At 51.3% G+C, this 64,781-nt stretch overlaps 3 protein-coding genes across 3 annotated transcripts; 1 reads left to right on the top strand and 2 right to left on the bottom strand.

The window, feature by feature from the left end:
- Positions 1-33,699: 33,699 nt before the first annotated feature.
- On the bottom strand, positions 33,700-40,564 carry CRYGS (crystallin gamma S). Its single transcript, XM_032120277.1, has 3 exons — positions 40,318-40,564; positions 35,872-36,114; positions 33,700-34,028 (listed from the first exon to the last, which is right to left on the bottom strand). Exons 1-3 carry the CDS (start codon positions 40,336-40,338, stop codon positions 33,756-33,758), a joined length of 537 nt encoding a protein of 178 aa, XP_031976168.1. The 5' UTR covers positions 40,339-40,564; the 3' UTR covers positions 33,700-33,755.
- A 1,544-nt stretch (positions 40,565-42,108) lies between these two features.
- On the bottom strand, positions 42,109-51,946 carry TBCCD1 (TBCC domain containing 1). The gene is made up of 7 exons (XM_032119621.1): positions 51,582-51,946; positions 51,331-51,480; positions 49,696-50,062; positions 48,064-48,250; positions 46,921-47,418; positions 43,142-43,317; positions 42,109-42,596 (listed from the first exon to the last, which is right to left on the bottom strand). The coding sequence occupies exons 1-6, from the start codon at positions 51,927-51,929 to the stop codon at positions 43,188-43,190; spliced, it is 1,680 nt and encodes a 559-aa protein (XP_031975512.1). The 5' UTR covers positions 51,930-51,946; the 3' UTR covers positions 42,109-42,596; positions 43,142-43,187.
- A 314-nt stretch (positions 51,947-52,260) lies between these two features.
- Positions 52,261-64,373, top strand: DNAJB11 (DnaJ heat shock protein family (Hsp40) member B11). Its single transcript, XM_032119622.1, has 10 exons — positions 52,261-52,393; positions 52,666-52,822; positions 55,606-55,703; positions 56,602-56,734; positions 57,662-57,804; positions 58,401-58,483; positions 59,002-59,059; positions 59,555-59,666; positions 60,209-60,368; positions 63,522-64,373. The coding sequence occupies exons 1-10, from the start codon at positions 52,326-52,328 to the stop codon at positions 63,584-63,586; spliced, it is 1,077 nt and encodes a 358-aa protein (XP_031975513.1). The 5' UTR covers positions 52,261-52,325; the 3' UTR covers positions 63,587-64,373.
- The last annotated feature ends 408 nt before the right edge of the window (positions 64,374-64,781 follow it).

Here is a 64,781-nt window from a genome sequence, read left to right as displayed (position 1 = left end):
ACAGCCAAAACAGCTCAGCAAATTTGGCATGACTTGATGGGCTTTGGGATAGAAAAGATTCAGAGGGAAAGTCTCCCCAGCCTTGGAGATAGGGTAAAAATGATGCCTTGTAATGATGGTTCCCAAAAGTTCCCACTCTCAAGGCTCTCACCTCAACCCACCTCTGATCCCAGGGGAGGAGATGTGGGCACAAAGGGCTATGGACTGGTCCTGCAAGCAGTTGGGATGAGCAGAGTAGAAGCTGTAAGACCTTCCAAGGAGTTACACACCTCATATACAGACAGTCTCTCTTTCCCCATTCGTCTCCTTGGATGATCCATTCTGTACTCCCCTCCCACCTCTGCTCAGAAATCCTTTATCCCACACAATCAGTGTGTTTGCCTCCCTGTCATGTGAGAAATGCTTCAGGTGTAGGAAATCCACGCTGCATTCTCATTATTCCAGGGCTAATCCACGCACCAGGCTGCCAACCTGCCCTGGGAAGGAGGAATCCTCCTTCCTTCCTGGAGCCATGGGCTGCACGGGCTCCAAACTTCAGGGCAAGCCTTCTCTTCTCAGCACATCTGCAGAAGCATCTCGCTTGGCCAAAACCAGGGAGTTTCAAGGAGTTCAAAGTCCCAGATCAGTCCCAAAGCCAAATTTCAAATCCCTGCGAAAATAAAAATAAAGCATGAAAGCACCAGAATTTCCCAACAATGTGGGTGTTGGATTTTTTTCCCCTTAAATAACTATAAAACAATGCCTTTTCCCCATATCACACTCTTGGATGTGGTTAAACTCTATTTCCCTCCTGCTTCCTCACACACACACACACACATTCACGTACACAAAGCCCAGCCCGAGCCAACGGCCTGCAACTGAAAATTTCAGCCTGAACTGTTCCATGTTGGCAAGGATTTAGCATTGGAAAAGAGAATCTTTTAATGGGAAATGTTTGGCAACCTGAATTGTAGGCACCACTGCCAGCTCCACCAATAATTATAGCTTCGTTTAGGGATCATCTGTGTGCTGAAGAATACATTTAATGACAAAAGCATTTGCCAGTGATATTCAACTTCCAACTGACTAGGAGACAGCATGGGATGCAGGAATGACCTTGCACTGCCTGTTTGTCTCCAGACCTTCAGCCTGAGCCACAGGGAGCTGCTCCATTGGGTATTTTAGACAAGCCTCAAGGAAGCTTTGCTTCCCTTCCATCTCTAACCTGCCCCAGGCCACAGGGAGAACTTCATCTTATCTTTATATATAAGGTGATGTCTTAGTCCCCATGGACAACCAGCAGGAAAGTCTCTTGAATCTTTATGGGACCTGCAATGGATTCAGAGAAGATAAACAACACAGTCTCTCTCTGCTCCACAGCTTTCCAGTGGAGCCAGCCAGCTTCAGACACAAAAAATTTTCTGTGCATACACAAATTCCAACAGCTCCATCCAAACTTTGCTGCTTTCTGCACATGACAGCCATCCCCCCACTGGAAGGCTCTGGCTGAGAGCTGAACCTGTCCCTGTCTGGCTCTTCACTGCTTTTCCAGCTGCCAGATGTCTCCTGATTCATGGAGCACCAGACCCTGGTCCTGGTCCAGCTGGGTCTCCACCAGCCGCCTCAGCAACCTCACCCTGAAGACCTCAGTGCACAGAGCCACACGAGGCACTGAAGGCAGGTTGGAGCTCTCACCATCTGGAGGAACCTGAATGAGTTGCAGATTAGATACTGGGGAGAAATTGTTCTCTGTGAGGGTGGTGAGGCCCTGGCACAGGGTGCCCAGAGCAGCTGTGGCTGTCCCTGGATCCCTTGCAGTGTCCAAGGCCAGGCTGGACAGGGCTTGGAGCAGCCTGGGCTAGTGGAAGGTGTCCCTCCCCTGGAAGAGGGTGGAAATGGGATGATTCTTAAGGTCCCTTCCAACCCGAACCATTCCGGGATTCTATCAGCCTCAAAGAGGAAACTGCCAAATGGTGAATATCTCCAAAGAATGAAATCCTCCCAGCCCTCTGTCCCTGTCCCAGCACCTTCCATTTGTCCTGGGCTCCAACCCCACAACCATTTTATTGGTTTCCATTGGTCTTGCTCCAGTTTGGCAGCATCTTTTGTATTGTGGTCCCCAAACTGCCCACAGTATTCCAGATGTGGAATACTCACACTGTTGAAGAAATATCCCTTCTCTTGACCTGCTGGCCATGGCAACATCCTGGGACCAACAACTTTCATGCCTTACAAACAAAATTATGGCCAAGGGCCAGATTGGCCTCCAGACAAGGCTAGAATACGACTCTATCCTGCTCAGGTTCCTAATTTTACCATTACTTCAGTGTTAAAAAACAAAACAAAACAAAAACAAAACAAAACAAAAACAAAAACAAAACAAAACAAAAAACCCACAAAGAGAAAGAAAGTCTTTGATAACTGTAAAAACATTCATAACTAACCCACATTCAGAACACAGTGAGAAGGAAAGACTATGCTTTGAAAATCTACTTTTTGAGATTACAGAATAGCTCCTCTATGCCTTCCCTGGTTAGAAACCAGCCAGGCAATAACAAAGTTTTTCCATGGTTAACAGTTCCCTGTTCAAAACAGAGCTTTTCCTTTCAAAAGTATCCTATTCTCACTTGAATTCGGCTTTTCCCTTGAGGCACGAGGATTCATATTCTTTCCAAAGGGTATTTATGCTGGGATTTAATCCTGTCCCTTGCCATTTGAGTGGCTCTTATAATTTAGACTAACACACAGCACCCTGCCCTCCCAGCTCTGGGATGGCCCTGGCACAAGGGAACGTGTTATGAGATGTCTGAAATCAAGTTATTATCTCTTCCATGAATTGAAACCTTCTCAGAGACAATGTTTTACAGATAAACCTTATTTCCAGGTTTCAGCTAATATCCTAATACTATTTTAAACCCAAACATTCTTAATTCTCCCTTTTCTTGTAGATATTAGCAACTCCTTTGTCCTTAATGCCACTTTAATAACACCCTTGTTTTAGAATTTCCATGGGGTTTAAATATTGTCTTTAGCATTTTAAGCCAGTCTCCCAACACTTGCCAGTGTTTCACAGCTCCTGGCAAACCTCCTGGGAATCTTGTAGAGTCAGAAAGGAGGGTGTGATTCTCACTCCCTCACCCTCCCCATCCATCCCTACTGGACACAGGTGTCCCATTGCTCAGTCCAGGCAAGTTTGTGGCACCAGTTACAGAGGTTTTTTTGGCCAAGGCAGGAACCGGTATGATTTGGGCACAAATTGGCCAAGCCAACCTGCAACCGCCTGTCCTGCTCATTTGGACCTGGATGCCCCCAGAACTGCCCACCTCAGGAGTTGGCAAAGGCAGCTCAGCAGGGAGGTACAAGCAGAGCTTCTCTGCCCATAGGCAGGTGCAGGGGACTGAGGGGTGGTGTCCTTTTTGGGAGACTGGACCAGGATGTGGGAGGGCAAAGGAGGTGTCCAAAGGATAGAATCCTTTAGGTTGGAAAAGACTTCCAGGATCAGAGTCCAACCATTCCCCCAGCACTGCCAAGGCCCCACTGACCCATGTCCCCAAGTGCCACATCCACACGGCTTTTCAATCCCTCCAGGGATGGGGACTCCACCATGGCCTTGGACAATGTTCCCAGGGGAGGTGTCATGGGATGCCCAGGAGAGCTCAGCACATGGACACAGCGTGTTTTTTCTTCTTCCTGGGAAGGGTGTGAGCAGTTCTCCCCGCCCATGAACCGGCAGGAGACCCAGAGGTGCCCTTTGATGCTCAGGTGAAGCCACTGTCACTGCAACTCAATTTCTTCATCTCTAATTAAGAGCCTAGAAGCTTCCAACCCCCCTCCCACCATCCTGGTGCCTGGCGATGTATCAGAGGTGTCAGAGCAGGACAAAGCTCTCTGGAGCCTCCTGAGCCTGCAATGCAGGCTCCTTGTCAGCCTGGTCCCATTTTGCATGATGCTGTGATATGTAAATCAAACAAAAGCAGCCCTGGTTTGCAGGCGCACTTTAAATTTAGTATCTCAAGAGCATTGCATTTAGGCTTAATAAAAGTTATGATACGTTGATTAAATACCAGCTGAGGGCTGAAAGAGCACTTCCTGAGCTTTAGAGGGCTGCAGGCAATAAATTGAGTTGCCACCTAATTATTCTGGCTGACTGGGATCTCCACAATGGATCACAAGGCATATTTGTCACAATGCTGGGGAAGGAGGGCGCCGGCCCTTTTAAACTTTAAATTTTTGGGGCCTGGGCTCAATCCTACTTCTGCCCAGGCCATAAAGCACAGAGACCTGCCTGCTCTGCCAGGTTCCCAGCATATGCACTGCAGAGCCACCACATCTTGCATGAGTTCCCTGGGAGATTTATGCAGCCCATGAATTTCCCACCCCGAGCCAAAACCAGGACAATTTTGTCCGTAACAGGACAAATTTGAGCCCTGTGTGTGACAGAGACCAGCAAGATGTGTGTATCATCCACCAGCTTCCTGAGAGGAGACAATAAACCTTCTCCACTGCAGAGAAGGGGTGGAGCAAACCTCTCCCAAAGCCCTAACTCAGGGGTGGGCAAGGATGAGCATCCCCACACACTGACATCACACCCTTAACACAACCAGGAGCTCTCTTGGCAACAGGGAAGTTCTGCAGAAGGAAAAGCCTATAATCCATCTGGCTTATCCAAACAGCTTTCTGTGATCACTCACAATCCAAATCCATCTGCCTCAGACTCCGAGGAGAACATTTCTTTGTGGGATGGACCATGTTCAGCAGGGATAGGAAAGCATCTTGGAATAAAAGTTTAAGACATTGGAAACAGATTCCAGGCACAACTCAGACTCACTCTTGCCCTTGGGAAGTCATTTATTCTTCTGAGTCCAAACTTTCCCCAATAAACCTGGTTTTATTCCTTAACATATTCACGGGATAGAATTCCTTAATATATTCAATGTCAGAGTTGGAGTTTTTCCGCATGTGCAGCCCCTGGGACAACAGGGACCCAACCTGTTATCCTTGTCATCGGGGAAACAATTTATCCTGGGCATGCAAGACGATAGAAAGAGTTCTTTAAACAGGGGTACAAAGGGTTGATTCATCCTGAATGAACCAATCCTTTCTTTATTTGGATACAGCTGTGAGCCACTCGTTCCATGTAAGAAACCTGCAGCACACAGGTGAGTGCCAGCATCAGCTCTCAAAGTACTCGACACTTTTAGACTCTCCATGGGGAATGTGCCTCCAGATACATGGATCCAGCCTCTTTTCCACACAGAGCAACCCATTAATGCCCAGCAAGAGACGACTCAGCATCCTGCTTGGGAAGCTTTTGGGATTAGCCCATGACCAATGAGCCAACAGTTACGATGGATCTTCTTCCCTTCTCATTTATTCAGGGCTGGGAGCAGCCAGAGGGAAGAAGGGAATTGGTTTGGGTTTTTAACACCCTGCAATAACTTCCACATTCCATGTGTCATTTCCAGGTTCAGGTAAGCGGGAGTCTTTTTCCATCGACTGGCAAATCATTCAATCCCTGAAATGCTGAATTAAAACAATGCCGCAAAATACCATGCTGGAATCACACATAACATTATCCTGGATTTTCAAGTGCACTCTAGCAAGGGTGAAAAGTGTAAGGTGATCCAGAGCTGGGTGTCAAGCTCTGCCACAATAGAATTCAAAATAATTGTGCTGTTGTTTGACAGGCAGTAAAATTCATGGTGGTCTATTAAATCAATGGCAATGTAATGTGGAACACTGCAGATTAAAAAGAAAAAAAAGGCAGAATTCACAAAGGGAGGCCATTGGAAAGAATCCCTTTGGAGCTTCTAATAGGGTTGATTTGTAGCAGGAAAGGCTGATACATGCAAGACAGAATAGAGAGAAGGGAAAACAAGACTGGGAGAGAGAAGCAGGAAGAGAAAAAGCAAAATAAATGTAAAAGAGGAGACGAGAGAGGGCGAAATGGGAATGAAATAATTGTAAAGAAAGTACTAACAAGTAGTTATCGTATATAGACACCTCATTCTTAGCACCTTTCACACCTTGTGCCTGTTTTGTTCTGCCAGCTCCTGGATACAGCCTGCTCCAGCTGCCAGGAAGAGACCGATGGATTAAGGTCAGAAAGTGGAATCTGCTTTTATTATCTTCAGCAGAATTCATCCCAAAGGCAGGAAACCCCTCCAATTTTAGAAAAGGAACTTAAAACACTTGTCTCAAAGCCAGGCTGAGGCACAGTGAGTGTAGAAGTGGTGTTGGAAGAGTATGACTTCCCATGGCTGGATGTATCTTCTCCTGGCTGGAGATAAGTTTCCAATCCTGATAAGAAACCCAGAGTGTTCACACTCCCAGGGCCAGTCAGGCATTACAGCCCACTTGTGCCATAACCTATTCTAAAATGCAACAGGGGCATCTTGCACCCAGGAATTCTGGTGGCTCTAGGACCTGGGAAATCCCTTTGCATTAAACCACAGTGGCATCATGAGGTTTTCCTTCCTGGTTCCAGGGAAGCAGCTGTGCCAAAGGCGTTTGTGAAGAGGAGTGTGGGTTTGTGCCTGGATGCATTCATTACCTGGAGTGAGTGGGAGCCAAGCCTGGAGAAGGCTGTGCTGGCCATGAGGAGTTCCAACTCCCAAGTGTAGCAGTAGAAGGATTTCCTTCAGACACTTGGAGCCTGTTCCACAGCAGTGGCTGAACGGGAGGGAAGCTTTCAGAGAGCCCTTTCGTTGTGAATTAAGAGGCAAACAGTCCTGAGGGATTCAGGAGAGGCCGCTCCAGCAGTTAATTGCTCTCACTGTCAGCATCTTATTTTCCTTGGGAATTTATCACACTTTAGCCCGATCAAGAGCTCCCGTTAGGAGCTCTCAGTTCTAAGAGTTCAGTGGGAAGTGCTGGGTCTATTAGAGCAAAGATCCCTCTAGTACCTGGTGCAGGTGCTTAGAACATCCCACCCCATCATTCCTGCTCAGAACATCCCACCCCATCATTCCCAGTTAGAACATCCCACCCCATCATTCCTGCTCAGAACATCCCACCCCATCATTCCCAGTTAGAACATCCCACCCCATCATTCCTGCTTAGAACATCCCACCCTATCATTCCTGCTCAGAACATCCCACCCCATCATTCCCAGTTAGAACATCCCACCCCATCATTCCTGCTCAGAACATCCCACTCTATCATTCCTGCTTAGAACATCCCACTCCATCATTCCCAGTTAGAACATCCCACCCCATCACTCCTGCTCAGAACATCTCACCCCATCATTCCCAGTTAGAACATCCCACCCCATCATTCCCAGTTAGAACATCCCACCCCATCATTCCTGCTCAGAACATCCCACCCCATCATTCCCAGTTAGAACATCCCACCCCATCATTCCTGCTCAGAACATCCCACCCCATCATTCCCAGTTAGAACATCCCACCCCATCATTCCTGCTCAGAACATCCCACCCCATCATTCCCAGTTAGAACATCCCACCCCATCATTCCTGCTCAGAACATCCCACCCCATCATTCCCAGTTAGAACATCCCACCCCATCATTCCTGCTCAGAACATCCCACCCCATCATTCCCAGTTAGAACATCCCACCCCATCATTCCTGCTCAGAACATCCCACCCCATCATTCCCAGTTAGAACATCCCACCCCATCATTCCTGCTCAGAACATCCCACTCTATCATTCCTGCTTAGAACATCCCACTCCATCGTTCCTGCTCAGAACATCCCACCCCATCATTCCCACTTATCCAAGACTCTTCATCTCAAGGGTGTTTTAGTCTCCGAGTTCATCCACTTGACACAAACTGTGCCAGCTCTCACGTTTCCCTTGGTCAGAGAGAATCCTGAACATGACGACATAAAAGAGCCACTTTCCCAAAGGAATAAGCCTCACCATGGGGTAATTACAGCATCATTTAGGAATTAGTGAATTCCACCATGGTTCCTGATGGGACACAGCACCATTGCTGGGAGCACTGGGAGACACGAGGGAGAAGAGATGGAGAGAAACATCCCACTCCTGACACAGCAGAGCGAAGACCAACCAAGACTTTGGGTCATGTCCCCAGTGTGAAAACTGAGCAATAATTATAAATCCCACTCAGTTTTAATAATCCCAGCAAAATGCAAGTCCTTCCTTTCTCACCACAGGATCACTGAGGTTGGAAAAGACCTCCAAGATCATCGAGTCCAACCTGTGTCCAATCCCCACCTTGCCACCAGCCCAGAGCACTGAGTGCCACGTGCAGGCATTCCTTGGACACTTCCAGGATTGGGGACTCCCTGAACAGCCTCTTCCAATGCCTGATAAGTTTTTCCACACAGAAACTCCTTCTGAAGTGGGGGCCTAACCCAGAAGACTGGGACAACCAGGGTTTGTCCCCTTTTCTGGGACAAACAGTCAAGGCAACAAAGATGAGGAGATTTCTACAGCCTCTCTCAAAGTCTTAAAACCCTGAGCTGAAAGAGAAAGGCACCAGCTGGAGCTGCACAATGGTATGAGCAAACCCTTCTTTGAACAGACCCCACTGCGCTCTCATCTCCAGTCATGAAATAAAACCAGGTGAAAGGCTGGGAGAGCTGGGATTGTTCCGCCTGGAGAAGAGAAGCTTCAGGATGACCGAATTGTGGCCTTCCAGTGCCTGAAGGAGCTGACAAGAAGTAAGGAGAGAGATTATTTCCAAGGGGCTGGAGTGGTAGGACAAGGGGGAATGGCTTCCCACTGCCAGAGGGCAGGGTTAGATGGGATATTGGGAAGGAATCCTTCCCTGTGAGGGTGGGGAGGCCCTGGCACAGGGTGCCCAGAGCAGCTGTGGCTGCTCCTGGATCCCTGGCAGTGTCCAAGGCCAGGCTGGATGGGGCTTGGAGCAACCTGGGACAGTGGGAGGTGTCCCTGCCCATGGCAGGGGGCGGAATGGGATGGGCTTAAGAGCCCTTCCAACCCAAACCCATAATTTTATGACTCATTAGACTTTCAGCACAGGACCTCCAAAGAAACAGTTTGCTTTTGATTGTTACATCCCATGATTTCTGAGAAAATTTGGTTTGCAAGACTTTCTTTTAGACTTCCGTTTAGACCTCTGCTTAAAACAACCACCATGCTTCAAATCTGTATGGCCCTTTTACTGAATTCCCTGCAGATGAACCTTAAATCCTCCCAAAACTATCATTAACTTACCTGTGGGGACACATCCAAAGAGGTCTCAACACAGAAGATGCTTTGTCCTTCCGCAAACCTCCAACTCATAGGTTCCAAAAAATCAGGATTCCTATCAAATCCACACTCTGCTTCTGCCTAAGGCTCTCAGGATCTGATGGTTCATTCAACTACGAATTCACTTCTTCACCTCTTATTTCTTCTCACTCTAAAGGACAAAGCTCAAAGCTGTTCAGGCGAGTTTTCTCGTTTTTACAGATGTGTTACATAAAAATTTATGTAAGACTCAACATTATTCCCAAATAGACATATTTGGAATAAATACACTTGAAATACATTATCTGACTGCTGCTATTTCCTTTGACCACCAATGAAAATGGAAATCTGGAGCTTCCAACTTGTCCAAAAAAAAAAAAATTTAGGAGCAGTTCAAGGAAGGATTTTTTTCTTCTGCAATTGTTCAATTAGGACATCATGGACAAGGAAATACAGCTGGGTAGAAAAAAAAAAAAACGTCAAACACTTTTAGGATTAATAAATAGGTGTAGAATGAGGATTTGCCTATTTTGTAGACTTGAAAATCAGTGGAATAACCCACCTGGCAAAGCTTACAGGATATGTATGGATCAAGGTATTAAAGATAACCAGATAGGAGCCAAACAGCTCTGGTAACTGTGTGAGTCACTGTGTGAAGAGTCACTTGGGATTATGTATTAGGACTGTGCTGTGTCACCCCCGACTAAAGCAGCAGTGTAACTATCCAAGGAATGTTGAAGAGACTTAACACTGTGGATTATAAAGTACTCCTACTTTTGTCTCTCTGGGTTTTTTTTAAATGCATCTTCAGGCGTGCTTAATTATATCATGTTTAAAAGTCAGCCAAGTCTTGAAGTTACATTCCACAACAAAAAAAAATTAGGAGTTTAGCAAATGAATGTGCTGTCCTTTGGATCCCACTGTAAAGAATTCCTTCGGTTTGAACAGTGCTGTTGTCAGCTGAGAATCTGTCACTCGCTGGCGGTGTGCTTTCACCACCTATAAAACACAATTCATACAATAAACCCAGGTATTGCAGTGGTAATTAAAATCCAAAAGCAATTAGCCTTTTGTTTATTTCACTTGGGAATCTGACTAAAACCTAAATGAGAAAACCAAAATAAAAAAATCTCCAGCTTAGGCATAGTCCCAGATGCCTGAGTGATGTCCTAATTAAGCTGTATTACAGCATCACAACATAAGCCTGCCCACGTATGAATGTATAGATGTACGTGTGTGCACTTCATTATGTGCTGCGCAGCCCTGACAGCCTCAACAACTCACTCTCACCATCCCAGCAAGTGGCAATTGAGGATTGAAGCACCAGAGGGGAAAAAAAACCAACCAAGTAACCTGCCTAAGGCTTTCCTAGAAGGACTTGGGAATGTGCACGTTCGTCTGTGAGGATGCAAAGGCTCTGGAAGCTCCTCTTGAGGGAGATTCCTGTAGGATTGCAGGTGTTGAGGTTAGAGGCACCCAGGTTGTGCAGAATGAGGGGATGATGTGTCTGAGCTTGAGCAGGGAATTGCCCACACAACCTTCATCGATTCAGAAGGGTCTCTCGTGGCCTGAGATTTGCCCCTCCTGACCCACAAAGGGAGGTGGAAAATCCTTTCTTCAGACCCTCAGAGGTGACCCCTTCAAAGAAATTTCCGTCCTAGAATGGTTTGGGTTGGAAGGGACCTTAAAGCTCATCTCACGCCACCCCCTGCCATGGGCAGGGACACCTTCCACTAGCCCAGGTTGCTCCAAGCCCTGTCCAGCCCAACCTTGGACACTTCCAGGGATGGGGCAACACCAGCTTCTGTGGGCACCCCGTGCCAGGGCCTCCCCACCTTCTCAGGGAAGTGGGTTCAAAAGTCCTTGGACATCATCATATGAATGAACTCCAGTATTGTGGAGTCAACTCCCACAGATTGCTGGTTTCACCCTTCCAGAACCTTTTAAAGTTGGAGCAGACCAGGCTCTCGGCAGGAGTTGGAGACATCCAGGATGAGGTTCTGGCCACGGGTGCAACGCCTAAATGGAATCAAGATAGGAGAAGGGCTGTTTTCCAACTGCAGCTGTGCAGAAGTACAGGCCTGGGAGCAGAAAAAAGGGAAATTAATTATTTCTGAAGGACACCAGGCCCAAAAACCCCTCTGGAAATGCTGTACCCAGCCTCAGACTAAATAATACATCGATGACATCAACTGCTTGACTGTGGATTTCAAAGTCACACACAGGAATATTCCTATGCATAAAAATAACACCCAACCTCTTCCTTGTGCATTATTAATATCAACCCCCTTGATTTGCATAACTGCATCGTCCACTTGTGTGCGTCCACAAATTCACCTGCAAATGTCTCCAGGAAAAATGGCAGGATCGGTGTTTGCTGTCAGTCTGGAGTGAGGAGTAGCACCCAACTCCAGCAGTCAAAGGAGGAATAAAACTCGGGACTGTTAAACCCAAACAGAAGCATTCAGGGTTTGTATTTGTTTGTACACTATTTAAATAGTTAAACTGCAGTTTATAAGGCACAAGTAAAGGGAACACCTTCAGCTTTACATCATTCTTTCACGACTTTCACAGATGCCAAGCAAGGAAGGCACCAGTGATAAACCATGGGAGAGGTGGGAAGTTCTCGGTCTGTCCTGTTATGGCTGGAAAATAAAGAGACAGGGATGAAGTGTTGGATGTGGGCAGCTGGGAAGAGTTGGACTCGCCTGATTAACCCCCCAAATAGCCACTAAGGACCCTTTTTAAGGAGCTGCCTCCCCACATAGCAGTTTGGTGACAGATTTTTTGTGTGCTGGATCTACCCAACCCCACGGGAGAACACCCCCAGCCCAGTGCCACGTGTGGCACACTGGTGACACCTCCAACACTCCACTTGGGTGCCACTTTGCAGAGCAGACACTGCTGGCAAAAGCACATTGTGTTATCAGCTCGAAGCCACTCTCAGACCCCCCAGCCAGGAGTTTGGCCCTCGTGCTCCAGCCTTTTCCATTCCCCACCACCCTCTACCTGTGGCAGGCATCCAAAACTGGCAGCAGCATTCCAGAGGGGGAGCGTCCGCCTGGCTTTTCTGAGGGGTTTAATCTGTTCAGATGCTTTCCAAGAAGTCTTTAGCAGCCCAGACAAGCTTGACTCTCTGGTTTTTCTAGATGTGCCCCAGCTACAATTCCCACTTCCAGCCATTTTTCCCTCTCTGGGGGTACTGAAGGAGCCTTCTTCGTAACTCGATTCTCATACGATTACGTTGATGCTCATAATTTGTGTTGAAACCAATCGATTCTTTGTCCTATTTGTTATAATCCCTCCTGACACATCCTTCCACCTCTTTCCCTGTCTTCTTCCTGAGTTGCCCTTGAGCTGAGAGGTTTGGGATGCAGAAGCCTGCCCAGCTCTGAGCATGGACCCACGTACAGCCCCACAGAAGTCCCTTGCACCCTGAATTATTTTATGACTGGTATTAAATAAATCTCAATCTCCGTGTAGCACCATCCAATGAGAAAAAATAAAGTCATTTTCCCTGCAAGGCCAGAGACTCTGTGTTTTCCCTTCCTCTCCTGGATGATCAATCCCACTTTTTTAATGCTGGGAGCATTTCAAGGCACAGGAGAAGCCACCAGCTATAACAAGAACATGCCTGGTGAAGCCTCCCCACCTCCCAGCCAGCTGGGAGCCCATGCAGCAGCTAAGCCCTATCCAGGGGTTTATGTGGAGCCTTTGTGCTCCATTTAGCTCACAGTGAACCTCCCAAAGGACATTTTCAGGGAGTAAATGCACCGAGAGGTTCGTGTTTGCAATTCCATGAAGCCCAGGCTCAGGGATCTCACAGCACTACCTGCTACTCCCCATCCAGAGCTTTATTTTCACGCCCTCTAAAATGTCAAAAAATTAGCATGAGCTTCCACTGCCCATGAAAGAGTTAATCCAAATCACCTGGATGTGAGCAAAAAAATCCCCCAAACTCCAAAAAGATCCCAGACGTTACTGCAGCTTTTCCCTTTTCTGTTTCTTCCATCTTCCTCCACCTCCAAAACATTCATTTTGCCCTTCTCTTTGATGGAAGAACAAGCTCAAGCTGAGAAACGGATAAAATAAACCCAAATAAAAAAAAAAATAAAGAAAATAAAAATAAATCCATAACAAACCCCTCTCAAATACTCACCCTTCAAAAGGATAAAATGGTTTCAATTTTGGGCTGTCTCATTCACTTCCCTCCCCCCTCCCTCCCTAGGTGTGTATCCATATCTGCAGATTTAGAGAGGGGTTTTTTTTAGTATTATTATTTAGTTAATATGAATTACAGGCCTCAAGCTGCCTCCCCTCTAAACCCAAAATGAAGCAGCTCTCTTTTTTCTCTCTTTTTTTTTTTTTCCCCTCTTCTTTCCCCCTCACCAACACGATTTACATTCTCAATGTAATGTATTAAAAAGTTGACAGGGCCGAAAGGATTCACATGATGTCGGCTAAGAAACCCAATTTCCATGATGAATTGCCCGGAGCCCCTGAATCACAAACCATTTTTTCCGCTGCTCAGAAGTTGATTTTTTTTTTTTTTTAAATCTTCTTAAAGCTTCTCTCCTAATCTTCGGCTAGAAGAGATGGGTGAAAGGATTTTTTTTTCTAAACTAAGGAAAGTATTAGCATCTTGGTTGTTGTGCATCAAATTTGAAAATGCAAGGTTAGTAATATTTCAAATCGGCTACGGTCCAAGCCACTTGATAAGTGTGCTTGCTGTCTCTGCCTGGCTCTCCCCCCTTCCCAAGTTTCTCTTGGCAGGAGCACGGCGCTACGGCAGCGGCCGCATGTGCGAGTGTGCGCCGGGCGTGGGGTGGGGTGCTGGGAAAGGACGGTCACCCCCCACTCCACCTCTCCCTCCTCTTGTTTTCCACGATTTCCAGCACAGGAGACCCATCCCCCATGATTTGAGACATGGCAAATCAAGCGGCACCCAAAAAACAGCCAAATGCGCCTAATGAGGTTTTCCTTTCGGAAACGAGCGCTGAGCTCTTCCCTGGGTGCTGGGATTGAATCCCGTGCTGGAGCAGTGTGTCCTGCAGGCACGCTGCTGTGAATATTTGTTTTTAAATGAACTCCTTCCCTCCATGGAGTTCCTGGGAAAAAAAACCTGCAGAGAGGAAACGAGTCATTTTGCCCACTCTAATGAGCTATCCAGCCATTCCCAACAGCAAGGTCTTTAATGAGATTTCCCTCCCTGCTCCCTGCCTTCCCCAGCATATGAAAAACAGGAGGTGATCAAGGATTGACTCTGTGGATGAAGGGAAGGACAGTTTCTTCCCTCAGTGCTGCCACTTCCAAACTGCAGCGTTCCCGTCTCCGTCATTTCTAGAGCGCTCCTGCTGCTCCCCCAGGCAGGAGGAAAACCTTGGCAGCCAGAAGATGGAAATGCTGCCCAAATGCTTGAGGCTCTCAGGAAATGGCTCACGCCCCTCGTGCCAGATCCAAACCCCGGGAAGATGAAGCAGCACAAACATTGAGGACTCCCAGCAGCAAGTTCTGCATACAAAGAGCAGGGTCAGGGACAGGGCTGGCACAGCAAGGCTTTCCCAGGGAATGCATTGCACTTTCCCCTTTATGGTCCAAGACAAAAGGGGTTTGAGGGACACTAAGAATACTGTTGGGATCTAGTAGAGGCCATCCCCTCACGCCTGGCTTAGCAGAACAGTAGCTCACAAAGGTGGCCCAGGAATTTATCCAGAAGACCCAGCACAGACCTGGGCTGACCATCCAGGGCCATCAGAACCAGCAGCTTAAATACACACAAAGGAACACGTCCTGCTCTCCATTGTCAACCTGCTCCCTTCCTAGAGTCTCCTTGCATCAGAAGAGACCCCAAATTCCCTTACCTTTGGGATACAAAGGTGGTGCAAACCCACTCCTGCAGTGCTGTCTCACTTTGGCCACAGCTCTCCACACCTTCCTCCCACTGCATTCTCAACCTCTTTTAGCTCTTCCCCTACATGCCTAAAGGCAAGGAGTCAATTGTAATCCATCATTTTGCATATAAATTTCTCCCCCTGTGGAATAAACAACACCTCTGCTGTGCCAGAAAAGCAGCTGCCTCAAATGCCAGGTTTTTCTTACTGGGAGTGGTTCTGTTATGGTGTTATTGGCAGGGAGGTGCTGGAATGGGGTGAGTCTCGTGACCTTGGTAGAGCTGCCACACGAGCCTCCCCTACCTCTGGGTCACAATTAGTCTTTCTCAGAACTGATTGCACCAACCTATTTAATTTTTACTCGTAAAATCCCTCCCTGGTCACCTCCAAGTCAGGATCAGCTCTGGGAGCAAAGCCAGAATCTCAGGCGGTCGCCATCCATGCACAGAGACCTCAGGGCATCACAGATTTGCTGCAGGTATTGGAAACAAGTCTGAGGACATGAGAGAGGCCACGGTGGCCTCTGGGATCCATCTGCAGTTGAGCAGGAGGGATTGGAATCGATGACCTTGGACACCTCTGCTCATCACATGGGACCTGTGAGTTGAGCTGGAGAAGGAATGTGCAGCCATTCCTGTGTGCTGAGAGCACGGCCTCAGACCCTGCAGCTCCTTATCAGCTGTTCTCCCACTTGCCCTGTGGACTCCAAGACGCTCCTCTCCCTTCAAATACCAGCCTTCCTCATGAGGAAAAACATCTCCTTTTCTCCCAAATCCAGCCTCCATATTTCAGCACCCATTTCGCCCTTCAGCACCCGAATGCCCGAGTTTTGGAGGTTGATTCCTAGAGTATGTTGACAAGACTCTGGACTGAGGCACCCTGGAGCTTCAAGCAAGCCTGGTTTTCTTTGCCAGAGCCAATGGTTGGACTCGGCGATCTTAGAGGGCGTTTCCAGTCTCTGTCTGCTGGTCTCATGCAGAGCTGCAGGATCTCTGCCCAGCAATTGACTCAGCCTCTTTCCCTGGTGCCATCATTACAGGGAGGTGATCCTGAGGATTAGGTCCCAAACATAACCCTGATATTCCTTTCTTGCAGGGTCAGAAGCTGGTTTTAATGCACAGCTGCCCAGATATTGGGCAGGTCTTCAATTCAGGAGTGTCACGAAAAATTCCAGCCCTTACAGGTTTAGGAAAACACAGGAATTCAGCAACCAGGCTTAGGAACTGATCAAGCTGAGCTCCACTCCTGCAATCATGACACTTCCCTGGATTTAGCACCAGGAACATGTTTATGAAGCAGCAGCAGGAGAGCTATGACCCCCTAAGCATCTCCAGGAGCTAATCCAGTCTCCTCGGGCTGATGAAGGCTCCCTCCTGTGCCCTGAGCTCTCAATCCTGCATGGTTCTGCCTCACAGAGGGTTTGGGTGACACTCCATATCCCACTGCCCCCTCCTGCTCACAGCCACCCCCACACCCAGACAACGGCATGGAAGAGCTGATGCACATCACGCCAAGACGATGCAGAGGCTGAGCTTGAGAGGACTGTCAGGACACCTAGAGAAGGTGAGAAAATTCACCTGTGATTGCTGGAGCACGGCAGACCCCACACATTGAAAGCATTTTATTGGGAGCCATGAGACCTGTGTAACTTAAGGAGTTTTCCTGTGTATTCCAAGGGCTTGAGCAAATTATAACAGGCAAAAAAAGCCCAGAGAACTGGTTCAAATGAAGTCACCAAAACTCCAGTTATAGCAGGGAGAAGTATGGAAGCGTTTTTCTTAAATGTAGTGTGTGCTGCCATCTTTCAGGGAAGCTGTGCCTCCCACTATCCCAAGAGCCAAGCAGGTAAATGCACATTCCCAGGACCCTGACAAGCTACAGAACCTTCTCAGGACATTTCTTCCTCTATGGCTGAAACATGTTCTGGGATTTTTATCATTTGCCTGCTCTGCACTCACCAAATCCATGGAAGCTCTTAAAAAACAGCACATCATTCCCTTCGTCCTTCTCCAGACAACGCCACAGAACTCAAATGGCCTCTGCTCCCTGTGGGATGTCACCAGAAGCATCACACTTTGCAGCCAAAAAGCAGCCACATCATGAAAGCACGAGTGAAGCCATGTCCATGGGAGAAGTCAGGTCTCTCCACGTTTTAAACTAAATGAGAGATATTTGGATTGGATATTAGGAAGGAATTCCTCCCTGTGAGGGTGGGGAGGCCCTGGCACAGGGTGCCCAGAGAAGCTGGGGCTGCCCCTGGATCCCTGGCAGCGTCCAAGGACAGGTTGGATGGGGCTTGGAGCACCCTGGGCTAGTGGAAGGTGTCCCTTCCCATGGCAGGGGGGGTGGCACTGGATGGGATGATTTTTAAGGTCCCTTCCAACCCAAACCATTCCATGATTTTATGGCTGGATGTCCAGCTCGGAATTTGCTTCACACCCAAGCTTTAAATTTAGTTGCTTTCAGAGCATGTTCCATCTGGATTATGTTTTTCATCCATGAATTTCAGAGTAGCAGAAAGGCTGACGACCAGCAAGTCACACACAGCAGGGTCATTGCAGTGAGGTTGCCTCTGTACCACACAGCAGGAAGCTCCACTGCTGTCCAAGGTGGGATGAGCTGAGAGCCAAGGACAATATCAGCACAAGCAGTGCCCTCACCAACCATGGCACAACCCCTCAGCACCACAGAGCCCACCCAGTGCTGGCACGGGCTCCACCAGCAGCCCCTGACATGAGGAGCTGGACCAGCTCAAGGCCCATCCTAAGAGACCCCTCAAAAGATGGGGCAAAGACAAGCTAAACACAACAGATGTTCCAGGCCTACCCAGGAGAAAGGCAAGACTGGAGACAAACAAGGCTGCAGCAGGGACTATGCCAGGAGCAAACACCCAGATCTGGGCTTCAATGCAGCTCCTGAGCCCATGGGCAGCTGGGTGCGTGTGGGGCAGGTTCCCAGGTGAACCTGCTCAGGGCAGTCCAGAGGCATCAGCACACTCAGGGCTCTGCCTTTATGCCAGAGCTGTCCACAATACCAGCGCTGACTCCCTTTTAAACAGTTTCTGAATCTATAAAAACTCACAGAGAGCATTGAAAAGTCTGTATTTCTTATAAAAAACACACCTGGGCACTGAGAAGTTGGAAGACCCTCCTGCTTCAAAGTGTGGCACAGAAATGCCTCTTCCTCCCCAGGAGACCAGGATCCCTCCCCAGCTTCTTGCCCTCCTTTCTATGAAGGACAGAAAGACAAGGCAGGAGGATGTTTCCCAGCTCAGCCTCGGGCTGCTGGAGGAGAAGCAGGAGCCTCAGCCTCCTGTCCAGCCATGCTGGCCAGGCAGAGCTCCCTGGCTGCTCTGGGTCCGCAGGCAGCTGCCGGTGACTACAAAGACAGCAGCAGCCTCCAGTGGCCAGCTGGCAAACGACACCAGCGTGGCCAGTGTTCCACACAAACGCCAGCGTGGCCTGGTGGCCAATGTCCCATGGTCAGCACCAGTGTGATTTCATCCCCAGTGTCCCATGGCCACCACTGTGGCCTGGTGGCCAATGTCCCATGGTCAGCACCAGTGTGATTTCATCCCCAGTGTCCCATGGCCACCACTGTGGCCTGGTGGCCAATGTCCCATGGTCAGCACCAGTGTGGTTTCATCCCCAGTGTCCCATGGCCACCACTGTGGCCTGGTGGCCAATGTCCCATGGTCAGCACCAGTGTGATTTCATCCCCAGTGTCCCATGGCCACCACTGTGGCCTGGTGGCCAATGTCCCATGGTCAGCACCAGTGTGGTTTCATCCCCAGTGTCCCATGGCCGCCACTGTGGCCTTGTGTCCAGTGTCCCACAGCCAGCACCAGTGTGGCCTTATGGCCGGCGTGGTTTCATCCTCAGCACCCCACAGCCAACACCAATGTGGTCTTGTGTCCAGTTGTCTCACAGCAAACACTGGTGTGGCCTCACACCCAACACTCGAGTCCAAGGTCCCATGGCCAACACCAACGTGGCCTTGTGTCCAACGTGCTATGGCCAGCGCCAGCGTGGTTTCATCCTCAATGTCCCACTGCCAGCACCACTGTGCCTTCATGTCCAATGTCCCGTGGTCAACACCAGCGTGGTCTCATGTCCAGCATCCCATGAAAATGCCAGCGTGGCCTCATGTCTGATCACCCACAGCCAGCATCAGTGTGGCCTCACACATGGCATCACACAACACCAGCGTGGTTTCATGCCCAGGGTCCCACGGTGAATTGCAGTTTGGCCTCACATCCAATGCCCCAAGACCACTCTCAGTGTGGCCTCATGTCCAACATTCCCTGGTGAACACCAGCGTGGCCCCATTCCTGACATCCCACAGCAAACACAAGTCCCACGGCGAACACAAGTGTGGCTGTGCACCCCGTGTCCTCCATGCGGCACGTCCCCACCATCCCCTCCTCTAGATCCAAGCCCACAGGGGCTCACAGCTGGCCCAAAGCCAGGAAGATATCAATCATTGAATCATGGAATCACTAAAGTTGGAAAAGCCCTCTGAGATCATCGTGTCCAACTGTTCCTTCAGCTCTGCCAAAGCCACCGCTGACCCCTGTCCTCAAGTGCCACATCCACACGGCTTTTAAATTCCTCCAGGACTGGTGGGAACTCCACCACTGCCCTGGGCTAGTATGCCAAGGCTGGACAACACTTCTGGTGACGAGTTTTTCCCAACTAACCTATCCAAACTTCCCCTGGTGCAACCTGAGGCCTATTCCTCTTGTCCTGTCACTTTTCTCTGGGAGAAGAGACCAACACCCTGATGAAACCTTTTCTACCAAAAAGGCAGCTTTTTATGATGAAAGATGACTCCCAGTCCCCAGTGCCACCGTGTCACCAAGGCCCTCAGTGATCTCATGACACTGCTGTCCCTGCTCTGGGTCCCCAGGTCCTCATCCTGGTTTTCCTTCTCTGCTGCACAGGGAACATCTTGCAGAGGAGGAGCCCACCCAGGTGCCTGGACAAGCTGCAAAAGAGGAGTGGATGAGCTGTTTTCTTGTTGTCTGCTTTCCCTGAGTCCTTTGAAATAATCACAAACACAGCAATTATTGCAAAGATAAAATGCCAAGGATTACAGAATCCTCACAGGCAAAGCTCCCCATCAATTAACTAAACCAAGACTTGCTGTTAAATATAATCTGCTACAGGAAGCCAGAGCAAGAGACAATTAAAAATTTTTTTAAAAGGCACAACAAATAAATATTTGTGGAAGAAACAGATGGGAAGGAGAGAGGAGAGATTGTTTTCAGAGATCAGTATCATTTTGGGTGGTTGTATGTCACATGCAAGCACCAAAAATATCTCAGCGTGGGGCAAGCCGAGTCACAGCGTGAGGTTTCAGATGTAACTGAGGGACTTGGGGGTGCTGTGAGTTTTGGGGTAACACACACAAAAAAGATGGGTCAGGGTTTTTAAAAGTAGTGTATAGAATTGGGGTACTCAGTCCAGTTTAGGGACTCATCCTGGTGTTTTATCCTCTCCTCAGTCCCCATGTCAGCGCAAACTGCGCTCCTCTCCGGGGAGGGCTGAGTCTGGAGCATGGTGGAGGGGCTCTTCCCCAGCCCCCCTGCTCTGCCATCAGGAACTGATTACTGCAGCCAGCTGAAGTTTCTCCCAGTTCAGCCCCATTTCTCCCAGTGTCATCATCCCCTTGGAACCAAATGAGCTGCCAACCTCTCCAGTGCACTCCGTCTGGGAGCGGGGGAAGCACCACCCAAGCCTCCTGCAGCAACCACAGGTTGAGTGATTAATTCCTATTTTAATTAAAGTTTTGCCTTGTGACTCTAGTCAGGAATCAAACATCGATATCATGGAATCAGAGAATCACGGAATGGTTTGGGTTGGAAGGGACATCAAAGCCCACCTCACCCCCCCTGCCATGGGCAGGGACACCTCCCACTATCCCAGGTTGCTCCAAGCCCCGTCCAACCTGGCCTTGGACACTTCCAGGGGGAGATGCTGACATGAAGTGAACACATGTCCTTCTGGGGAGCCCAAAACCAACACACCTGGCAGTGGTGGGCACTGGTGAGCACCACGAGGCTTTGGAGACACGTCCATCAAAAGCTGTGGGCTCCCGTGACATTTGGGATTGCACCTGTGTGGAAGCCAGCTCGGGTGGATGTGCCACACAGCCTCAGCACCAGGTTGGCACCTGGAACAAGGATAACTGGCCCATGTGTGACCAGATTTGGGGTTATGGCTCAGATGAGCCTCTCGTTTCTCTTTCTCCTCCGTTCCTCTGTCCTCTGCCAGGTGTTGCACCACGCCTGCATTCTTCCTACACCCACGTACAGCGCCGAGCACAAAAACCCTCAGTGCTGGGAGAACCAGGAGAGCCCTGGGCTCTCCAGCCAGTTACAGCCACATCCCAAACCTCCTCCTCTGCTTTGCCTTCCTTTGGAAACCCCAAGCTCTGCTGCTGCAGCAGAGACAAACCATAAGGGACCATGAAAAAGGTGAACAAAAAGTTGGAAACGCTCTTAAAAGATGGCTCAGGCTGGAAATGCAAGTCTTCTGTTTGTTTTTCTTTGTAGCCCACCCTGAATATCCCTGCTAATTTTCTGACTATTGCTGGAGTGTACAGAAGAATTGCTGAAGACACATTTTCCTAACACACACATTACACAAAAGGAGATTATATTTTAGCCTCTTTTAGAGACTAAAAAATCAGATTCATCCTAACGAAAGAGCAAATAAAAAGGGGTTTCCCTTTTCTTCCTCAATCTCTTGGCATTTCTCCTCCTGTGGTTTTATTCCTCTCCTTCCCCCCCCCCCCCTCTTTCTCCCCGTTATCTGTGTTTCTTGCTCATTCCAACTTGATGACATGTTGCTGGGACAACTAAGTCTTGTAACCTTCTTAACTTTGCCATTGTTACTGCCTGGAGTGTATTTAGGAGGAGTGTTTTAATTTCTTTTCGAATGCGCAGCGCCTGCCCCTTTGGAAGATATTAGAAATGGGAAAAGGGGGGGTCGGGGGGGTGGAAAAGCTTTTCTTCTCTAAATGTCTGCTATTCAAATCACCTCTTTTTTTATTTCCTTTAAACCCATCATTTGTATGCTGTAGGTCGCTGCTTTAAAACCCGGCTCGCTGTTGCTGAAAGGATCACCCGTATAATGATGTCATCCATATTCAGCTGGAATCTTGGCGCCGCTGGAGCCCAGCGCTTCCCTCCTCTCCCGCTGGAAGCTCAGCCGCGGGCTCCCCACCGCTCCTCGCTCTCCCAAAATTTCCCCGTGGGAATGAGCGGGCTTGGATGGGGATCGGGGAGGAAGGGGGTCCTGGCAGGAGGTGCACGGGGAAAGATGCCGTGATGGACAGATTATAGAGCAGCAAACAGCACAAACTCCTGGTTTGGAGACTGTTCTGGTGGAAGGTCCTTCCTTGGGGTCCTGGAGGGTCCATCCCACGCTGTCACTGACACTGCAGGAGAGAGAGCTGGGGGGGTTCACCTGGAGAAGAGAAGGCTCCAGGGAGACCTCAGAGTCCCTTCCAGGGCCTAGAGGGGCTCCAGGAGAGCTGGAGAGGGACTTTGGAGAAGGGCCTGGAGTGACAGGACACAGGGAATGGCTTCCCACTGCCAGAGGGCAGGGATGGATGGGATCTTGGGAAGGAATTCCTGGCTGTTAGGGTGGAGAGGACCTGGAAATAGTTGCCCAGAGAAGCGGTGGCTGCCCCATCCCTGGAAGTGTTCCAGGCCAGGTTGGACAGGGCTTGGTGCAACCTGGGTTAGTGGAAGGTGTCCCTGCCCATGGCAGGGGGTGGAATGGGATGAGTTTTAAGGTCCCAACCCAAACCATTTTGAGATTCTACAATTCTGGGTCTGTCCTGGCTGTCCCAGCCCTGCCAGCCTGGGAAGAGCCAGGTCTCACACATGGAGCAATATCCCAAGCCCACTTGGATGCCCCCTGCCCACTCCAGCTTGTCTTTATTAAAATCCTAATTGTACACATGTCATGCACAAAATCCCCCAGCCCCTTCCATGTCAGCCCTGATGTTTCCCTGACACACTCATTGTACCTGGATCAATGCTCTGTTAGCAACTAATTGATCTTTTATTAACATATAATAACTTACTTATTAAATAGAAATTAAAGACTTAATTGCGACACTTAATCTAGAGTGGCTCGGTACATCACCCTCATAAGCATAATGTATAATTTAATTAATTGGCAGAGCTGATAATAGCATGTCATCTATCACCAGCTCTCCTGACCTGGGAGCTCGTTGCAGCCCGAGGTGTTTGCCACGGATGCAAGTACGGGACTCTCCCAGGAATGGTGCCGTGGGATTTGGGATATTCTGGCACAGACACCTGCAGGTGATCCCCATCCTACCCAAATGCACTCAGAGAATGTGGCCACTGGCCAGGATCGATCACAAATCCGTTCTGAAGTTTATCTGTGGAGAAGGAGAAGGCTGATGGGATGGACCAGCTCATCCCAGTGCTCTCCAGTGCTGGCGGAGGAGGATGCAGGGACGTGGTTGTGCTGCCTCTCTCCTCCCTCTTAGCAGAGATTTCTCTCCAAAAACAGGATTCAGGCAGCATCCCCCAGGTGGGGAGGTGGCCCCACATTCCTTGGACTAACCAAACAGGGATTGATTTTCCCACTGGTCACTGTTCCTTCTGTGCCTGCTCAAATTTGGGTCCATGCACCATTTTTCACAGCCAGGCACTCACATCCTGCCCCCCCTTCCCTATCACCGTCTCCCAGCAATAAAGAATTTCATTTTAAAAACTGAAAGATTTAATTTAAAAATACAAAATGGCAAAGGGAGGGTTTTTTAAATAAAAAAATAAAGGTAAAGAGATGATGGTTGGAACAAAATGTTCTAGAAGAAAGCTGTTCCCTTGGGGTTTCTTTTCTTTAAGCTTTGCATATTACAATTTGAAATTTTTGTAAAGAGATCCCCATTTTATATTCACACTGGTAGCCTGAATTTAAATATCTCTCTCACCTGAGATTAATACAGGCTTCACCCTGAATTACTTCCCAGCTCTGAAGTACAGCTCTGGAGAGCTCAACTCTCCACAAATTCACTTCTCTTTTAGAAGCATAAAAGCTTATGAAATATATGAAATATTAAAATAACATGTGTGCCAGGGCAGAGAGGGGGAAGGGAAGGCTGGGTCAGTGCAGGGGGGCTCCTTTGATATGAAAACACACTTTTCCCTCAAATGAAACCACGGATCTGTGAGCGCAGGACAAGAGCCCCATGAAACACCGGAGGCGAAGATTCCAGCCCACAGGATGATGCTTCTCTTTATTTTATTTAATTATTAAGCCCTGCAATCCACGTTGTGTGGGGCAGAAATCATCATTCCCCTCTGCAATAGAAAATATCAGGTTTCTTTGGAGCCAAACAAAATATTCCCCCCGAACCAGGTTATAAACAAAGTTGTAAATGCTGGCTCCTTGTCAGGCCAACTCGATAATAACCAAATCCACCTGATGGGGGGGAAATGCCTTGTTTAGATGCTGAGCACCCATTAGCTGATTGCCACAGAAATCCAGCAGTTTGTAGAAGGATTTAACCCCTGAGGAGCTGTCAGGCTGCTGGGAGAGGCTGGCTGGCACAGCAGCAGGGTGGGCAGGGCAGGGGGACATCCCAGTCTGCCCACATGGATCCCCTCTCCTCCTGGGCTGCGGCATTCCCTGTCTGCTGTCCTGGTTTTACTGACTGGAGGACGTTGGTGCTGTGAAAACCAGCACTCTGCTCACCCCGGGTTTGCTTTCATCCTCTGCATCTACAAAGAAATCAACTCCATCAAATTCGGAGTGAGATGATCTCTAAAGTCCCTTCTAACCCAAACCATTGCACGAAAATTAAGCTGTTTTCTTCTCAAACACCTGCTGGTCCCTGGTAGTCCCTCGCCCTGTCCCCACGTCTCTTTTTCCCCTCCTTGGTGTTTTTCCATGTCCTTTCCTCCCTGGCTGTCACCACCAGCCTGCACAGCCCAAAGCAGGAGTCCTGTCCCCAGCTGGCAGGGAGAACAGGAGCCGAGACAGGCGAGGTGATGCAAGGTGGGACCTCATGGAGACCCAGCACTGCTCAAATAAATTCCCAGGAGCTGGAAGTCCTGCAAATCCCTGTTTGCTCATGAGCCGTGAGTGGAAGATTGTGGAATCACAGTCATGGAATGGTTTGGGTTGGGAGGGATTTCAATTTCATCCAGTGCCACCTCCTACCATGGGCAGGGACACCTTCCACTATTCCAGGCTGCTCCAAGCCCCATCCAACCTGGCCTTGGACACTTCCAGGGATCCAGGGGCAGCCACAGCTTCCCTGGCAGTTTCTCTGTGCATCTGCAGTGAGCACCAAGCCCAGGAAATGGTGGCCCATCTCCAGCCTGGGACATCCTGGATGTCCCCAAGGCAAACGTGGTGTCTGCCAAAGTCAACTGGACAGGCACATCTTGGGAGAAGTCATGATGACAACACAAGGTTTGCTCTTGATAGGACGAGAAGAAATAGTTTCAAGTTGAATCAGGGGAGTGTTGGGGAAGATGAAACAGGAAAGCCTTATAAATATGGTTGCCTGACAAAAGATTTTGGGAATATGAAAACTACAGGCGACATCGAAATGAAAGCCACTTTTGAAATACCAAGTCTTAGTTACTGAACAACTGGAAAACAATGGTATGGCCGACTGAAGGTAATCCCCTCTTGATGGAACAATACCCTCTGCTTGCAGGCAGGTCCAAGGGTCAGAGCAGACCCTACTAGCTCAGCAGAAGGGGTCCAAAGAGTAGTTTTTAGAAGTTAAGATGTAACACTCTATGGTAATATAAGAACTCTTATAGGCTGTATGTAAATGCTATAGGATTTGTATCTTGTATTAGATTGGTTAGTGACAATTAGAATATTCAGTACAGAAGATGATTTATTGTACTGTAACCAGGACTTCACCATTCCATTCTATTCTCATCACTTCTTCTTCACTCTCTTTGCTCTCGCTCGCTCTCTCTCTTACCCGCTTACTCTCTTGCTCTCTTGGGCCTGCTCAGAGCTGCCAGCTGCAGCTCCAAGCAGTGCCCCTGTACCCACGCCCTTTGCAATAAACCGCATGTTCCAAGATCAGACTATAGAGATCTCGTCACGGTCCCCGTCTACGCCCTGTCCAGACTGAACCCCAAAGCTCCCTACAGGGAGGTTCAGGTTGGATATTGGGAAAGCTTCTTTGTGGAAAGGGCTGTCCAGCCCTGGCACAGCTGCCCAGGGCAGTGGTGGAGTCCCCATCCTGGGAGGGATTTAACAGCCGTGTGGATGTGGCACTTGAGGACATGGGTTAAAGGTGGCCTGGGCAGTGCTGGGGGAGCAGCTGGACTCAGTGATCTCACTGGCCTTTTCCAAACTAAACCTTTCCACGATTCCATGATTCTACAGCAGTTTCTCCTCGCTGCAGCATTTCCCAGGCGCCCGAAGATCCGTGTGCGCTGCTCCTTGGGAAGGTCCCCAGTGCTGCGGCAGAACGACTTCAGTGCAGCTGCTCCATTCTGCCAGTTGCAATAAATTCCTTTGCTGGCGCTGCTCGTCTGAATCGAATATAGTTTATTTCATTTTAAGAAGTCCTTTTGCTTCTTTTTTTTTTTTTCATTTCAGGAAAATGAATGTTAGAGCCAGATAAGAAACTATAGTCTGCTTTCAAGAAGGTTACAAGAAAACTGCATCTTGCATTACTAATCCTTTATCTTTCATGTTAACAAAAAGATTACTGACATATTTTTGAATGAAAGAAAATAAAATAGCAAACGCATCTAAAGAACTGTGTAACTTTCATGCAACACACAAATCGGTTGTTAAACGGGGCAAAAAAAAAGGAGGAGAATGAAGGGGAAATTCATAATACATTTCCCTTTGTAAAGTGAGCAAATCAACTTTCTGTAATAAGAGAAAACTAGTGGAGGACTAGAAGATGCTCCTTTCATGAGCAGAAAACCACGCTATTTTTGCCAGAGGCTGGATTCAAGCAGCAGGGGAGGAAATCTCTCTTGCCGAGGTTTTCCAGGGAGGGGACCAGGAGATGCCAGCTCTGGCGCAGCTGACCTGCTGCATCCCACAGCTCCTTCCAGCAGCTCTGGCTCCAAGGAGCTGTGGATGTGGCCAAACTCAGAGGGAGGGCGAACATGTCCCACCACAGGGACATGTCCAGGACAGACGGCCATCAAGGACAGCCGGGATGGTGGCAGACGGAGCTCGCTGCAACCGAGCCTAGTGGAAGGTGCCTCTGCCCACGGCACGTTGGAATGAGATGAGTTTTAAGGTCCCTTCCAACCCAGACCATTCTGGGATTCCATGACTCCACGATCTCCGTCCCCCCGCGCCAAATCCACCCGGGAGGAGCTCTCTCGTGCTTCTCTCCCAAACCTCCCTGGAAATCCTAGCCCTGATCCTCAGCCCTGCTTTGCCAGAAGAAAACATCCCTCTGCCTTGGCACAGAGTGGTTCATTAGGAAACCCATAATTGAATTCCCTGACCATTCAGTTCTAAAACCCCTTTGATCGAGAATTAGTTAATTACATTGGGCCCGGTCTATTCCTTGTCACAAATTTCGCCCATGTCCCCCAGATATGCGGCGGCAGGATCCGCTCCGCATTGTGTCCTTTGAAATGCATTTAGGAGCCTTTGAAGCTCTCCCCCCTTAATGACGCATTGTTCGTTAATAAGTTGCCTGTAACGTTTCCCCATTAGGAAATAGCTGTCTGCGGCTCACTCGGGCTTCAGTGAGGAATAATAATCCAAATGTAATTGATAATGTTGGAGAGTAAATGGGGAGAGGCGCTACCCGGGGAATGGGCTCGAGCGGGGCGCACGGGGAGAGCGGGGTCCCCGCAGCCTCCCCGCCACCGCCCGACCTTGGGCGCGCTCGCCCCGCCACAAAATCCATTTGACTTTGAGACAGGGGCTCGATCAGGACTCACGGAGCCTGATAAGAGCCGGGGAGATCGCAGGTGGGGAGTGTGGGCAGCCGGCCCTGCCCCCAGCACGCTGGCTCTCTGGGAAGGTGAGAGGAGATAAGGAGCATCTGGAAGCGTGGCAGGAGAGGAGGCAGATCGGGAGATAACGCTGAGATGGGGAGATCGCGCCGCGCTCGTCTCGGCAAGGACAGGTTTAATGAGGCGGCTGGGGGGCTCCGCAGAGGAAGGTGGGGACGACACTTCTTCTTCTCCTCTAAGACCAGAGCCCAGTTGTGCTCTCTCCAAGCAGCAGCAGCTCAACAAAAAGCCTACCCCAGACTCCCAAAAACCCTCCTTTTTTCCTAAGGTCGCGCCCCGCAGCAGCAGCAGCACCGTGGTGGGGCTCTGCCCAAAGAACCGCCCCCAGCTGCTTCCTGGGGTGTCCGGGCCTCCTGGGCATCCTGCATCCAGGCAGGATCCTGCCTGTTCCCTGCCACCTGCAGCTCCCAGCCACAGGGATTTCACCCTTCCTTTTGAAATAATTGTTGTTCCCCCACCCCCAAAAAAGACCAGGTCTCCAGCGGGAATGTGCCAGGAGAGACTTCCCCGTTGTGTCTCTGCAGATGCCCTGTCCCGGCTGTGAGGGCAGCTGTAGGATCACGCTCCTGCCATGGAAAGCTTTCCTTGTTAAACATCCCTGGGCGACTCCAAAGAGTTCAGACAGCAAAAAAAGCTAAGAAACCATAGGGAGGTGACCTGGATATGTAGGAAATCCAGCCGGGAATACCTGTCTAGCCAGGCAGGAGCATGCAGGGAGCAGTAACAGAGCAGGAGAGGAAGCTCCTGCCTAAGCTCTGGCCCAGCAGCAGGACGGTGGAAGGGGATGCTGTTCCCAACTCTTCCCTGCTGCTTCCCCCCACAGCCTGCTGTGGTTTTGCCTCTGCAGGGAGGAAGGGAGCCCGTGGGGAGGGCCAGCCCCAGCCCATCCCTCCTGCCGTCCCTCCAGGTGGAACATAATCGGGGCTGGGAATTCTCAGAGCCTTTCCTCGCAGCATCATCCACTGGAGGTGCTCAGGCATGCAGCGCTTTTCGTAAAAACGGACCTAAAATCCAGAAAGTTTAAACAAAAGGGTTAAATATTTCCCTTTCCTTCTCCGTCCAACCCCAAAGCGATGAATTTAGGAGTTAGGAAAGCTTCGGTTTGCTTTAACTCCTACCAAAATAACCTTGAATTGCTCTGTTTTGCTCCGACCTCCTTCAGCATCCCCCCAGCCCTGCTCCCTTGCACAGCGCTCCGGGCGCACATTCCCCGCACATCCCTCTGCCCGTACATCCTCTTGCGCATCCCTCCGTTCCCAGGTCGCTCTGCCTTGGAATCTGCTCCTGTCGCGCATCCCTCGCAAGGTCTCGTCTCTTCCGTTTGCTTCTATTGCCCTCTGCTGGGCTCTGGCAAAGGCAGGGATGGCGCCCTGGGAAGTGCCCTCTCCCTCTTCCTCTGCTCTCCTGCCCTCTCCTCTCCTTTCCCTCTGCACTTCTAGGGGATCTCAGAGCCCCATTCGGGTGCCACCATCCCTCAAGCCCCTACACGCATCCTGGAGAGGCAGCTCCCTCCCACGGCACCGCTCACGGGCACGGCCAGCCCGGCACATCTGGGTGACAGGACGTGTGTGACAGTGGCCAGACACTGATGGAGTCTCCAGAACATCTGTGTGTGAGACATACAAACCAGCTCCAAAGATCCCCACCCAGATTTGGGCCAGACTTTCCCCACAGGCTCAGATCAGGATGGAAGGAGCATCCTGGAGCCACAGCTCAGCTGGGGCCAGCAGGGAACGCACAGGGTGGGTTGCATATGAAACAGAGGAAAAAACAACACCTGGGAAGAGTTTTTGCCAAAACCAAAGCGGGGGCTGCAGTCACTGGGGAGGACCTCCAGACTGCCCAGGCAGGGGTTGAGGTGGAGCCTGAATCCCTGATTCAGGGACTTGGGATTCAGTGAGGAGACGGTGGGAAATGCAGGATCTGAAGTGGCAGGGCTCCAAGGGAACCAGATGGCAACGAAGCGCTGCCCTGAGTCACAGAATCACGGAAGAACAGAATCATAAACCATAGAATCCTGGAATCATAGAATCACCAAATTGCAGAATCATGGAATCATGAAATCACAGAATCGTAGAATTGTTTAGGTTGGAAAAGTCCCCTGAGTTCCCCCAGCACTGCCAAGCCCACCCCTAAACCGAAAATCAAGACCTAAAAATCAAGACAGATCAAACAAAAAGATTAAACACCTCCTCTTCTTTCTCCATCCAACCCCAAAACCATTAATTTTTGAGTTTTGAAAACATTGTTTTTCTTTAACTCCTACCAAAGTGGCGTTGAATTGCTCTGGTTTGCCACATGTCCCCAAGTGCCACATCCACACACGTTTCGAGCCCTCCCAGGGATGGGAGGGGAGGGACAGTGGCTCTCATTCAGGAGTGATCTTTGTGGCAGAACAAAGGTGCATCAAGGTGCTGATACCTCGAGACCAAGGAGCATCAGCAGGGCCTTGGGGAGCAATTTGGGGGAGGTCAGAGCTGAGTTTGAGTGTCCCACTGGGGCTGTGCAGCAAATTCCAGGCCAGATCCCACAGATGTGCTGGTCCATCGCAGCGACATCCATGACCCACACTGGGCCACCACCAGCCAGCTCAGGAAAGGAACAAATTGGCAGCATTCAGAGGAATATTCTTCATTTCCAAGCATATAATATCTGCCCTCTGGCAAAATAACCCCCCCTCAGCTTTTTGGCAGCTTTTGCTTTTCATCAGGCTGAAGTCAAGGTGGAAAAGGGAAGAAACTGGAGATCATTTGCCTCGGAGAACTGGGGAGATTTCAGCAGATTGAGGCTGCCCTGTCTGCCACCGCAGCTTGGAAGGGCCAAGGAGCAGGACAAAGAACAAGGATGTCCTGGAATCCACTGGGGATGACCAGCTCCAAAGGGGATGTTCTTTCCTCCTTCAACACAGAGCCACCTCCCACCATTGCCCCATCCCATCCAGACCTGCTTTCCGCAGCAGCTGGGGAAAAATTTTGGGGGAGAGTGGCACAGAAAGGAAAAGAGGGAAAAATTACAGCAGGTCCTTGGGCACCAAGGGGATGGAAATGAAGGTGACTTCAAGATTTCCAAGCCAGCCAGTGCCCCTCAGTCACGGCCAGCACTGGGCAGGTTGAGGGGGGACAGACAGACCTCCCTGCAGGTCTCTGCTTCCAGAAGTCCTCACACACCCACCGGATTACAGACGATGGAGGAGAGGAATGCCTTATACCAATTAATTCCCAAAGTGTAATTAACATCTGGGCCTGCTCCGTGTGATCCCCAACTGCTAATGAAGCATGGCACCGCTTTAATTCCTGCTACGCCGCACCATCTTCTCATTAAATCCAGGAGCAGGTTCCATCACATTTCCCTTAGAGGGAAAAAGAGAAAGAGAGAGAAATGGAGCAGGATTTGTCTCAATGAAATGTGATAGATTAGAGTTCGCTGGATAAAGAAAGTAGGGATGGGGGAGGGCATGGAATGGGAAATTTCATAGGTGTGTGCACGTGGGCATCTGGATATTCTCTCTCCCCATGACCTCCTTACACCCCATCCATCAGCCTGGGGTTGGCTTATTCCAAGCAGCAGAGCCTCTGCTCGTGTCTAACGGGCCCACCGGACACAATCTGCATGCCAATTACTGGAGCAGACCCCCTGATACTGGGAAATGGAAATTAGCTGTCAAGGAAAAACCGGCATCAGCACGGCTGGGCTTGGATTGCTGCGCTCCCCGCTCATCTCCACGGGCGCCCTGCTCCGTGTGCTGCCATGGCCAGGGAGCCCCCAATGGAAAAAGTCATCTGGAACAACAATAAAATAAAAACTAATGATAAAAAAACCACCCAAGTAGCAGTTTATTGTTATTTGTGTCGGTTGCAAACATTGAGGACACAACGTTCACCCAAGGGCAAGAGCCTTGAGGACGAGGAGAAGGGGGCAAGACTTGGGATAACTGGGTTTTAAAAGTGGGGAGATCAGCAGCGAAAGGGAAGGACATGGGAGAACACCACCTTGAGGGCAAACAAGATCCAGGTCTGGCTTCTCCAATGCTCCGGGGTGGATGCACACCAGCAGCAACAGAGCTGGAGCATCCCAAACCCACCCAGTGCAGGGCATGCGGGATGGGGACAGGGGGACATTCCCCAAAATCAGGGTGGGAGATGGCTGGAAATGCACTGGGTGGAGATTTTCCATCCACAGCAGGGACAGCAACAGGCTCGCTGTCAGAAAAAGCAGGAGCCAGGCTGTGCTCAAGCTGCTGCCCTCAGAGAGCTTGGCCAGGAGCCAGGGGGGAAAGGGGAGCTGGAGCTGGGGGCAGGTTGGTCCTGGAGAAATATTATGGGGGAAAATGCAGTGAAACCCAAGCGTGTTGCTGGATCATCTGCATCCTGCTGATCCGTGATGGAGAGGAGCGGAGGAGGGATGGAAGTGGGTGAAGATGCATCACCCTTTGCAGGGAAGGGCTGGAATGGGGCACGGGGCTAAGGGAGAGGGGCAACAGCAGGAGGAGGAAGAGGGGGAAGGAGAAGAAGGAAGAGGAAGAAGAGGAAGTCCAGGGAGCTGGAGCTGCTCCTCTTGGCAGCTCCTTCCCACTCCCCAGCAGCAGCAGCGTTCCCGGGAGGTGGCAGCTCTGTGGCCTGACGAGCACCACTTACTCTGCTCCGTAATAACCTCATACATCAACGGGCAGAGCCTGCGGAGCGTGGCTGGGAGGGCTCTGCTTCCACATCCCAAAGCCCCTCGGCTCCAAGTGCAAACAGGCTGCAGGTCCCCGGGCTTCCCAGGGGAAGAGTGCCCAGCCATCAGTTATTCCTGAGTGCCTGGGACCTGCCTGACATCTGGCAGCATCGGGCAAAATGGGATGTTCCTGGTGGCAAACTGGGCTAACTGGGAGTCCCCTCTGCTCCCTGCACACCTCTGGTGTCCAGGGAGCTCTTCCTGCCCTTCAGGATCACTCAGCAGCCACCTCCCATGGCAGGGCAGCTCCCAGAGGCACTTGCTGCCTCTGCCCCACATCCAGCCTGCTCTCCTGCTTCCAGCAGCCTGGCTCCATGTGGTGCCCAGCCCCAGTTTAGGCAGCTGAATCCCCTGGCTCACAGCTACAGGGGACATCCTGTACCTGACACACTGGGCTGCCAGGGCCCCCAGCATTCCCCATGGATATTATGGCTGTCCCCCTCCTGCTCCATCTGGGATCTTCACTTTTTTCCCAGTCCTGTTGCCCCGTGCGTCACGAGAAGGACAAACTCCTCCAGTACAGGGCACCTGCTGCCTGCTCAGGGTCTCCAGGAGGACGCGTGGCACTGATGGAAACCTCATCCCTTCCCCCAAGCCACCACTGAGCAGCAACAGAGCAGGCAGGGACTCCACAGGGACATGACAGACAGAGCCACCCACAGCCACTCCCCAAGACTGGAATCCAGGGATATTTGGTCCCACTGCTCCACCGGAATGGCCAAGCTCCAGCTTCGGGATAGCCTTTTCCTAAAGGAACAGTGCGACAGAGGGCAGGGCATGGGGAAGGGGGTGCCAACGAGCCCCTTGGGGCTGGCGGGGGGTGTTTTGCTCCGAGAAGGCTCCGCTCCACCCCAGCTCCCCCGAGGCAGGACAACCCGCACGCAAATCCCGGGAATAAAGCAGGACGAGGCGGAGCTGAGCGACTCAGTTGCTTTATTGGGGGGGTGTGGCAGGCCCGCTCACGGGGCTGGCTCACTCGGAGATGCTGCGGAAGGACTGGACGGCGGGGCTGGCCGCGCCCCACTCCACGGGCTTGCGGTACTCCCCCTTGGGCAGCACGTACTGCCGGCCCCGGTAGTTGGGGTGCTCGTAGAACACCCAGACGCCCTCCAGCACCCTGCAGGCGTGCACCTCACGCATGTGCCACTCCTCCATGATGGAGGGGCAGTCTTCGGTGGCTTCGAACATCTGCCCGCCAAAATCTCCCTTCTCGAACACCTGGATGTGGCCTCGGCCTCCGCTTGGCTAGAAGGAAAAAAAAAAAAAAAGGGAGAGAAAAATCACAGAGTCGTGGAATGGTTTGGGTTGGAAGGGATTTAAAGATCATCCAGTTCTACCTCCCTGCCATGGGCAGGGACACCTCCCACTGTCCCAGGGTGCTCCAAGCCCCGTCCAACCTGGCCTTGGACACTTCCAGGGGTGGGGCAGCCACAGCTGCTCTGGGTGACTTCACTGGCAACCAGAGCATCGGATGGAGGCACTGACATGTCCCAGCTCTGACATGGGGGCAGAGTCTGGGCACAGCCAGACTCAAATCAGGTACCAACCACCCCCAGCACACCAGGACAGGGCTGAAATCTCACGTCAGCCCCCAAAAGCACAGGGAGAAGCAGCTGGGGTAAATTTTAACAGAGCATCACGTGCGAAGAGGGTACAGAAGAACCGAGCTGGAGCAGAGCAGCTCCGTGGGGAGGAAGGCAGGGATAAGGCTGAGGCAGCAGTGCCAGGCTCGCTATCCCGGGCGGGCTTGAACCCCTCAGCTGCTCCACATGAGCATCAGAGAGCCAGACTCCCTCCAGTCCCCGCTCCTCCGGGCGGAGAGGAGTTTAATGAGCTGCTGACCCCGGCGGGGCCGTGTTGCTGCAGAGGCAGCGCTGCTTCCCACCGGGATTGGAAGCGCTCCTTGCCCGAAGGCACCGCGGCAGCGTTTAATCGGCAGCTGCCTGGACACCTCTTCCCCCTCCTCCCCAGCCCGCTCCCTCCTTGCCAGCCCCAGCCGAGCTCTGCGAGGTCTTGGGGTCTCCCCAGGGCAGGAGGGAAAGCCAGGTACCAGGTGGATATGCAGGATAAGGCTCCCACATTTCATCCTGGTGGAGGAAGCTGTGCTGCTCTTACATGCCGCACGTGTTCTGGCTCCATGTCTTAAGCCAGATCAGTGCTCTGAACGCGCTGGAAACTTTCCCTGCCCTGTGCCAAGGGATTTAGACCCAGCTCAAAGCCAGAACAGGCTCAGAGGGGCGTTAGACTCCCAGGTGGAAAGGCAAAACGCGTTGTCAGCTGTGAGATCTGCTCCATGCAGTGGGAATTCACGGCCGTGCTCCAAGTCAGCAACCCACGGATCACCAGTGTCTGCCCCACTGCTGGCAAAACCTCGGCAGCAGCTCTTCATCCACGATCCCAGTTTTAAAGGATGCTGCTCCCCACAGGCTTCCCAAAAGGATCCTTCCCTCTGTTCCTGTCTCCCCACCATCAGTTAGGAGGGGATGAGCACACCTCCTGTGCTCTCCTAATACCAGGAGGCACCAGGCTGCTCCAAGCATGGCCAAGGAGGGCTCCAGGCATCCCTCCCGTTTCTGGGCACTCCAGGGCTGCTCTGGGGTTGGTGTCTCCACGCCCAGAGGGGTTTGGTGACACAGATTCAGTTCCCTGTGTCAGAAGGGAGTCCGGGCTTGCTAGAGAGGAAACTGCCCCTCATTCCAAATGTTCCTGCAAAGTCTACATCCCACTGTTACAGGCCTTGAGCGTGTTGGATCAGTCGGTTACATACCAGGGAAAAGGCAGGAGGCAAACTTTGGAGCAACCTGCCTGGACACCAAAATCCCTAAAGGAACACGCCGATGAAACGACACTGCTATTCCTATGGAAACCCACCCACACTCAGAGGGATCGGCCCTTTCCCACCGCAATCCAGAGCGGGAGAGGTTCACCTTGTCCTCTCACCAAACACCTTGCTATTCCCGGAGCGGGACTGTGGGAGCAGCCACCCCCTCTGCGGTTCCCCAGGAAGACAGGCACCGTGTTTGCCTGGGGGAAACCCTCCCACGATGGGTGGAAGTGCAAGCACGCCCTGGGGAGGGGTGACACCTACGATCTGGATGTACTTGCAGGAGCCCAGGCGGTCGTTGAGGCCCATCCAGTGGTGGTAGTCGGGATAGTCCCCGTGGGTCAGCACGTACATGTTCCCAGCATAGTTGGGCCTCTCGTAGGCCACCCAGGTGCCTCCATCCACACGGATGGAGTTGCAGCGGCTCAGGTAGGTGTGGAAATCGGGGCAGTCGTTGTCACACTCGTAGTAACGGCCGAGGAAGTTCTTGTCTTCATAGAAGGTGACCTGAAATGAGCAGAGGGGGAAGAGTGGGGAGGTTCCGCATCCAGCACATGTCTCTGTATTCCAGCCACACCACAGCAGGAAATATCTGAAAGCAGAGCCCTCGAGATATCAGAAGTCGTCAAGCCCAGCCATGGAACGGCACCAGCTGCAGTCAGTTCACCAGTCTGGCCCCAGTGCCTCCAGCTGCCACCAGTGTTCTGCCCTTCCCAGACCCTTGTTCTGCCCCAGTCCAACCCAACACTCCCTTGGAGAAGTCCCTGTCCTCTTTCCAGCAAAACACTATCAAAACAATTCCCTCCCACCTTCTCTAGATCAGGAGTTCCTAAATTACAGCCGGGGAGCTGCGAGAAGTCAATGGAATGTACAAAGCAGATTTCTGGGCACATGGGTGGGTCTAGCAGCGCCGGCTTAGCAGTTGGACTTGACACCTTTAGAGGGTTTTTCCAGCCTTAAAGATTCCATGATTCCCTTTATATTGGCTTAGCGAGATCTTTACTGATAAAGGGGTGGAGAAGTCTCTTTCTTCCCGGCTCATGTCTTCCAGCTCATCCTTGTTCCCGTTTGAACTACCCAAAACTCCCTGTCTCAAAACTCACTGCCCAAAGCTGGACATCACACAAGATTTGCCCATGCCAGGAGAAACTAAGAGAGCATTCCACGTGTGTGGTGGGTAGCAGTTTTATGGATATCCAAGGACTGTATCTGTGGCTTGGTTGCTGCAAGTTCATGAAACCTCTGACAAATCCACGATCATTTCTTTCCCAAGAGCTGCTCTATAGCCGGGCTGCTGACCCCAAAGCACTTTACCCTGCTTGATCACAACCTGCCTTGAAATGATCTTGGGAGCTGATGAGCAAATCCCATTCCTCCCACCCAAGGCATCACCCACCCAGCCAGCCCTGGAGAAGAGACCCAGTTTCCCTCAAAAATCCCTTCATGGAAATATTGCCAAGCCCTAGACCAGACCAGTCCTTTCTTTTTAGCTCCTCCCAGGTGACAGTTACTCATCAAGAGTTGCTCTTGTCCAAAAGGATTCCCACACCATCGTGTCTATCTTGATTACAACACCAGAAGCTCTAGAGAGAATCTTTCTGGCCACACCCAACATGCAGTGTTCCACAATCCATTTTTTCCCATGTTTTTTCCATAGTTGGGCTATTAATATCCACCACCACCACCATCTGCTGTACTTCACTCACAGCGCTGTGGCTACTGGTATCGACATAACCTCCCTGCTCTTAAAAAATCATCCATTGTCAGTGTTTCAACCCAAATCCAGGACAAGTCACTCACTTTTTATTTTTAATCATTTGTTTGGTGCTAAAAATTAAATGAGCTGGACTTTTGCTGGAGCTGGTTGGTCAGTGTGTCCCACCAGCCTGACCAAGGGATCTGGGGAGTCGGACTGATCGTGCCAGGGGATTCACGCTCTTGATTTTGCAGCCTGCTACTGGACATTTATTAGGATAATTCTATTTTCCCCTTAATTTCAAGGACTGATCTGCCATCACGAAGCAGTCGGTGCACACAAAATAACCTGTCCCCCAAAATCCTGACCAAGCTCTTCCCACCTTCACGCAGTGGAGAGCTGGGAATCGCTCCGACCTTTCCAGCAGTGAATAAAGGCTGTGAAAGGAGAGCACTGAAGTGCCCAGTCCCTGTTTTCCCACTCTTGGGCAGTTAACCACGGTGGCCAGGTCTTCCCGGCCACAACCCACTGCCTTTTCCAGATCCTGCTTCTGGATCATTGTCCCTAAAGGTATCGCCCAAAAAAATCTGCTGGCCTGACCCAAAGGCAACACCGAAAGCTCTGCTCGCTGGGCTTGGCAGTCACACACCACCAGTCACCCTCTTCTTGAAGCCCTTGGTCAAGGAAGCCACAGCACCCTGGAAAACCCTCCGCAGGGATTCATCTCTTCCCAGCTCAGCATTATCCTCTGCTGGGATGGCTGATCCCTCTCTCCAACCTCTGTCCCCAAGCTCTGATCCTGTCCCGCTCCTGTCCACGCAGCGAGTGTCCAACATGGTTGATAATGAACTCTGCCCAATGTGGATCTGCTTTCTGGGCAGAGGGATCCTTGGAGGAGTTCAAGGCCAGATTAGATGGGGCTTGGAGCAACCTGGGCTAGTGGAAGGTGTCCCTGCCCATGGAAGGGGGTGGAACTGGATGAGCTTTAAGATCCTTTCCAACCCAAACCATTCTGGGATTCAGTGATGTTCCTTCCCCGCCCAGCCTAACACAACCAAACCAGAGCCTGGCAAAGCTACCTGATGTTTCCAGGGAGGCATTTCCCCTGTACTTACAAAACCACAAAGCCAAAGAAATCCAAAGGCACATTAAGGATATGGCTGTTCCTACAGACCTGTGTCCAACCAAAGTGCTGCTCCCTGGTTCAATCCCAGAATTTAAGGGATCCTGCCCACCCACTGTCCGGCACGGCCCTTCAGACACACCCTCAGCTCATTTCAAACCTTCGCTTCCCAGTTTTCCTGCATGGATTCAGGCACCAACAGAGCAGGTTGATGTTTTCACCCCTAGAATAACTACAAGTGAATTACAGATTCCAAATCCAGACTTGCAGCCTTGTTTCTGTCCCCTCTCACTTGCAGGGAAACCACCTGCCTTCAGCCATACCCTCCAGGAGCTCTGCTCCCAGCACTCACCTGTTAACCTCTCCCTGCCCAAACCTTGCCTTTTGGGGATTTCCAGGCACACACCACATTTGCCAGAGCAGATCTTCCTTGCAGGACTGTAAAACTCTTGCTTTGGTCACCTCACCTGAGTTATCACACATTTCTTTTCAACAGCAGCTTAGTTAGAAGAAAACCCATAAAAAATATCCAGTAGTGCTTCTTCTGTCAGCAGTGATCCCTTTCCAGAGCAGATCGCTCGCTGGGGTTGTGAGAAATGGTGTTTAATTCCCTACTTTGCCCTTTTCTTCTCCCTGGAATGTGCTAAACATAAGAGAAATAGGAGATAACTCCTCCTGGCCATCCTGCTGCCCCTCAGCAGCACATACTCCGTGAATTCCCCGTAGCACACTCCAAGGGCACACGGCTTTCGGCAGGGGGAAGGCAGAATGTGCTCAAGGCTTTCCAAGCTGAGAGGAGACTCGAGGATGGAGCAGTTGCAATTCCCCAGCACCTTTTTTTAGGCACGGGTACAGAAAGTGTGCACCCCTGGGATCCAGGAGCCACCAGCACACCCTCCTCAGCTTCCCAGACCAACAGCCCAACCACTGAGAGCCACAGAGCCAAAGGACACGGAAAAGCCAAGAGCAGATCGTCCACAGCATTGCCCAGTGCCTCCAAACCCACTGGGCTTCCAAACCCCCTCGGGTCTTACAGTCTCCATAGGCAAAAGGGAATCCAGCCCAAAAGCAAAGCTCGGATCAAGCTCTTCCCACAGCCTCCTAACAGGTGTTTGACATTCCACAGGGGACACTGGCCCAAGTCCTCGCCCTCCCTTCCTTCCCCAGCTGTTTCTCCCTGCCCAGTCCCGGTAGCAGTTCTGTGGGACCAGCCAGCTCAGCTTTGCTAAACCCAAGCCTGAGGAGCTGGATCCCCACCTGGGATGTCACTCCAGATGAAGCTGAGCTTCCCGACCTACCTCCTCCTCCAATTTCAGTTCATCCCTGCCGACTGCACTGAATCCCAAGGCCTGTGGGCATCCTGTATGCATCCCTCAGGGAACACCATTCCCTTCGGTGCTACTGCCATTGCCCAGGAGCCCTCGTGTCGCAGCACCCCCTCTGCTCCACCATGGAACAGGCATGTGGCAGCTCTGCTGCTGCTGGGAGTCAGGCTCTCCCAAGGCTCCAAGAGAGCTTTCCGTGAGACTCCGCTCCGAAAGCGCAGTGATTCCCTGCTGGCATGGCCCCCTCCACCCCCTATTTCCAAGGCATCAGATCCTGCTGATTTAGAATCATTTCAAAATGCCCCCTCACCAGTCACTGCGCCTGACTCCATCCTCTGGCAGAGCCACACCTAGAGGAACCAGCCAAAATCTGGGAAAAGCCTTGGGAGGGCTCAGCTCCAGCTTCCTTCCATGTGAGGAGGGATTTCAAGCATCTCCCCCTGCCCACATGCTGACAGAGGGGGAAGCTGTCAGCAAAACAAAGAAAACAAAGTTTCTCCACAATTCATCCCTGCTAAATTCTGCACTTTTAGCCAAAATCATGAATACACTGCAAATAAACTTACCTTGGCTCCAGCTCTGGACATTTTCCGTTCCAGCCAAGCTCCCCTGTGCCGGAGGAATGTCAGCAGCTGTTACAAACAGCCAGGATCCGAGGTGCCCTTTTTATAACGGGCTTGTTTTAAACCAGACAGCCGCTTTGTCATGAGAATAGGATCCAAAAATTGAGTCAGTGATTCTGAGGCTATAGCCGATTTCCAGAAAAGCAAACAGGATTATGGAATAAAGGAAGGCTTCGCCATCCTCCCTTTGTTACCATTTGCTGAGTCAGAACACCAAAACTCTGCCAAATGCACTCAAAACACGCAGCCCCCTGCCAAGTCTGGGAGGACGGGGGGGTAATTTGGCTGCTCCCTGCCTTCCAAGCTTGTTAAACAAGAAGGAATCCTCGTTGGCCCTTAGAGACCCCACCCCATTTGTAAGGAGGGCACTCAGTATTTATCAGGGAATGTTCTGGTCCAGTGAAGGATGCAGTTAAGGAATGATAAACAAGTGCTCAGGGCAGACACCAGAGGCTCGCAAAAACCAGCTCTGCATAGAAAGCTCTCAATGGAAACATCTGTGGAGCAAAGAGGCTGCAGATTTTCCTGGGACACCCTCAGCTGGAGCCACACTGCTCCAAACACCTCCTGACACAGAGGGAAAGAAGGATGTGTGGCCACCTCCCCACCCCCCACAAAGCCAATGATTTCACACATCAAGCAATTCCCAGATTTCTGATTGTCTTTGCGAGTGTCACAAATTCAACTCCAAACTCTCAGCCCAGCACCTGAGGTTGGAGGAGTTTTCCCTTCGGCCGCTCTCCGGCCCTCGGAGCGGGGAGGCCGAGGATCGCTGGCTTCCACAGCCACCCCCCCGCCAGTGCATGATGAAAAACCACCTCTGCAGCTATTCAGTGCCCCAGCCCAAAGGCTTAGCGAGACAAAGGGACACGAATTTGGCACAGCAGCGCCCGAAACACGCAGCCCCTCTTTCAAATCTGTCAGGACAAGCACTCTCGCAACAGCAGCTCTGTAAATGCAGGCAGATGGGAGAGCCCGGGGCACACACGCTCAGCAGCTACTCCTCTTCCCATTTTAGGAGCCTTGAATCACCCAGAGCTGTTGCTCTCACTGAGGCCACTTGATTTAGTTTTTAATTGCTGAAGATCAGAGTTCAAGCACGAGCTGGGTTCTGTCAGCAGGCTCACGGCTCAAAGCTGCGGTCACTTTGCACATCCCTCCTTAGAGGTTGGTTAAATAGAATAAACTCATCTTACATCAACAGAATAAATATAAGAAACTCACCTCACCTGCCTGCCCAGGAGCCAAGGGAGAACTTCAGAGGAATTCTGAGGCTGTGCACTCCAGAGCACTGTGCCTTCCCCTCGCTCTCAGCTTGGATAGCTCTTCCCAAGGCACCACCAGCTGCTGCCTCCACTCATCCATGCAATGCCTTTGCCTATTTTCCAAGCTTATTTAGGTGCTCAGCTATGAGCACATCTCCCCAAAACACATCCCACCAGCACATGAGAATGGTGCTTATTCAAGCTGGTAATCTTTATGAAAATTATGAGATAGGAATAGGGCTTGTACCAAAACCTTGTGCCAGGACAGCCTTCAAAGCCTTCAGCTCCATGGCTGAAGCTTACAGGAGTTTGACTTCCAGCCTGGCAGGACATACATTCTTTTTTTGCCCCACTTTCCTCAAAAATTAGCACTTTCTCCCTCTGACAGGTTCACATTCATTAAGATAAAAGATGCTGTGTCCCTCTGAGATCAGCTGTACAGGTAAAACCCCTCCCCTAGGACACATGGCAGGTTTATCCAACAACTCTGGTTTATTGACATTTGTCAAAACAGTGCAACCATATACAAAAATTCATCTTCACAAAAGTGCTACATTCATATTAAAAAAAAAAAAAACCTGTTGGATTTCATTCATAAAAAATTTAAACATTTCTTTTTCACATTCATAGAAACAGCACAGCTGGTTTGTACCATGAGGATGCAGGTGATGCCCAGGGCCTGCACCCAGCTTTGTCCCAGGAAACCTGGTGTGCTGGATACCTGCTCACCACAGGCACCAACTGTGGTGACAGCTCTGCAACAAGGCACACTTCATCTTCTTCCAGTGGCAGGCACCTCTCAGTCACCAACAGGATGGCTACAGCACACTCCTGGGAAGGCAGGAATGTGAGGGAATCCCAAGGCAGCCGGGTGTCGGATCCAGTGGGTGCAGGTGGGATGGCCACAAAGTCTTAATGAGAACTGGGCTGAGTGGGTCACTGCCCGTTCCCAGAGCTCTGGAATAGAATAAAAGGAGTCAATTTTACTTCTAACACTAGCAAAGAAAAAGGGAATTCAAAGGCTAAATCAAAAATAAAACAACTTTTTAATGGTTTGAAACATGCAGAAGAGCACGAGAAGGGCAGGTCTCCAGCTCCTAAACCACTTCTGCTTGGGAAGAGGAAGTGAGAATTATCCAAGTCTCACTGAAAGAACTACCCAAAGTCTCACTCAATCCTCATTAGCAAAAACTGAGATGGGTAGACATCAATACACAGAGTTTCTTTGGAAGAGCAGCTATTCCAATCATTTTTATACCTTTTATCCTATACAGATGCCTCCAACAAATCAAACTTGACAACAAGGCAGTGCTGAGGACACAGATTTCAGCTGAAAAGGGGTTTTGACAGGAAAATAAGAACTAAACCCAAATGCCAGGCTCTTGGGAGAACATTCCCTCAACAGACTCCTACTTTTCCTACCTCTGCCTCGGCTGTGCACACAAACATGGGAGAGCTCTTGAGGAGAGAGAAGAAGCAAGAGAAGGAGGCCTTTTACTCACCTCCCCTTCCTTCTGCTGCCCAGGAATGTTCTCCTGCCCAGGAATGTTATCCTGCTGCCTGCTTGCAGCCCATGGCAGGAGGGACCAGGCTGTCCAGCTGCTGCCAGTTCCCCGTCTGAACCAGCCACTCATAGAATTTGTTTTCTACCAACGTCTGGAACTGTTTCCTCTGATCCCTGAAATGGAAACATCAGCAGGGAAATATGGAAAGATCACATTTCTTTACAGTGTTATACTTCTGCCACCTCTGCACTATCCGAACAAGCCTCCAGATGTATCAGGAAGAGCCAGGCTTGGTTCCTGAACCTTGCAGGGACAGCCAGAGAAGGTTTTTACCCCGTGAATGTGATGATAATGAACCCCAAAGGCAGAACCTGGTGGAGTTGGAGAAGTCATACAAAATTCCCCATCCCACGACCACAACCACCCTGCTCCAGGGCTGCCTCCACTTTCCCCTCAGAGCACAGCTGAAAAACTGTCTGAAAAGGGAGAAAACTAAGATTAGCAACCAGTGCTCAAGCACTAAGGACACGAAATTCTGTTCCCACAGCACCCAAGAGGATGGAGATCAGGGAAAAAATGCACCTATAAACACTCCTCACATCATTCCCGTTGCTCATTATCAACTTTTGGGGTGTTTTTGGCCAGCCCAGCAGTAACAGGGTGGGCCACTCAGCTCAGGCTAACTGGCACTGGTCAGATGCCCAAAAGCATCTCCAGAACAGCATCCCAGCCCTCTGGGTTCAGCTCACATCTGGAATTTCTTAAGCCAAAGGTGGCACAGGTGTTGAGTAGTTTACACAATTCATTTCTGAACACCAATAAAACATGAACATTTTTCAGTATTCTGGAGATTTTATGTGGGTTTGCTTTGAACCCATTCCTAATTTGATGTGCTGACCCCATTCTGTACTGGGAAAAGCAGGAAACCAGCTCCAGAGGAGACCATGAAGGTGATCAGAGGGATGGAGCACCCCTCCTCTAAGAAAAAGCTGGGATATTTGGGATTGTTCAGCCTGGAGAGGAGAAGCTTTGGGGTGACCTAATTGTGGCCTTCCAGTGCCTGAAGGAGCTACAGGAAAGATGGAGAGAGAATATTTCCAAGAGTCTGAAGTGACAGCACAAGGGGGAATGGCTTTCCACTGCCAGAGGATGGCATAGATGGGATATTGGGAAGAAATTCTTCCCTGTGAGGGTGGTGAGGCCCTGGCACAGGGTGCCCAGAGAAGCAGTGGCTGCCCCATCCCTGGAACCGTCCCAGGCCAGGCTGGACAGGGCTTGGAGCAACCTGGGATAGTGGAAGGTGTCCCTGCCCATGGCAGGGGGTGGAATCTGGTTGGGTTTTTAAGGTCCCTTCCAATCCAGGCCGTTCCATTCAGTTCTGTCCCATGTATCCACATCCTTTTTTTAAGTTAAGGCTGCTGTCTGTATGTTCTCTTCCATTTGAGCCATTCCCCAGGGTTCTGGGACACAAACTAACCCAAATTCCTCCCCAGTGAACACAAAAGCAGCCACTTCTTTCTTCCCTTGTGGATTTATCTTCTCCAAGAGCTTTTTCTCTACCTTGATCTGCTACTGACCCTGAAAGACTTTCTGTCTGATACGCTCGGAAAATGAATAAACAGGATTTTATGCTTTTGCAAGTTGCTCCTCAAGCTGTCTTCTTGGTCCTGTCTTACGGGGGTTTTACTTTCAGCCTGGCAGGATTTACATTCTTTTTCTGCCCCACTTTCCTCAATCAGACAACTTCAACTTCTTGAAAGATGTCTTCTTATTTCTAACGCTCTCTTTCACCTCCCCGCTTGAGCACAGCAGCTTCTTTCTTCCTACAAGCCTGATATCCTGTTTGCTCTAAGCTTCCTACTTGTCTCCCTTCTTGTTTCCCTGCCTGAAGGAGACAACAGACTTTTCCCACTGCCAGCTGCCCAGTTTGTTTTCAACAAGCTTCTGAACTTGCCAGAGTTTTCCCCCTTTTATGGAATAAGCAGCGAGCTCTTGCCTCCTGTGACTGCGGCAGACAACGGCAAATCTAAGCACATCATCCCTATTTCCTCACACTTCTTTCACAGGGAGGTTCGGACGGGCCAAACACCTTCCCCAAACTGTGGTGGGAAGCAGCAGCCCTGGGAGAACAAGAGCTGGAGCAGGAAGCACCATGGGTGAGGCTGACAGACACAACAGATGACTCCAGCACAAGGGCTGAATTCTCTTCCCTCTCTGCTGCACCTGAAGATTCAGGGCTGGGAGTTGGGAAGGTTTTCTGTCCCCACTTCTGGGTCATGACTGCTCTGCCACCCTCCTCCTGTAGCAAAATCCCACCCTGGAATCCTTTCCCTCTCCCCAAAGTGCTTTTTCAAACAGCACCTTCTCTGCTCAGCACAGAGGCACCTGGATTCCAGGAAGGAACAAGGGAAGCCCAGGGAGCTCCTCCAAAACAAGGAGCCATCAAATGAGCCAGAACTCCTCAGCCTGGTACAATGGGAAGTCTTGACAGGAATGCTTTCCTATTCCATGTTTCCCACAGGATAAACTCCTCCAAGATCACTGCTATCAGCACCCAGTCACATACCCCTTGCCAGCCATCAACTGACACGGAACAGAAAATCTCCCTAGTTTAGGCATGCTTTAGGGAAGAAAACTTGCTCTCATCAAGTCTTTACAGAGGGATGTTGGAAAAGGGGTTTTATCCCCATTCCGTGCTTGCCAAGGAAGCTGGGCAGAGGATTCCATGTGATCTGCTCCAGAGGAATTTAAAAGCTACTGCCCACAGGTGATCTGCTGCAGTGATCCGTGTGCACACTCCCAGCTCACCTCAGCAAGGGCTGGGATGGTCATTCACAGCTTCAATCCCAGGGTGAAGGCTGGGCTAAGAGGGACCACAGGCAGCTCAGGGTGCACACCCAGCCCTGGCCCAACCCACTGCCAAGGTGGATCCCTCCCCTCGGCAGTATCTGGGAATGCTTTTCCTGGAATCCCACAAGCTGGGAAAACGCAACCATGAGACAGCACCTCCTTCAGAGCAGCATGGGCAAGGGAGGGGATCCTCCCCCTTCATTCCACCTGGTGAGGCCCCACCTGCAGAGCTGCCTCCAGCTCTGGGATACCCAGCACGACAAGGATGTGGGGCTGCCAGAATCCAGAGGAGGCCACGGAGGTGTTCCAGGGCCTGGAGCCCCTCTGCTCTGGAGCCAGGCTGGGAGAGCTGGGGGGGTTCACCTGGAGAAGAGAAGGCTCCAGGGAGACCTTAGAGCCCCTTCCAGGGCCTAAAGGGGCTCCAGGAGATCTGGATAGGGACTTTGGAGAAGGGACTGGAGCGACAGGACACAGGAAACGGTTTCCCAATGCCAGAGGGCAGGGTTAGATGGGATATTGGGAAGGAATTCCTCCCTGTGAGGGAGGTGAGGCCCTGGCACAGACTGCCCAGAGCAGCTGTGGCTGCCCCATCCCTGGCAGTGTCCAAGGCCAGGTTGGATGGGGCTTGGAGCAACCTGGGATAGTGGAAGGTGTTCCATGTCAGGGGGTGGAACAGGATAAGCTTTAAGGTCCCTTCCGACCCAAAGCATTTTGGGATTCTACAACTCTGAGCTATGCCTGTGAGCATTACTCTTCCCACTCTATCAAGCAGAATCCCAGGATAGCTAATTCCTAATGCTCTAGGACTGCCCTGCAAGACATGGCTCACACAACCCAACCCACCCTTCAAGGATTTCTGTAGAACCCCATCCAACAACCCTCTCTGTCCACGTGGCCGAGCTCTGCCCTTCCTGGGGGTCACTCACCTGCTCAGCCCTGCCTCCTTCACCATGCGCTGCCACACCTGGACCTTCTGCTCCCGCTGCCTCAGCACCTCCTGGTACTCCTGGGGAAGCCCCCCTGGTGTCTCCACGGTGTCTCCTTCCATCTCAAAGGGGATCACAAAGGTGTAGAAGTCCGAGGGGGGCAGGAGCCGGAAGACACTCGTGTCACCGCTGTCCCCGCACACCAGCATGGGGCTGTCCCAGTAGTTTGGCAGAGTGGCCAAGCCCACCTGAGCCATGTGGTCTTCCAGCATGGGATAATGGGTGTGGAAAGGGGCAAAGCTGACTGCCTGGTTCCCCGAGAGGATGAGGGGCTGCGTGGGTGTGAGAGTGTGGAAAGTACAGCCGGTGGTGGACGAAAGGGACAAGCGATGGCAAACCACGATGACCTTGATGTTGTCACAGCTCTGGACGTGGACTGATGTCTCCACAGGGCCCAGGACAAAGGTGCTATTCCGGCACTTCTCGATGGTCACGGATCTGCCAAAGAACCACAGAACCAACAGGGTTGGAAGGAACCTCCATCCAGTCCAAGGCAGGGTCACCTGCAGCAGGTGATGCAGGACCATGTCCAGGTGGGTTTGGAATGTGTCCAGAGAGAGAGACTCCATGTCCTCCCTCAGCAGCTGTTGCAGTGCTCTGCCACTCTCCAGGGAAAGAAGTTCTTCCTCATACTGAGGTGAAGCTTGTTGTGTTTTAGTTTATGGCCACTGCTCCTTATCCTGTCGCTGGCACCTCTGAACAAAGCCTGGCACCACCCTCTGGCACCCCCTGGACATCTCTGCATGGATTGATGGGATCCCCTCTCAGTCCTGTCTTCTCCAGACTAAACAGCCCCAGCTCCCTCAGCCTTTCCTTGCCAGGGAGATGCTCCAGTCCCTTCCTCATCTCCACACCCTCCACTGGAGCCTCTCAGGAGCTCCTTGTCTCTCCTGAGGAGCCCAGAGCTGTACACAGCACCCCAGATGTGCCTCACAGGGCTGAGCAGAGGGGCAGGATCACTCCCTGACCTACTGAGAACACTCCTCCTAATGCCCCCCAGGGATCCTATTGGCCTCCTGGCCCCCAGGACACGCTCATGGTCAGCTGGGAGTCCAGCTGTGTGCCAGGAGAACCCAAACTCACCGCAGAGGGGACAGCAGGTAAATGAAGGACTCGTTGCAGCGATGGATTCTGACGTGAGCCCCCACCAGAGTGTCCGAGCTCTTGGCCAGGGTCTGCCTGTACACCTGGCTCATGATCACCATGGGGGACACCTCGGGCACCACCCGGGCACTGCAGGCAATCTTGGCTCTCCTGGTTGTTCCTTCCACTGCAAAACAAAGCCCACAAAAGTTCAGGGTCCAGCAATCCCCCGGGAAAATAATCAGTCCCGAAGTTCAAGGATGGTACTTGTCACACCAGTTACACCACTCCCGATGCCTCCTGGGCAGGTCAACAGCATGAGGCACCAGAAATTTCAGAAACCCAGAGACACTGAAGGATCAAAACCACTTCAAGATTACTTAGGAGCAGCCAAAGCCTCCCACAAGTTCCAGCCAGTCCCGAGCAAGGAACCTCTACTTCCACAAGCCTGTTCCTGAACACAAGACTCAGCTTAGCAGGAAGGTCCTCAGGGCAAGCTTTAAGCAGGAATTGTGGGTTTTAAAAAGGGAAATGCTCCCTCTAGGACACAATCCTTAAGCCCTTCCCCATGCTCCCTAACCCACTGCCTCTCTTGGGATCCTGCACCAGGGAGACAAAACATGGAGTTAAATTCCTTATCCTAAGGGGGAAAGGGCCTTGGCTCCACTGCCATGTCCCTGAAGGAGAGGGGCTGGATTGGAGACAAGGAAACCTAGACCAGGTCCCCACTGCCAGATCCCTGATCAGCAACAGCAGCCGAGTTCCCATTTCTGGGTTTTGGGGTTTTTTTTTCCTAAATTTTATTTATACTATTCACCTGTATTTCTTTTTCTGTATTCCTGAATTCATTTCTGTAGTTCTAACTTTCTACATTTCTATTTTCTGATTTCTCTGTGTTTCTGTATTTCTATTTCTGCATCTTTCTATGTATTTCTCCACTTCCGTATACTTCTCTTTCTATTTTTCCATATTTCCATTTGCCATATTTCTGTGTATTTCTACATATTTCTATTTTGCCCATCCCCATTTCCTCCACATCCCCATTCCCCCCCACATCCCCATTCCCCCTCCACATCCCCATTCCCCCTCCACCCCCATTCCCTTCCCACATCCCCATTCCCTTCCCACATTCCTCCCCACATCCCCATTTCCTTCCCACATCCCCATTACCCCCATATTCCTCCCCATTCCTCCCCCACACCCCCATTTCCCCCATCCCCATTCCCCCCCACACTCCTGTTTCCCCTCCCCATCCCCTTCCCCCATCCCAGTTCCCCCCATTTCCCCCCCCACATCCCCTTTCCCTTCCCACATCCCCATTTCCCCCTCCACATCCCCGTTTCCCCCTCCACATCCCCATTTCCCCCCCACGTCCCCATTCCCCGCCACACCTCCATTTCCCCCCCACATCCCCATTTCCTTCCCCATCCCCGTTTCCCCCCCACATCCCCATTTCCCTTCCACATCCCCATTCCCCCCATCCCCATTCCCCCCCACCCCCATTCCCTTCCCACATCCCCATTCCCCTTCCCACATCCCCATTCCCCTTCCCACATCCCCATTCCTCCTCACATCCCCATTCCCCCCACACTCCTGTCCTTCTAAGACCAACTTCCCAGCAGTTCTTCCCACCTTGCTGTGCCCATGCCAGCTTCTTCCCAGCCTTGAGGCAGACAGTCATTCCCAAGGGATTAGCGGTGAGGGAGGAGCGCAGCCAGCTCTCCAGCTTGGGCAGGGAGAAGGCTTGGGCCACCTTGGAATACCCATTGTGGCCCTGGCAGGGCTGCCTGAGGGCCAGCTCGTGGAGGGGCCAGACCGTGCGGGAATTGCTGTGGGTGCCCTCGAGCAGGAAGCTGAGGGCACACACGGCTTCGTAGGACACCAGGCTGCTGCAGCTGGAATGGGAAGAGGCTGAGAGCTGCTCCGGCTCCAGCAGCAGCTCCAACATATCCAACAGGTGACTCTGCACAAAGGCAAGGTGCTCCTGGTCGTTCCAGTTCTGGAAAACACACAAAGGGGGTGAGTTCTGGGAGCTGAGAAGCTCCCTGGACATCATATACACGAGTCCTTGCTTAGAATGCTGCTAAAAGAAGGAAATCCAGTCAGACACAGTGCTCATTCCTGCTCTGCTCTTCCGAAGATGGAGAGACACCTCCCCCCAGAAACTCAAAATAAAACATTTCATTCCAGCTCCAACACCACGTATTTCCCTCTAGACAGCAGCACCAGGCTCTGCTACAATCCCAGACAAATCCAGGCCGCTCCTGCTGGCACTGGAAGGCAGGAAACAAATCAATAACTGACACTCGAGGTCTTGGAGCTGCTCCATTGGAAAATCCCTGTGGCTGGGCCAGACCTGCGGCCAGGATTCAGTGCTGCCTTCCAGGATAAGAAGCAGAGGGTCATTTCTCCCCAGCGAGTGCACCAATAAACCAAACCCTCTGAAAGAACCCTTATTTCAAATTCTAAAGTGCTCCAGCCCCCCCCCCCCCAAAAAAAAAAACAAACCAGGAGACTGGAATTCTGGCAGAGCTTAACAAAGCTGAGTTTTGCTGAAGGAACACACGGCTGTGATTACACCTTCTCCTCGCCACCTTTGTTCAATGGCTCAGCATCAAGTTATCCAGCTCCTATTTTTCATGATTCCAGCTTGCCCCAAGCTGCATTTCACCAGCTCATCCTGCTCCGTGCCAGAATTCCAGAGGTGTGCATGGCCTTACAGAGGGCTGCAAATTGTGTAATCCATTCTCCCACACAGGGACACATCCAGCTCCCTCCTACTTAATTACCTGGCAGTATTTTAAAAGGAAACAGCGTTTCCACGTGGCTGATCTACAGCTGAACAACCAACTCCCCTCTCAGAAACAGAAGGTGATGGCAGGGGACACCCTGGGATCCAAAACCCCACACTGGACCATGGGAAACACACTATGAGCATGAGGAAAGCTTCCTGCTTGACTAATAAAGCAAAGAGGCTGTTGCTTCTTAAAGGGAGACTTGCCAAGACTCTCAGGGAATTTTCAGTCGGCTTTGGACTCCAGGAAAGTCTCACGGAAAACTTTAGAAAACCTTTTTATAAGCTGCAGAGAACACGCCAACTTCACTTCGTTTACTACGGAACAGGAATTCGGCAACCGCACCCTTGCTCACACTTTGCCACGGGTGAAACCCTGCCAAGAACAAAGCTGCCCCTTTCCAAGCCCCCTCAAGGCAGCTCCCCACAGCGAAGAAGCCCCTGCAGGCGGAGAATCCCACACGCACGAGTACCTTATTCCCGCCCGCCGATTTCCCGGTCAGGCTGGGAGACTTGGTCCTGGGGCTGGGCCACTCGTCCCCGAGCAGAGACCTCCGCAGGGAAACCTTGTGCAGCTGCTGGACGTACAGGAAGAGCAGGAACTGCAGAGTGTCCACGGAGAGCTGGAGAGCACGGGAGAGACACAGAAGAGTCAGGTTGGGCCGGGCTCCCCTTTAGGCAGGGGCCGGGCTCCCCGTGCCTTAGGCCGGCTCAGGGCTCTTGCCTTGCTCCGCTCCCGCTCCAGCTCCTCGGCGCTGGCGCAGGCCGCCTCAGCCTCGGCCCAGCGCAGGCGGAGGGGCGGGGCAGGCCCGAGGAGGCCGCGGAAGAGCTCGAAGTAGAGCCAGGCGATCTCGCGGCTCAGCTGCAGCTTCCCGCAGGCGATGTGCCGCCAGCAGGGCCAGCGCAGCCGCGGGAAGCAGCCCTGGTCCGCCCGCGCGCGGGCGTAGGCGGCCGCCTTGCGTAGGTAGTGCGGGGTGAGGCGGGCGGGCGGCGGGGCCGGCAGCGCTCCCACCAGGAACGGCTCCGTGCGCACCCACAGCCGCACCGGCCCCGCCGCCGCCATCGCCATCATCGCCGCCGCCGCCACTTCCGGCTTCCGCCGCGGGCACCATAGAGACGGCCCTTCCCGCCCTCCGGGAGCCGCTGCCCATTGGCTGCGGCTACCAGCGCGGGGGCGGGAATAAGCAATAGGCCCGCTGATTGGCTGTTGGGAAGGAAGTCACTCTGCAGGGATGGCGGGGCGCGGCCGGCGCTCACGGCGGCGACGCTCCGGCAGGCGATTGGCCGGCGGCGGTGAAGTGTGAGCAGCCCATTGGCTGGCGGCGCGCGGCGGCGCGCTCCCATTGGCTGGCGGGGAACACCCCGCGCTCCCATTGGCTGGGGGCGGCCGCCGGGGCCGGGCCGCTGCGGAGCTGCCCGGACGCGCCGCTCCCGCCGCTCCCCCTCAGCCGGCAGGGCCGGGCCCGCCATGGCCCCCGCCTGGATCGGCCGCCTCTGCCTCCTCCTGCTCTGCCTCTGCGGGGAGGCCGCCGCGGGGTGAGTGCACCCGGGCCTGGGGGGTTCCGCCTCAGCACCGGGCCTTCCCCCTACTCAGGGTCGGCGGGCGCGGCGCTGAGGGGACCCCGCTCCCTTCCCCTCATCGCTTTCCTCTCTCCTCTTTCCCCTCGCCCCTTTCCCTTCCCGTCTCCCTCCCATTGCCCTCACCCTCTCATTCCCCTCTCCCTCCCCTTCTCCCTCGTCCCCGCTCTCCTTCACCATCTCCCTGTTCCCCTCTCCCTTCCCTCACCTTTTCTCTCCCCCCACGGCAGGAGAGACTTTTACAAGATCCTGGGAGTGTCCCGCGGCGCCTCCATCAAGGACATCAAGAAGGCCTATCGCAAACTGGCGCTGCAGCTCCATCCCGACAGGAACCCCGACGACCCCCGGGCGCAGGAGAAGTTCCAGGACCTGGGCGCTGCCTACGAGGTGAGGCCGAGAGCCGGGAATGTCCTGCCCGGGCTGGGAAGGGTGGATGGGGCTCGTGATAAAACAGGCTGGAGCTTGGCCATTGAGACTCGTGAGAATTCATCCTGTAACGTTCAGGGCATGGGGAAAGGAGGTTTGTAGGGAATGTGGAGGCTCTTCCATAAGGTGCAGCTGGAATCCAGCCTTCGCCTGTTAGCATGTCAGATTCCATCTTCCCCCTGTTAATATATTGAATTCTATCCTGCACCTTTTATTATCGCAGAATCCCAGGATGGTTTAGGTTGGAAGGGACTTAAAGATGATCACATTCCATCCCCTTGCCGTGGGCAGGGACACCTTCCACATCCAATTCCCTTTGTTCCTTCTCCTTCTCATCAATCTCCATCCTCCCCCTATTACTGCACCAAATTCCATCCTGCCCCTGTTAGTACATCCAGTTCCAGACACTCTCCCAGAGGAAAAACAAAGACAGAGGGGATACCAGGTTGCTTGGAGAGCTCCTCCTCCTGCCAGAGGATAATGCAAACCTCGGCTCTCTCAGCCAGGAGGAAGCCAAGGCACCAGCTTAAAGTTGTTTGGAATTTATTAGCAGTTCCTCAAGGGACAAGTGCAGGTGCAGCAGCTCCAAGTGTGCGTAGGGCCTGGCTGGGATTGAGCTGATGGGAAGTGGAAGGTGCTGGCCTTGGGCTTAGAGGATATTAAGTGAGGAAAGTAATTGTGGGTCACAGGAGGATTCCTGTTATTCCATGATAATGTTGTGGCATGCAAATGATGCCTCACACTAATAGCAGGGTGCATTAAATAAATCAAATCTAGATTATTGTCTTGCCCAAAGGTTTGAAGCCAAAGCCTGCTTTCCTTGGCTGTACGTAACGCAGTGATGGAATGCAGGCTGTTTCTTCCATGTTTCCTGTCCTCCTTCTGTCACTGTTGGACTCCATCTGCTCCTGCTCTCCCCTGTGCAGCAGAGAGGCCCTGAGGTGCTGAAAAATTCCATTAGCAAAACTTCCTAGCGGTGACTTGCTCTTTGTGGGGGAGGTTGGGGTCCTTTGGGAAGAATCCAGCTGCAGGGGAAAGGGTTTGTAGCCTGGCTCCTGCTTCCATCCCTGGTGCTCCTCAGGTATGCAAATATTCCTCAAATGAGGAAGTGAGAGAGCCAGCTGGAGTTTATTTCTCTGTGTGGAGAAAGAAAACTGTTGACTTCAGTTGTGTCTCAGAGCTGGGACCCTTTTTTAGGTCCGACTTAAATAAACTGGCTTAATTATTACAGGGAAAACTAATGTAAAGAAATTTTCTGTGGATAAAAATAATTCCCTGTCATTTGCAGCACCTCAGGATTGATGCATGTGGGGCTGTGAGCTTGGTGCTGCTTCTGTGAGCTGGCATCTTGTTGGCACTTCATGCTGGGAAAGGATTTCTCTTCCTCGAGTTCCAGTTGATTTAAATCTTTGCCAGCAGTTGAGATTATTCTTTCTGTTTAAAAGCTGGGTGAAAAAATGGTTGTAAAATCAAACCAGAAATCCACTATTGATGGGGGGGGGGCGGTGGTGGGGTTTGGAGGAAGTTTTTGATGCCCTGTGTTTAGCCAGGACAGCTTGGGAATACTTCTGCTGAATTAGCTGTGGGTACAGCGAGTTGATTTGATTGTTTTGGGCAAAATGGAGCCAGAATTGGGTGTCCCTTATAACCTAAACCAGAATTTTCCTCATCATAAAGCCTCTCTATTAACAGCACTGCTGCTCAGGGTCTGGGTAGCTGATTATGGCAAAGCTTTCTCCAAAAAATTGAGGGGAAAGTAGGTTAATGAACCTGCTCAGTCTCTTCATTTTCATGGGCTCTGTGATTCCAGCCTGGAGCAGCGTGGTCTGAATTCAGCTGTTTCAATTAGGAAGGAGATTGATCCCAGGGGAGGGAGCTGAGACTCTTCTACAAGGATGGATTTGGGAGGAGTTTCCATGGGAATCTCAGGTGGCAAAGGGAGAGCTGAACCCTTAGCTTCTGGGTGAAAGCAGTGAAGTCAACGCTGATTTTTTCCCTGTTGCTGGCATTTATCAGTGGTTATAATTCCACAGAACCTCAGGATGGTCTGAGCTGGGAGGGACCTTAAAGCTTGTCCAGTCCCCTGCCATGGGCAGGGACACCTTCCACTATCCCAGGAGGCTCCAAGCCCCATCCAGCCTTGCCTTGGACACTTCCAGGGATAGGGCAGCCACAGCTTCTCCAAACACCCCAAATTCGGCTTGTTTTCATCTTTTAGCTGCTTTTCCACCTGTTGAGTCACATCTCCACCTGTTCTCACTCCTGTCCAGCCTTCTGAAAGCCAACCTGGCAACTCTGGCCTTCCCAAATATGATCAATGGGAGAGGAAGGGCAAGGGAAACTAGATGTGACCAGAGACTTCTGCATCTCTGAGGCAGGAAAGAGCAAAGATCAAAACTCAGGAAATAGAATTGATGCTTTACAGTCTTAGAAGTCATGGCTGAGACACAGGGGTGGTGGTATGTGATTATTTGTTCCAGCATGTCCTGCTTTGTAGGATTCGAGTTCTTCCTTCTGTTTCTTTTTTAATGTTTAAGATAAGCTCAATGTTTACATTTTCTGTGTTGCTCCTGCTTTTTTAATGACCAAAACGTGCTTATTACGGGCTTCACTTTTCTAGACAGCACAGCGAGCAGGGCTCCTGTAGAGTCCCCAGTGAAAAGTGCTGGGGGCCTTCAGAGCCTTGTCCAACACCTCCCCTCAGCTCCAGGTGAAAGCCTTTCCTACATCCCTGCCTTTTCCAGGTGCTGTCAGACGAGGAGAAGAGGAAGCAGTACGATGCCTACGGAGAAGAGGGCCTGAAGGATGGGCACCAGAGCTCCCACGGAGACATCTTCTCCCAGTAAGGAGGTTTAACCCCTTTGGGCTGTCCTACAGCTGCTGCTCTGATTCTGTGATGCTCAAGCACCCCTTTGACAGAGTTTTTACCTGGCCCAGAGTCGCTGATGTGCGAGTTGAGAATTTGAAGGAATACGTTTCCAGTGGGTATCCCACATGCAATTTCCAGTTTTGGTGTGCACCACTCCTTGCTGCAAGCAGGAGCCAGTGGAGACTTCCCACGTGGGCACCTCTGGGCACTGTGGGTGATTTTTCAGGTGCAGCACCTGCTTCAAACATGTGGAAACTTTCTCAGGTTAGCTGTGTGTGATTGGGCTTTAACCTGTTGTCACACATCACTTTGGGGACACTTTTCCTTCTGTGTTAACTTGCACAGCACCTGTAGAATTTGGAGCATTAAAAACCAAAGGCACTTGCACATTGCTTGGACAGAACCTGATTTTCTGCCCCTTTGGATAAATTTCCTAAAATAATTCCGGAAGTTGCTCAGCTCCTGTAATGCTGGGTGAGGACTTGCACTGCTGCTCTGCTCTGTTCTGAGGGACGATATGCAAGATTCCTAGAGTGTTTTCCTCATCCTTGTTGTCCTCAAACTACTGATAACCAACTTGCTAGCAGTGACTTGCAGTGCTACTCAGAGTTTACACCTTGTGGTGGTGGCAGCTGAGCAGCAGTGCAGTGTGGAGAGGTCAGATTTTGAGTGTTCTGCTCCAAATCTCACTTTCCTTAGTGCAGAAAACTCTTCCAAAGTGGCTGCTTTGTTTGAAGGCTTTAGTTGTGTTCTGCAGGAGCAAAGTGAGGTTCCTGGGTTTACTCTGGAGCTCTGAGGAGACTGTTCTTTAGTGGAGTAGAAGCATTTGCCCAGAATTCCTTCCTGACCTAATCAATGTGCTTAACTCCAGCTTTTTTGGGGACTTTGGCTTCATGTTTGGAGGAAACCCTCGCCAGCAAGACAGGAATATTCCCCGAGGAAGCGACATCATCGTGGACCTGGAGGTCACCCTGGAGGAGGTGTATTCAGGAAACTTTGTAGAAGTAAGTTCACCTATCTCGGTGTTTCCAAGTGTTCCCAGGTTTGAGGTGCCTGACCAAAGCTCAGAATATCTTCTCCCCAAAAATAGAGCTGAAATAAATGCTCTTTTTCTGTGTCTGGCGGTGCAGGATGTTGTGGTGCTGTTTCCTGTAGTTTACTGAAGAAACCACACATTTATTCACCTTTTGCATCTGGCAGTGTCTCCATAAAGTGTGATAACACTGACTTATTGGCTGTCAGTCACCAGCTCAGCTTGATTAGTGCAGCAGCCCAGTTGGAAGAGGTGGAAATTGTCCCTCTGTAGAATTTAGGGATATTTGAGGGGCTGTTCATAAGCTTCAAATTCACTTTGCAATTCTTGCAAAACCACGCTGAGGATTTTTCAGTCTCCTATGGCCAAACGTGTCACTGCAGGTTTCCAGATGATATAACTGAGAAGAGTATGTGGAAAATTATTATCTTCTTTTAAGCAAGCTCCATCTCTGGTGCTGACAATTCCTCCTGTCTGCACATTGGCTTTCCACTGCCTGGTTTCACGTTGTGGCTGTTGGGGGAAGTCCACATAATTTCCCCCTTGTGTGGGACAAGGAAGTGTCATGACCAAAGCATGGGGTGTTCCATCCTAGGGTTACCTTTCCTGTGTGGAAAAGTGTGGAAAAGGAAAGAGAATGGCAAATAGTGATGTCAGAGAGAGCTTTTCTGGTGTTTAATGTGTGATCACAAGGTGAACGCTTGTCGGTGTTTTGCTGAGGCCACATTTGGAGCTACTGTGGCAGCACCACACAACAACACGTCCCTGCCTGTGGCCTGGGGCTGGAATTAGATGATCTTGAAGGTCCCTTCCAACCCAAACCATTCTCTGCTCAGAGGAGTCCAGACCCTGTGGAAACCCAGGAACGCTGGCATCAACCTCTCCCTCTTCCCTACAGGTTGTCAGGAACAAGCCAGTGGCAAGACAGGCACCTGGCAAACGGAAATGCAACTGCAGGCAGGAGATGAGAACCACCCAGCTGGGGCCTGGGCGCTTCCAGATGACTCAGGAAGTTGTTTGTGACGAATGTCCCAACGTCAAGTGAGTTTGGTGCTCTTTTCCTGCTCCACAGAACCATAAATCCCGTGATTTTATGTAGTAATACAGGCGTGTTTATTCCAAAACCCACCTCTAGGTGGGGGAACGAGCCTGTATTCCCAGGGAGAACTGGGGACTTCGGGAAGGCTTAACTCCAGCTTCTCATTTCCAGGGAGCCACTCTTTATTCTTCCAGCAGAGACGGCCACCTCTGTTGGGTGTAGAACTCCCCAATTTCCTCTGCCAGCCTTTTATTCCTTGCGCAGTCACACTGCAGTGGAAGTTCTCCAGCTAAATCTGAACGGGAGGCACACAGCTGGGAGCAGCTGGATGTGGAATGCCATGCTGTAGTCACACACCCTGATGCTGACTGTGCATTTGGGAGCTTTTAACTTCACCTTCTCTGCTCCCTGAGTCTCAGCTCACCCAAAAGGCAGCTCTGACCCACTAGGTTTAGATGTGAGCGAGGAGAGCACAGGTGTGAGCTTGCGGGGGTGTTCTGCTCACCCCGGTAACACAAATGAAAAGTTGAGGTGAAGTTGGAATAAATAAATAAATAAAGTTGAAAACTGAGTGCTGGGTTGCTCTTCCCACTTTCAGGCTGGTGAATGAGGAGCGGACGCTGGAGGTGGAGATAGAGCCAGGGGTGAGGGATGGCATGGAGTATCCCTTCATCGGGGAAGGTGAGTGTGTGCTCAGCTGTGAGCTGCTCCTCTTCCGTGGTTCTCTGGCACTGGCAGTGCCCAAGCCCCCCGTGTGGTTGGAAGTGCTGTGTCCTCTGCACGTGCTGAAATCCAGGAGTGTGTTCCTGAGTCGGGGTAACACAGTTCCTTAGCTGGGAGTGGGGACGTGCACAAAACCGGCTCGAAATCTGATGTTTCACATAACACTTGAGCAGGAGCATTTGTTCCAGGCTTGAGCATGTGAAGGCATCCCCTCTGCCCAAGGAGATGAAGCCCTTCAGTGACTGAAGGACATCATTAACATGCAGACAGCTCTTCCAGAACAGCAGAGCTGTGACCTTGCTGAGGCAACACTCAGAAAGTCCTAAGCTCTTTAAGCAGAATTTCAGTCATCCAAAGATCACTTAGTCGCTTTTTTTCCCTTTGGCTTGTGAGCTGCAAGTCTGTCACAGCCTGCTTGTCTCTCCACTTGTTCCTAACTGTTTCCTTTAAATGAAGCTTTCCTTTCTCCCCCACAGGTGAGCCCCACGTGGATGGGGAGCCAGGAGATTTACGCTTCCGAATAAAAGTCCTTAAGTAAGTCTCTGGCCTAGTTAGGCTCTTGCTTGGCTAGGTGAAGCTTGCCCTTCAGCAGGGCAGGTGCAGGCCTGGCACTCAGGGCTGTGCAGGATGCTCAACCCTCATAGTGCTGGAGGAGCTGGATTTGATGCTGTTAAAAGTGGAATTATGAAAGTATCTTAATTTTTTTGGCTTGAATTCACCATGTGTGATTCAGATGAAATATCCTCTTTTTCCTAGCACACAATCTCCCTGTTGTAAGGAAATGCACTACTAAAAAGATTGCTGTGTGAGTCAGGGCTTCTTGCCACACCTCACCACTCAGTATCCTAGAAATAGAAAAGGCATTTATCAGTGCATATCTTACACAGGAAAATGAGGCTAAATTGGATTCATTCCTCACTTCCCTTCCTATTTATGATTTCTCCAAACTCCCAAACAGAAGGAAAGAAGCTCGAGGACCTGTTTCCCCTCTGGGGAAGGAGAAAAGTTCAATGGCTCTTCTTTCCCCAGGCACCCAGTGTTTGAAAGGAGAGGAGATGACTTGTACACAAACGTGACAATCTCGCTGGTCGAGGCACTGACAGGCTTTGAGATGGATATTGCCCACCTGGATGGGCACAAGGTGAGGCCCAGGGTGTTGTGTGTATCCCACATTCACCTGCAGCTCTGTGCTGAGGCTTGGCTTGCTCAGGGTCTGCTTATCTACAGAATTCCCTCTGCTGGAGCATTCCAGGCCAATTCCCAAGGAGCCAAAATGGGCTCTCTACGAGGGTTGCACAGTGTGTGTCTCACTTGCAGGCTGTCCCAGCAGTGGGTGGTGTTAGTCCTGGCACATGTCCACTAAAACTGCCTGCAGCCATGGGATATCGCTGGTTTTGGCAAGGAATCAATGCCAGGTTGAGCATTCCAGTGGGTTGGAAAGAGTGTTGGAGTGCTGGGGTGCACACACAGAACATGGACTGTCCAGGGAGGTGGTGGAGTCCCTATCCTTGGAGGTGTCCAAGGAACATCTGGATGTGGCCCTCAGTGCTCTGTTGTGGTTGATAAGGTGGGGATCAGTCATGGCTTGGACTCAGTGGTCTTGGAAATCTTTCCCAACCCCAACGATCCTGGCATCCTGATCTTGTAACACTAATAATGTTCTCAAATTCCTTTTCTCCCGAGGTTCACATTGCCCGGGATAAAACCACAAAACCCGGCGCCAAACTGTGGAAGAAGGGAGAAGGTCTTCCAAACTTTGATAACAATAACATCAAAGGCTCCCTAATAATCACCTTCGACGTGGAGTTCCCCAAGGAGCAGCTGACGCCCGAGCAGCGGGAAGGTGCGTGTCCAGAGCCCACCTGAACCTGGCACAGCTCATCCAGGGGCTGGAGCAGTCAGGAGGGGCTGTGCTGTCCCTGTTCCCTTTGTCCAACATAACACAGTTGGCTGATGGCCTGTGATTAACTCCCACTTCCCTTGGAAGCAAGGAGGCTTGGCTGCCATGGTTGTGGCTGAGGTTGGGATGTGCTGCTGCTGGAATGTAGCTCTTGGCAAGTTTGCAGGTGCTTTGTTTTGGAGCTGCCCATCTGTTTGACCCCACAGCCTTGCTGGGCTTAGCCTCTGTCTGCTTTGCCTCGGCTGGAATGGGATCACAAAGAGTTTCCCAGCCCCTGCTGCTCCTTTCTTGGAGGCAAGACTTGTGGAAATCCCTCTGCTGCCGAGGGTAAGGAATGTCACGCTGCGTCAGGAGGAGGGTTGTTCTTCCCCACAGCTCCTTCCACCCTCTAGGAGAGATCTGCTGCTCATCTTCAGTGCTCAGATGGAAACCTGATGAACCATGTAGGAATCCTGAAATGGCCAGGATGGTAAATCCTGTACTCCTAGCTGGGAAATTCCTTGCTCCAGCAGCCTCTGCTGTGCCTCACAGCAGCTCCAGCTGCTCTCCATCAGAGTAGGAATCAAGGGCCTCATCCTCTGTCACGGGACAAAGATATTGCTGGCATGTACACTGCAGCTCTTCAGGAAATCCCCATCCCCAGAGCTTCTCCCAGGGCTTCTTCTGAAGCCTGAATTCACTTCTTTTAGTGGATTTCCTGGACTCCTCAAGTTTGTAGTGGGAAGCCAAGCCCTGAGTGGGTTTTATTTCACCCTTGGCACTTGCCGCTGCCTTGGCCACACTGTGCCAGCTGCCGTGTGCAGTCCAATTGGTGGCTGCAGCTCCAGACGTCCTGTGGCTCTTCCTGCAGCTCTTTGGGCTGAGAGGTCTGCTCCTCTAGGCTGGGCTTAGAGTGAGGCTGGTTTGTGGGTTTATCTGGGCTTTCCCCCTTGTTCCACGAGTGTTGTGCAGGGCACAATGACCGCGTCACTGTGAGCTCTCAGTCCAGGCTCTGCTTCCCTTCCAGAAGCTCCATCAGGCAACAGCAGCTCTGAAACAGGTGTGAGGTTATTCCAGCTGTTGCTCTTAGCAGTTTAGAGGACACTGGGCAAGGAGCAGTGACAGAAGCCTCCATGTTTTTGACAGAATTGCTCACACAGCCCTACGGATATCCGGGAACAAAAAGATGATGGCACTGGCATGAGTGTGTCCAGGCACAGGGCCTTGGGTGTTCCTCTCCCTCCTAAAGCAATTCCACATTTCCCAGGGGAAGGTGACTGGGTAGGCAGTCAGATGCCTTTCTGTGTGCTGGGTGTCTCCAAACATCCGTGATTTCAGGAGTTTTATGAGGGAATAGGTCTATCTCTGTGTGAGGCAGCAGTTCAGTGTACACATTGAATGGAAAACCGTAGGCTGCAGAATTCAAAACATCCCTTTTTTCCTTGTTGTTGGCAGTGGCCCTCATTTCTTATCTCCTGACCACATGTCCATCTCCTGGGGCTGTCAGAAGATACTCTGGCTCTGAGAGCACCAGCCTGAGCTTTGGAGTCACAGAAATAATATCCCTTCTTTCCTGCACTGGGAATTGATCGCTGTTGGTCAGAGCTGCCTCTCCCTCTGTGCTGTAACCTGTCACTTTTTGTTGGTAGCAGCAGCATTTCAAAGGAAAAATTGACTTCAGGCTCCAGTAAAAGGTGCCTGAAGTGCAGTAGCACCAATTGTTAGGATTCCTGGTTGGAATTCCTGATTAAACCTCGGATACATGTTGAAATATCCTGTGCACTACTGAGGATGTCCTTCAGGCAGCTGCCCGAGGTGTGGGAGCTGCCCGGAAATGAGGTGTGGGATGGTGCTAATCCCACTTTCTCCGGGGTTCCTGGAGCACACCTTTCTCCAGCTCCAGCCTTCCTTTCTAAGAACCACACATCCAGGAGCCACATCGTCTCACCCATCAGCTGGGAAGTGACTTGGAGCCTCCTCTGGATGCAGGAGAGGAAGCGAATTTGCCTTGGAAAATGACCTGTTCCCAATAATGAGCAGTTCCTGGACAGGGGTTCATTTTGTCCTGGTGTTCTGAAAAGATTTCAGGAATCTCTGGCCATCAGGCAAGGAGCATGAGAAGTTCTTGCCTGGCAGAGAGACGGCCTGCTTCCAGTTACTACTTCCAAGACTGTTTTCCAGTATTTTAACACAGCTACTGTGACCCTTGTGCATCCCATCACTGGTTTTCAAGGACAGTAGAATGTGTAGCCAGAAAGGTTTAAGGATAGACAAGCAGGACAAGGGTTGCAGGGAGACAGACTGGTTTTTAGCAGGATTTCCTGAAGGGTTTGCATGCCTGAAAGGTTGGAATTTTCTTCTGTACAAGTAAATTGGTTGGTTTCATTACTGATAGTCGATCTAAACCTCCCCTGGAGCAACTTGAGGCCGTTCCCTCTCCTCCTGTCCCTGTTCCCTGGGAGCAGAGCCTGACTCCCCCCGGCTGCCCCCTCCTGTCAGGGACTTGTGCAGAGCCACAAGGTCCCCCCTGAGCCTCCTTTGCTCCAGGCTGAGCCCCTTTCCCAGCTCCCTCAGCCGCTCCTGGGGCTCCAGCCCCTTCCCCAGCTCTGTTCCCTTCCCTGGACACACTCCAGCCCCTCCATGTCCTTCTTTTAGTGAAGCTTATTTGAAAGTTACCCACAGTGCTGGGAGTTTCCCTCTGGTTTGGGTGCTGTTTTGGGCTCAGTGGTTTCTGAGGCTGCTCTGAGCCGTGTCCTGAGGGGTCCCAGGGCAGTGAGGAGTGACCAGGCTGAGTTCATCAGAGGGGACTCCCTCTCTAATCTCTGGAAAAACAGTGACACATCCATCCTTGCCACTCTGCTTCCTCTGCTCCTTGTGGACTTGCCCTTTAAGCAGCAGTGGAGACCTGCCAGCCCTGCCCTGTCGTGCCGACCCCAGGAGATGAGCTATTATGGATTTAAGGGCTGACTCACCCTTTTAGCCTGTTTGGTAAGAACTTGATACCGACAGATCCTTGAACTGCCAGTTCCAGATTTCAGGAATGGGGAAGAAGCGTTGGAAAAGTCATCCTGACATCTTTGCTGTGCTCTGCATGTGACATTCTCCCTTCCCTTGCAGGTTTCAAGCAGCTGTTGAAGCAAGGATCAGTGCAGAAGGTCTACAATGGATTGCAGGGATATTGATGTGAGGAAAACTTGGACTTCCCTGGAAATGCAAAGTCAGATTTGTTCACAGTCTTTTCTCCTGCCCACTGTAGAAGGGGGAAGAGGGAGGGGGGAGATGGTTGAGGTTTAGCTCATTTTTGGTTTGTAAATTATGGAAGTGCTCAGAGTTTGGGGAAATACTTTTTCAGGACATAACTGGTGCTGCCTATCATGTTCCACGTCCTGGAACAACAGAGATTCCTTGAGCAGGAAAACATAGGTGGGGAAAAGGAGTTTTAAATTCCACACAGATTGGAATTTCTGGTTTTTAAATATATTTTGATGTGACTTTTCTTGGCCATCTCAACCTATTTTCATAGCTGCTCCTGCTTTTTACGTCCTTCGTGTAAATTTCTTCCAAATTCCTGTTGTTTTGGGGTGATATTTTTAATCCCAGCCCTTCCTCCCCTTTCTTCCCCTCTGAGTTCAGAGTCTGGTTTTGGGGCCGGAATATTGATGCTGTTGGGAGTGCACTGGGCTGTGTTAGGCCCCACAATTGGTTGGGAAAAGAGTCTCTCAAGGCCTCTGTGGGCTCTCTTAACTACCAAGTCCCAAAAGTCAACGCTTGGTTTGAAATTTGAAGTTGCACCAGCTTAGCAAAGACTCCTTGGTCATGGTGGAATTTGGGAATGGCTCCTCATGGCCTTGGTTGTCCCTCGTTGCCCCCACATGGAACCAGTCTGGAAAAGCTCCCTCCCCTCCTGCGCTCTGTCCTCCGTGAGGACGGGTGAGGCTGATGGGAATAAAGTGTTTGTTGGAGTTGGAATGGCAAAACCTCCCTGGTGATGTGTTTCTGGGACAGACCTGGGCTTCCCTGTGCCAAGCAGCAACAGAAATCATGGAATCAGTAAGGTTGGAAAAGCCCTCTGAGATCGAGTCCAACCATTCCCCCAGCACTGCCAAGGCCACCACTGCCCCACATCCCCAGGTGCCACATCCACATGTCTGTCAAACCCCTCTGGGAATGGGGACTCCACTGCTGCCCTGGGCAGCTGTGCCAGGGCTGGACAGCCCTTTTAGGGAAGGAATTTTCTGTCAGATCCAATCTAAACCTCCCGTGGAGCAACTCGAGGCCATTTCCTCTTGTCCTGTCGCTTGTTTCCCTGCAAGAAGAGCCCAACCCCACCTGGCTCCAGGCTCCTTCCAGTTCCTTCAGGGATCTTGGGGGCTGTAA

Source organism: Corvus moneduloides, chromosome 10 (genome assembly GCF_009650955.1).
Source record: "Corvus moneduloides isolate bCorMon1 chromosome 10, bCorMon1.pri, whole genome shotgun sequence".
Lineage (NCBI taxonomy): Eukaryota > Metazoa > Chordata > Aves > Passeriformes > Corvidae > Corvus > Corvus moneduloides.
Note: the sequence above shows the minus strand (reverse complement) of the source record. Positions and strands in the feature narration are given on the sequence as shown.

Bases quoted from the DNA above. Each gene is read 5' to 3' on its own strand.
- CRYGS (XM_032120277.1), bottom strand. From the start codon at position 40,338: ATGTCCAGAGCTGGAGCCAAG. The intron at 36,115-40,317 runs GTAAGTTTATTT...TGCTCATTTCAG, and splicing joins TGTCCAGAGCTGGAGCCAAG to GTCACCTTCTATGAAGACAA. The intron at 34,029-35,871 runs GTAGGTGTCACC...TTTTCCTTCTAG, and splicing joins CCTGCAAGTACATCCAGATC to CCAAGCGGAGGCCGAGGCCA.
- TBCCD1 (XM_032119621.1), bottom strand. From the start codon at position 51,929: ATGATGGCGATGGCGGCGGCGGGGCCGGTGCGGCTGTGGGTGCGCACG. The intron at 50,063-51,330 runs GTACTCGTGCGT...TGTGTTTTCCAG, and splicing joins AATCGGCGGGCGGGAATAAG to AACTGGAACGACCAGGAGCA. The intron at 47,419-48,063 runs GTGAGTTTGGGT...GTTCTTTGGCAG, and splicing joins TACCTGCTGTCCCCTCTGCG to ATCCGTGACCATCGAGAAGT.
- DNAJB11 (XM_032119622.1), top strand. From the start codon at position 52,326: ATGGCCCCCGCCTGGATCGGCCGCCTCTGCCTCCTCCTGCTCTGCCTC. The intron at 52,823-55,605 runs GTGAGGCCGAGA...TGCCTTTTCCAG, and splicing joins ACCTGGGCGCTGCCTACGAG to GTGCTGTCAGACGAGGAGAA. The intron at 59,060-59,554 runs GTAAGTCTCTGG...TTCTTTCCCCAG, and splicing joins TTCCGAATAAAAGTCCTTAA to GCACCCAGTGTTTGAAAGGA.